General features: G+C 36.6%; 1 protein-coding gene across 2 annotated transcripts; it reads right to left on the bottom strand.

The window, feature by feature from the left end:
• Positions 1–23,705: 23,705 nt before the first annotated feature.
• GPR174 (G protein-coupled receptor 174) lies at positions 23,706–63,070 on the bottom strand. 2 transcript variants are annotated; one of them, XM_070291882.1, is made up of 4 exons: positions 62,534–63,048; positions 47,325–47,417; positions 38,920–38,961; positions 23,706–27,127 (listed from the first exon to the last, which is right to left on the bottom strand). In XM_070291882.1, the coding sequence occupies exon 4, from the start codon at positions 26,580–26,582 to the stop codon at positions 25,581–25,583; it is 1,002 nt and encodes a 333-aa protein (XP_070147983.1). In that variant the 5' UTR covers positions 26,583–27,127; positions 38,920–38,961; positions 47,325–47,417; positions 62,534–63,048; the 3' UTR covers positions 23,706–25,580. The 2 variants fall into 2 exon arrangements, with proteins under 2 accessions (XP_070147983.1, XP_070147982.1); XM_070291881.1 differs by lacking the exon at positions 38,920–38,961 and having other exon boundaries at positions 62,534–63,070.
• Positions 63,071–72,089: the final 9,019 nt, after the last annotated feature.

Below are 72,089 nucleotides of genomic sequence, written 5' to 3'. Positions count from 1 at the left end.
ACAGAGCTCCATCCCTATCTCTTTTGTCTCTCTTTTTGTCTTTTATGTTTTTTCCCACCTCCTTTCGAAGACAATGGGTTGCTTTTCAGGGTGCCTGATGTCCTCTGCTCGCATTCAGAAGTTGTTTTGTGGAATTTACTCAGAGTTTAAATATTCTTTTGATGAATTTGTTGGGGAGAAAGTGGTTTCCCCGTCCTATTCCTCCACCATCTTAGGACTGCCTCCTGCTTATTTTTATTTTTATTTCTATTATTCTGGGAGATGAGTAAAAGAGGATCTTGCTGCCATTTATGTCAAAGTGTATACTGCCTATGTTTTCCTCTATGAGCTTTATATTTTCTGGATTTGCATTTAAGTCTTTAATCCATTTTGAGTTTATTTTTGTGTAAAGTGTTAGAATATGTTCTAGTCATTCTTTACATGTAGCTATTTAGTTTTCCTATCACCACTTATTGAAGAGGCTGTCTTTCTCCATTGTATATTCTTTCCTTCTTTGTCAAAGATAAGGTGTCCACAGATGCATGGCTTTAACTTTTGGCTTTCTATCTTGTTCCATTAATCTATTATGTTTTTGTGCTAGTTCACTTCTGTCTTAATGACTGCAGCTTTCTAGTATTTTCTGGAGTCAGGAAGCTTGATTCTTCAAGCTCCATTCTTCTTTCTAATGATTGCTTTGGCTATTCAAAGTCTTTAGTGTTACCATAGAAATTGTGAAATATTTTGTTGTAGCTGCTGCTGCTGCTAAGTCGCTTCAGTCATGTCCAACTCTGTGTGACCCCATAGACGGCAGCCCACCATGCTCCCCCATCCCTGGGATTCTCTAGGCAAGAACACTGGAGTGGGTTGCTATTTCCTTATCCAATGCATGAAAGTGAAAAGTGAAAGTGAAGCTGCTCAGTCGTGTGCGTCTCCCAGCAACCCCATGGACTGCAGCCTACCACTATGAAAAATAACTTTGGTAGTTTGATAAGGATTGCATTGAACCTGTAGATTGCTTTGGATAGTTAGTAATTTTCATAAAATTGATTATTAAAATCCAATAGCATGTTATGTCTCTCCATCGGTTTAAGTAGTCTTTGATTTCTTTCATCAGTGTATATCTTTCCACATATAGATATTTTGTCTTTTTAGGTAGATTTTTCACCTAGGCATTTGATTATTTTTATTGCACTGGTAAATGGGATTATTTCCTTAATTTCTCTTTCTGATTTTTCTTAGTTACTCTATGGCATGTGGGATCTTCCTGTACCAGAGACTGAACCTGTCCCCTGCATTGACAGTTGGATTCTTAACCAGTGAGCCACCAGGGAAGCCCTATATTATTTTTGGTGTATCTGTGGAGAGGAAGATGAACTCCACCACTTTCTCTGCCATCTTGAGGGTCTCTCCTTGAGTATAATCTTTAAAATTAAATGTACTTGAAATAGAGGTAATAGTTTCTGTAATTGGTTGGTGATTTGCTTTAATGTGCTTGGTAAAACACAATCTTTGTCAGTCTCATTTACTTTTTACATTGTGGAATATTTTCTGAACTACAAAATCCAAATCTTGGACAACTTTGCTGTTATGACCTATGAAAATTTGCCTGAATACTTTCTAGGGATTGGAGAACCCTTAGTTGAGAAGGAAGTCAAAGGCAAACGTAGTAGCTCTTTGCATTATTCTCCCTAAACTGATGGAGGTAGTTAACCATTTTATCATAAGGTGCTAACTATGACATAAAATACTAAATTCTGAAATGCCTGTCTTGTGAGCTATGCCTGTGCTGCTAAAGTTTGCTTTGCTATTTAACAATCTAGAATAATTTTGTGGTGACCTAAAGACAGGGATATTTTTACCTTCATACACCATGGCATAAAGACTTAGTAACATTTCTAATTATTCAAACAATAGAGGTAATTTCATAAAACTATAAAACTTTAATAATCAAAAGATATGTAGAAATCACAGTCCAATTACCTGAGTTTACACATTAAAAACAGAGGTCCCAAAGACTATTGAACCTCCTAAGATTATAGTAGTATTATGTTATAATAATAACATGATAGAGTTCAGAAACATTAATTTGTCACAGGACAAAATACTGTATGAAAGCTAACTAAACTGTAGATAATAATTTAAAGACATGAATTTTATTTTGCTTTTCTGTAAAAGTGATGGTAAGAGGAAAAAAGGGGGGGGCTTAACCTAATTTGATAAAATAAGCTTGTTTCTTACCACAGTGATCCAAATAGCTAGCATGAATCTCCATTTTTACTCAGACACATGCCTATAAAAATAGAGAAATGAGCTTTTTACTCCTAATGAAACTTACCCTCAGAATTAGAGACTCAATCATCTGTTTTAGTGATATCTTTTTTAAACCTCATTTTAGACTCATGTCTCTCTTTAAAAATAATAATAATAACATCTCTCTGGGTTTCTTTCTTACATGCGTTCCCAAACATGAACCCTGGGGGGTTCATGTTTGGGAACGCATGTAAGAATTAAAGATTTTAAAATTTAAAAAATAAAAAACTAAAATTAAAAAAAAAATAAAATAAAAATAAAAAAAATAAAAAAATCTTTTAAATACTTAAAAAAAAAGAATTAAAGATTTTTAAATTATAAAAAAATAAAATAAATTAAATTAAATTAAATAATAATAATAATACAAAGCATACTCATGCTCTCCTTTGCATGTGTGCTAAGTCACTTCAGTCGTATCTGACTTTGACCCCATGGACTATAGCCCACCTGGCTCTTCTGTCCATGGGACTCTCCAGGCAAGAATACTGGAGTGGGTTGTCATTTGCTTCTCTAGGGGATCTTCTCAACTCAGGGATCAAACCTGTGTCTCCTACATTGCAGGTAGATTATTAACCACTTAGCCATATATATGTATGTGTATGTATGTATGTGTATAAATATATATATTTTAACCTTGGAAACTAAACACAGAAATTTATGAATCAGTTCAGTTCAGTCGCTCAGTCATGTCCCAATCTTTGTGACCCCATGAATCGCAGCAAGCCAGGCCTCCCTGTCCATCAACAACTCCCGGAGTTCACTCAGACTCACGTCCATCGAGTCAGTGATGCCATCCAGCCATCTCATCCTCTGTCGTCCCCTTCTCCTCCTGCCCCCAATCCTTCCCAGCACCAGAGTCTTTTCCAGTGAGTCCACTCTTCACATGAGGTGGCCAAAGGACTGGGGTTTCAGCTTTAGCATCATTCCTTCCAAAGAAATCTTAGGGTTGATCTTCAGAATGCCCTGGTTAGATCTCCTTGCAGCCCAAGGGACTCTCAAGAGTCTTCTCCAATACCACAGTTCAAAAGCATCAATTCTTTGGTGCTCAGCCTTCTTCACAGTCCAACTGTCACATCCATACATGATCACAGGAATAAACATAGCCTTGACTAGATGGACCTTAGTCGGCAAAGTAATGTCTCTGCTTTTGAATATACTATCCAGGTTGGTCATAACTTTTCTTCCAAGGAGTAAGTGTCTTTTAATTTCATGGCTGCAGTCACCATCTGCAATGATTTTGGAGCCCCCCAAAATAAAGTCTGATACTGTTTCTACTGTTTCCCCATCTATTTCCCATGAAGTGATGGGGCCAGATGCCATGATCTTCGTTTTCTGAATGTTGAGCTTTAAGCCAACTTTTGCACTCTCCTCTTTCACTTTCATCAAGAGGCTTTTTAGCTCCTCTTCACTTTCTGCCATAAGGGTGGTGTCATCTGCATATCTGAGATTATTGATATTTCTCCCAGCAATCTTGATTCCAGCTTGTGTTTCTTCCAGTCCAGTGTTTCTTATGATGTACTCTGCATATAAGTTAAATAAGCAGGGTTACAATATACAGCCTTGCCATACACCGTTTCCTATTTAGAACCAGTCTGTTGTTCCATGTCCAGTTCTAACTGTTGCTTCCTGATCTGCATACAGATTTCTCAAGAGGCAGGTTAGGTGGTCTGGTATTCCCATCTCTGTCAGAATTTTCCACAGTTTATTGTGATCCACACAGTCAAAGGCTTTGGCATAGTCAACAAAGCAGAAATAGATGTTTTGCTGGAACTCTCTTGCTTTTTCCATGATCCAGCAGATGTTGGCAATTTGATCTCTGGTTACTCTGCCTTTTCTAAAACCAGCTTGAACATCAGGGAGTTCACGGTTCACATATTGCTGAAGCCTGTCTTGGAGAATTTTGAGCATTAGTTTACTAGCATGTGAGATGAGTGCAATTGTGCAGTCGTTTGAGTACATTTTTGCATTGCCTTTCTTTGGAATTGGAGTGAAAACGGACATTTTTTCCAGTCCTGTGGCCACTGCTGAGTTTTCCAAATTAGCTGGGATATTGAATACAGCACTTTCACAGCATCATCTTTCAGGATTTGAAACAGCTCAACTGGAATTCCATCACCTCCACTAGCTTTGTTCCTAGTGATGCTTTCTAAGGCCCACTTGACTTCACATTCCAAGATGTCTGGCTCTAGATTAGTGATCACATCATCATGATTATCTGGCTCGTGAAGATCTTTTTTGTACAGTTCTTCCATGTATTCTTGCCACCTCTTCTTAATATCTTCTGCTTCTGTTAGGTCCATACCATTTCTGTCATTTATTGAGCCCATCTTTGCATGAAATGTTCCCTTGATATCTCTAATTTTCTTAAGGTTATATCTAGTCTTTCCCATTCTGTTCTTTTCCTCTATTTCCTTGCATTGATCGCTGAAGAAGGCTTTCTTATCTATTCTTGCTCTTCTTTGGAACTCTGCATTCAGATGCTTATATCTTTCCTTTTCTCCTTTGCTTTTCACCTCTCTTCTTTTCACAGCTATTTGTAAGGCCTCCCCAGACAGCCTTTTTGCTTTTTTTGCATTTCTTTTCCATGGGGATGGTCTTGATCCCTGTCTCCTGTACAATGTCACGAACCTCATTCTATAGTTCATCAGGCACTCTATCTATCAGATCTAAGCCCTTAAATCTATTTCTCACTTCCACTTTATAATCATAAAGGATTTGTTTTTGTCATACCTGAATGGTCTAGTGGTTTTCCCTATTTTCTTCAATTTGAGTCTGAATTTGGTAATAAGGAGTTCGTGATTTGAGCCACAGTCAGCTCCTGGTCTTGTTTTTGTTGGCTGTATAGAGCTTCTCCATCTTTGGCTGCAAAGAATATAATCAGTCTGATTTCAGTGTTGACCATCTGGTGATGTCCATGTGTAGAGTCTTCTCTTGTGTTGTTGGAAGAGGGTGTTTTCTATGACCAGTGCATTTTCTTTGCAAAACTCATTAGTCTCTGCCCTGCTTCATTCCGTATTCCAAGGCCAAATTTGCCTGTTACTCCAGGTGTTTCTTGACTTCCTATTTTGCATTCCAGTCCCCTATAATGAAAAGGACATCTTTTTGGGTGTTATTTATAAAAGGTCTTGTAGGTCTTCATAGAACCATTGAACTTTAGCTTCTTCATCATTACTGGTTGGGGCATAGACTTGGATAACTGTGATATTGAATGGTTTGCCTTGGAGACGAACAGAGATCATTCTGTCATTTTTGAGATTGTATCCAAGTACTGCATTTCGGACTCTTTTGTTGACCATGATGGCTACTCCATTTCTTCTGAGGTATTCCCGTCTGCAGTAGTAATATTGTTAGGTACATTTATAATGCTCTTCTTGGCCTAATTCTATAGAACATTTTGCCTCAGGTGTAGGCTTTACCGTGCTTTTAAATCATGTTTAAATGGACTTGGAATACAACCAAGTATGACAGCTTAAAACCAAGATGAACAGATTGTTCTCATTGAGTAGATATTGTTTTTGAAGTATGCAAAATTCAAGTGTCACAGTATTTTGTAAGACTAACATTTTGATTCAGAGCTGCATCTATTGCAAGAAAATAAATTTGGACTTTTAAAAACCACTGGGTCAACTGGTAATTTTAAGCTACTGGTTACTGGTGAAACCACTGGCTTCATTTCCTTTTTATTTTCTTTATTTTATCTTTCAACTTAGTTACTGACAATTATTAAATCAACTAGATCTTTCAATTTTTGTTTACATTAGAAAGACTATTTATCTAAGAATATACCAATTATTTTAACAAGCTCTCTGCTAGCTGACACAAATAAGTTCATAAGGATGGTCTTGCTACTCAAAGTTGCATGTGGTTGAGAGTGAAAACATAGTTACATCTAGATTTCCAGTATTGCTCTGACACCAATTTTCTGAAACAAACAAGTTACCTTACAGTTCAATTCTGATACTACACAAAGTTAACACAGACTCCACAAGAGCAAGTCCTTCATAAGACCACCAACACTTCAGAAGCTAACCACAAGTTTCATATATGTTCAAGTAATCCCACTTCTGTTCAGCTGGCTACAAATTTGGGGCCTCCAACAATGCCCTTAGGCTAAATAATTCACTAGAATGATTCGGAATTCAGGAAAGTGCTCTGCTTACAATTCTTATTTTGTTATAAAATATACATATGTGTATCCAGATAAGGATACATATGGCAAGGTGTGGGAGGATTCTGAGTGCAAGAGTTTCTGTTCAAGTAGATTCAGACAGTGCCAGCTTCCCAGGATCTCAATATGTCCACTAACAAGGAATCTCCTCTAAATCTCAACTTTCAGATTTTTTTTTTCCGGTTTCAACTATGAAGGCATGGCTGATTAAGTTGTCAAGTTATTGAACTGAGTCTGCAGCCTCTCTTCCCACCTTGAACATTAGTCTGACTCAGAGTTCCAACATTCAAATCATATCATTGTTCTTTTTTGGTGACCCATCCCCCATTATGAAGCTATCTAGGTACTCCTTCATAAGTTAATTTATCAGCATAACAAATATACTAGTACCACTCTGGAAACCCCAAGAGTATTTGAAGTTCTGTGCAAATAACAAGGAGAAAAAACCCATATGTATGTATGTGTGTGTGTGTGTATATATATATATATATATATATATATATATATATATATATATATATTTAAACAAACACAAGAAAATGCACACAATGCAAAAAAATAATAATAATAAGATGAATATGTTTCCTCTTAGATGAATTTAATGGCACCAGAAGATCTTGCAAAGCCTTTATGATAAACATTAAATCTAAACTGTTTTTGTATACTATAAAGCAAAAATTGTCTGTTGATACCGAATTTCAAACAATAGAGTATGAGATAACAGAGTTCAACTTATTTACCCTCACTGTATGTTTGCCTTTTCAAAATATGTATTTTTATTGAGATACGCTTGACATATAACATTAGGTAAGTTTAAAGTAGAAAATATAATGATTTGATACATTTAATTGCAGTGTAATTGACATTGTAGCATTTAAAAAAGTCTATTGCATCACGTGATTAACATTTCCTCATGTGGTAGGATGAAGATGTAATCTCTTAGCAAGTTTTAATGTTCATAATACAGTTTTGTTGTTTGTAATCACTATACTGTGTATAGGTCTCCAGGACCTGTTTATTTACTAGTTGCACATATGTACCTTTAAAAAAACATCTCCCCTGTTTCCCCACTTTGCAGCTCCTGGTTCTACCATTTTGCTCTCTGACTTAATTATTTTCATTTCTTTTTTAGATTCCACAACCAAGGGAAGTCACATAGTATCAGTCTTCCTCTGTGTTACTTAACATGATGTCCTTAAGGTCCATCCACATTGTTGTAAATGGTAGAATTTCCATTTTTAATACCAGAATAGAATAACATATATGTACATATATATGTATGCATTGCTCATTTTCTTCAGCATATAATGCATATATATATATATATATTCTTTATTGACTCTTTTGTTTACAGACAAAAGTTATGCCCATATCTAGACTATAGTGAGTAATGCTGCAATAAATATAGGACAGTGTATGTCTCTTTGATAACCAATTATCATTTAAGTATATACCGAAATGACACCACCCTTTTGGCAGAAAGTGAAGAGGAACTAAGAGTCCCTTGATGAAAGTGAAAGAAGAGAGTGAAAAAGCTGGCTTAAAACTCAACATTCAAAAAACTAAGATCATGAAAAACAACAACAAAAAAAACTAAACTAAGATCATGGCATCTAGTCCCATCACTTCATGGCAAATAGATGAGGAAACAGTGGAAACAGTGACAGACGTTATTTTCTTGGGCTCCACAATCACTGCAGATGGAGACTGCAGCAATGAAATTAAAAGACGCTTGCTCCTTGGAAGAAAAACTATGACAAACCTAGACAGCATATTAAAAATCAAAGACATTATTTTGCCGACAAAGGTCTGTCTAGTCAAAGCTATGGTTTTTCCCATTGTCATTTATGGATGTGAGTGTTGGACCATAAAGAAAACTGATGCTTTTGAACTGTGGTGTTGGTGAAAACTCTTGAGGGTCCCTCGGACTGTAAGGAGATCCAACCAGTCCATCCTAAAGGAAATCAGTCTTGAATACTCATTGGAAGGACAGATGCTGAAGCTGAAGCTCCAGTATTTGACCACTTGATGCAAAGAACTGACTCATTGGAAAAGACCCTGATGCTGGGAAAGATTGAAGGCAGGAGGAGAAGGGGACAACAGAGAATGAGACTGTTGGATGGCATCACCGACTCGATGGACATGAGTTTGAGCAAGCTCCGGGAATTGGTGATGGACAAGAAAGCCTGGCACGCTGCAGTCCATGGGGTCACAAAGAGTTGGACACAACTGAATTAGTGAACTGAACTGATATACCCAGAAATGGTTTTGCTGGATTATGTGGTAGTTCTGTTTTTACTTTTTGAGCCATAGAAATGCTGTTCTCCATAGTAGCTAAATCAGTTTACAATCCCATCAAAGGTGCACAAGGATTTCCTTTTCTCCACATCCTTGCTAATCATTACTTGTTTTCTCTTGTCTTCATGATAATCATTATTTTTACAGGTCTGAGATAATATCTCATCCAAGTTTTCATTTTAATTGCCCTCATGTTTAGCAAAGTTAAGCACATTTTCGTATACTCGTTGGCCATTTGGACAAAAGTATATCTTCTCTTCCCATTTTTTAATCAGATTTTTTATAATGAATTAATTGAATGAGTTCTTTATAAATTTTGGATATTAACTCCTGATCCTATTCATTGTAAAAATTTTCTCCAGTTCTGCAGGTTGCTTTTTCTCTATTGTTTCTTTTATTTTGCAGAAAATTTTATTTGATGTAGTCCCATTTATTGATTTTTTTTTCCATTTGATTGTGATTTTGGTGCTGTACCCAAAAAACATTTTCAAGACAAATGTCAAGGAGAGTCTTTCCTGTTTTCTTCTAAAATGTTTACATTTTCAGGACTTATGTTTTAAGTCTTCAATCCATTTTGATTTAATATTTTTAAATGAGTTATATAAGGACCCAAACTCATTTTTCCTTCTGTTGGTTAGCCAGTTTTCCCACCACCATTTCTTGAAGAGACTGTCCTTTCCCCATTGGATGCTCCTGGTTTCCTTATCAAATATTAGCTTACCATTTATGTAGGGGTTTAATTCTGGGCTTTTAAGCTCCATTGATTTATGTGTGTCTTTTTTTTTTTTTTTTTTTTGCCAGTACCATATGACTTTAGTAGCTTAAAATCAGGATGAATGATGACTTGTGTTTTCTTATTCTTTCTTATGATTGCTCTGGCTATTCATGATCCTTTGTGCTTCCTTACAGGTTTTACAATTGTTTTCTGTTTCTGTAAAATAAATCATTGGAACTTTGATAGAGGTTGCACTGGATCTATAGATGACTTTGGTAGCATGGACATTTTGAGTGAGCAATATTAACTCTTCCAATTGATGAAAACAGAATATTCTTCCATTTATGTGTTTTGTTCAATTTCTTTCAAGAAGGTCTCATATATATATATATATTTTATTGCACAGATCTTTCAATTCCTTGGATAATTTTACTCTTAAATGTTTCATTGTGTTTAATGCTATTGTGAATTGGATATTTTTTAAAACTTTATTTTTCAGATTCCTTATTGCTCAGATCAGTTCAGTCACTCTGTCGTGTTCGACCCTTTGTGACCCCATGAATCACAGCACACCAGGCCTCCCTGTCCATCAACAACTCTCGGAGTTTCTGCAAACTCACGTCCATCAAGTCTGTGATGTTATCCAGCCATCTAATCTTCTGTCATCCGCTTCTCCTCATGCCCACAATCACTCCCAGCATCAGAGTCTTTTCCAATGAGTCAACACTTCACATGAGATGGCCACGGTTTTGGAGTTTCAGCTTCAGCATCAGTCCTTCCAATGAACACCCAGGACTGATCTCCTTTAGAATTGACTGGTTGGATCTCCTTATAGTCCAAGGGACTCTCAAAAGTCATATAAGAAATGAACCGCCAGTCTAGGTGCTATGCAGGATACAGGATGCTTGGGGCTGGTGCATTGGGATGACCAAGAGGGATGGTATGGGGAGGGAGGTGGGAGGGGGGTTCAGGATTGGGAACACATGTACACCAGTGGCAGATTCATATTGATGTATGGCAAAACCAATACAATACTGTAAAGTAATTAGCCTCCAATTAAAATAAATAAATTTAATTTTTTTTAAAAAAATCATCAATTCTTCGGCACTCAGCTTTCTCCACAGTCCAACTCTCATATCCGTACATGACCACTGGAAAAACCATAGCCTTGACTAGATGGACTTTTGCTGGCAAAGTAATGTCTCTGTTTTTAATATGCTACCTAGGATGGTCATAACTTACCTTCCAAGGAGTATGTGTCTGTTAATTTCATGGCTGCAATCACCATCTGCAGTGATTTTGGAGCCCCCCAAAATGAAGTCCGACACTCTTTCCACAATCACCTATTTTCTGTGTATTGATTTTATATCCTGCAAGTTTGCAAAAATCCATTGTTTATATCCAATATGCTTTTAGTTGATATTTAGGGATATTCAACATAAAGTCATATCATTAGCAATAGTGACATTTTGCTTCTTTCTTTCCAGTTCAAATGCCTTTTATAACGTGGTGCACTGGAGAAGGGAATGGCAAACCACTTCAGTATTCTTGCCTTGAGAACCCCATGAACAGTATGAAAAGGCAAAATGATAGGATACTGAAAGAGGAACTCCCCAGGTCAGTAGGTGCCCAATACGCTACTGGAGATCAGTGGGGAAATAACTCCAGAAAGAATGAAGGGATGGAGCAAAAGCAAAAACAATATATAGCTGTGGATGTGACTGGTGATAGAAGCAAAGTCCAATGCTATAAAGAGCAATATTGCATAGGAACCTGGAATGTTAGGTCCATAAATAAAGGCAAATTGGAAAGACTCAAACAAGAGATGGCAAGAGTGAATGTCGACATTCTAGGAATGAGCGAACTAAAATGGACTGCAATGAGTGAATTTAACTCAGATGACCATTATATCTATTACTGCAGGCAGGAATCCCTCAGAAGAAATGGAGTAGCAGTCATGGTCAACAAAGGAGTCTGAAATGCAGTACTTGGATGCAATCTCAAAAATGACAGAATGATCTCTGTTTGTTTCTGAGGCAAGCCATTCAATATCAGAGTAATCCAAGTCTATGTCCCAACCAGTAACGCTGAGGAAGCTGAAGTTGAATGGTTCTAAGAAGACCTACAAGACCTATTATAAACAACACCCAAAAAAGATGTCCTTTTCATTATAGGGGACTGGAACAAAAAAGTAGGAAGTCAAGAAACACCTGGAGTAACAGGCAAATTTGACCTTGGAATGCGGAATGAAGCAAGGCAAAGACTAATAGAGTTTTGCCAAGAAAATGCACTGGTCATAGAAAACAGCCTCTTCCAACAACACAAGAGAAGACTCTACACATGGACATCACCAGATGGTCAACACCAAAATCAGATTGATTCTATTCTTTGCAGCCAAAGATGGAGAAGCTCTATACAGTAAACAAAACAAGACCATGAGCTGACTGTGGCTCAAATCATGAACTCCTTATTACCAAATTCAGACTTAAATTGAAGAAAGTAGGGAAAACCACTAGACCATTCAGGTATGACCTAAATCAAATCCCTTATGATTATAAAGTGGAAGTGAGAAATACATTTAAGGGCCTAGATCTTATAGAGTGCCTGATGAACTATGGAATGAGGTTCGTGACATTGTACAGGAGACAGGGATCAAGACCATCCCCATGGAACAGAAATGCAAAAAAGAAAAATGGCTGTCTGGGGAGGCCTTACAAATAGCTGTGAAAAGAAGAGAGGAGAAAAACAAAGGAGAAAAGGAAAGATATAAGCATCTGAATGCAGAGTTCCAAAGAAGAGCAAGAAGAGATAAGAAAGTCTTATTCAGCGATCAATGGAAAGAAATAGAGGAAAAGAACAGAATGGGAAAGACTAGAGATCTCTTCAAGGAAATTAGAGACATCAAGGGAACATTTCATGCAAAGATGGGCTCGATAAAAGACTGAAATGGTATGGGTTTAACAGAAGCAGAAGATATTAAGAAGAGGTGGCAAGAATGCACAGAAGAACTGTACAAAAAAGATCTTCATGACCCAGATAATCACGATGATGTGATAACTCACCTAGAGCCAGATGTTCTGGAATGTGAAGTCAAGTGGGCCTTAGAAAGAATCACTATGAGCAAAGCTACTGGAGGTGATGGAATTCCAGTTGAGCTGTTTCAAATCCTGAAAGATGCTGCTGTGAAAGTGCTGCATTCAATATGCCAGCAAATTTGGAAAACTCAGCAGTGGCCACAGGACTGGAAAAGTTCAGTTTTCATAGCAATCCCAAAGAAAGGCAATGCCAAAGAATGCTCAGACTACTGTACAATTGCACTCATCTCACATGCTAGTAAAGTAATGCTCAAAATTCTCCAAGCCAGGCTTCAGCAATACGTGAACCATGAACTTCCTGATGTTCCAGCTGGTTTTAGAAAAGACAGAGTAACCAGAGATCAAATTGCCAACATCCGCTGGATCATCAAAAAAAAACAAGAGAGTTCCAGAAAGTCATCTATTTCTGCTTTATTGGCTGTGCCAAAACCTTTGACTGTGTGGATCACAATAAACTGTGGAAAATTCTGAAAGAGATGGGAATACCAGACCACCTGACCTGCCTCTTGAGAAATCTGTATGCAGATCAGGAAGCAACAGTTAGAACTGGACATGGAACAACAGACTGGTTCCAAATAGGAAATGGTGTATGCCAAGGCTGTATATTGTCACCCTGCTTATTTCACTTATATGCAGAGTACATCATGAGAAACACTGGACTGGAAGAAACACAAGCTGGAATCAAGATTGCTGGGAGAAATATCAATAGCCTCAGATATGTAAATGACACCACCCTTATGGCAGAAAGTGAAGAGGAACTAAAAAGCCTCTTGATGAAAGTGAAAGAGGAGTGTGAAAACGTTGGCTAAAGCTCAACATTCAGAAAACTAAGATCATGGCATCACTTCATGGGAAATAGATGGGGAAACAGGGGAAACTGTCAGACTTTATTTTGGGGGGCTCCAAAATCACTGCTGATAGTGAATGCAGCCATGAAATTAAATGATGCTTGCTCCGTGGAAGAAAAGTTATGATCAACCTAGATAGCATATTCAAAAGCAGAGATATTACTTTGCTGACTAAGTTCTGTCTAGTCAAGGCTATGATTTTCCTTGTGATCATGTATGGATGTGAGAGTTGGACTGTGAAGAAAGCTGAACACCGAAGAATTGATGCTTTTGAACTGTGGTATTGAAGAAGACTCTTGACTTCAAGGAGATCCAACCAGTCCATTCTGAAGGAGATTAGCCCTGGGATTTCTTTGGAATGAATGATGCTAAAGATGACACTCCAGTACTTTGGCCACCTCATGCGAAGAATTGACTAATTGGAAAAGACTCTGATGCTGGGAGGGATTGGGGGCAGGAGGAGAAGGGGACGACAGAGGATGAGATGGATGGATGACATCACTGACTCGACGGACGTGAGTCTGAGTGAACTCCGGGATTTGGTGATGGACAGGGAGGCCTAGCGTGCTGCAATTCATGGGGTCGCAAAGAGTCAGACACGACTGAGAGACTGAACTGTACTGAACTGAATATTTATTTATCTTAGCTGATTGCTCTAGCATGGATTTCTAGTACTATGTTGAATAAAATGGAGGGAGAAGGCACCTTTATCTTGCTCCAGATCTTAGAGAAAATAGTTTCAATTTTCTCCACTGAATATAATGTTAGCTATGTGTTCGTAGTTTATGATCTTTATTGTGTTAGGATGTGTCCTTTCTCTACCCAATCTGTTGAGAATATTTATCATAAAACAATTGTATATTCTGTCAAATTTTTTCTGCATCTTTTGAGATTAACACATTAAATTTGTCTTTCATTCTACTGATGTGGTGTATCGCATTTGCTATTAGTCATGGTGTATAATTCTTTCAATGAGTTCTTAAATTTGGTTTGCTGATATTTTATTAAGAATTTTTTCATCTGTGTTCATCAATGATCTTGGTCTATAGTCTTCATTTCCTTTAGTGTCATTATCTGGTTTTGTTATCTGGGTAATACTGACCCCATAGAATGATTTTGGAAGTGTTTCTTCCTGTTCAACTTTTTGGAAGACTTTGAAAAATAGTGGTATTAATTTTTACACATATATAAAGCAACATCTTTATCAGTATACACTTCAGTGGACACAGGTTATTTCCTTGTCTTGGTTATTGTAAGTAATGCTGCTATTAACATGAGAGTGCAGGTATCTTTTTGAGACACTATTTTATCTTCATTGGATATATTCTAAGAAATAGAATTGCCAGATCATATCATATAAAAGTTCTGTTTTCGGTTTGTTTGTTTGTATGTTTTTTAGGATCCTTTGTACTATTTTCCATAGTGACTGTACCAACTTACAATTTCACTAATAGTGCACATGTGTTCCCTTTTCTCCACATCCATGCCAGCATTTATTTTCTCTTGTCCATTTAATGAAGGCCATTCTAACAAGACTGAGGTGATATCTCATTATGATTTTAATTTCCTTTGTCCTAATGAGGCCACCTCATGCGAAGAGTTGACTCATTGGAAAAGACGCTGATGCTAGGAGGGATTGGGGGCAGGAGGATAAGGGGATGACAGAGGGTGGAAGACGGCATCACTGGAGTCAATGTATGTGAGTTTGAGTAAACTCCTGGAGTTAATGATGGACAGGGAGGCCTGGTGTGCTGCGATTCATGGGATCAGAAAGAGTTGGACACTCTGAGCGACTGAACTGAACTGAACGGAACTGAATGACTAGTAATGTTGAGCATCGTTTTATGTTCCTAATAGCATTTCATATATCTTCTTTGGAGAAATACCTACTCAGGTTCTTAGCTCTATTTTTTTTTTAATTGAGATATTTTTTGTCTGCTTTTTTTTTTGCTAGTTTTTTGTTGTATGTATTCTTTATGTATTTTGTATATTAACCCCTTATCAGCTATGTGGTTTGCAAATATTTTTTTTCCATTCTGCAATTTCTTTTTTCAGTTTGTTGATGATCACTTTTGCTGTGCATAATCTTCTTAGTTTAGTGTAACCCCAGTTGTTTATTTTTATTTTATTGCTTCTATATTACGTGTCATAAAAAACATTACAAGACCCAGGTCAGAGAGCTTTATTTCTGGTTTTTCAAGCCATCTTGTTGTTTCAGGTCTTACATTTAATTCTTTTATACATTTTAGTTAATTTTTGCAAGTGCTGTAAGTTATTGGTCCTGTTTCATTCTTATACATGTGAATATCCCAGGACCAATTAATGAAAAGACTATCATTTTTTTTTCCAAAGTGTATTCTCAACTTTCCTGTCAAATATCAGTTGACTGTATATAGTTGGATTTATTTCTGTGCTCTTGATTCTGTTACACTCATCTATTTTTCTGTTTTAGATTAGTACCATACTCTTTTGATGACTATACCTGAAGAGTATAGTTTCAAATCTGTAAGTGTGATGACACCTGCCTTGTTCTTTTCTCAGAATTTCCTTAGCTATTCAGGGTTCTTTGTCATTCCACATAAATGTTAGGAGTTATTTTTTAAATTTTCTAATTCTATAAATATTTAATTGGAATCTTGATAAGCATTGCATTGGAATAATAGATGCCTTATTAATTCCTCCAATCCCTGGACCTGGGTATTGTTCCCTTTCTTTGTGTTTTCTTCAATGTCTTGTAGTTTTTAGATTAGTGATATTTTACCTCCTTAGGTAAATATATTTCTGAGTACTTTTGGTGCTATTGTAAATATATATATATATATATATATATATATGATTGCCAATAGAGAATATTTTACTTTACTTCAAATTTTGATGCCTTTTATTTCTTTTTTCTTCTATGATTTTCCCAGCTAAGGCTTTTGATATTGTGTTGAGTAGGTGTGGTGAGAATATGCACCACTGTTTTGTATTTGATCTTATAGGAAAAGTTCTCAATCTTTCACCATTGAGTATGATGTTAGCTGTGCACTTGTAATATAAGGTCTTTATTCTATTGAGCTATGCTCCTTCTATGCCAAATTTAAGATGAATGGATGTTGAATTTTGTTGAAAGACTTTTTTGCATCTATTGAGATTATCATATGACTCATTCTGTTAAAGTGAAATATTAATTGATTTGCATATATGTGTATATATATATATATATATATATATATATATATATAATTTTCTATTGATTTCCTTCATTAGACGCCAGCTCTGGGATGGGCCACGTCTGTTTTGTTTGTTTGTTTTTTAATTGGAGGCTAATTACTTTACAATATTGTGGTGGTTTTGGCCATACATTCACATGAATCAGCCATGGGTGTACATGTGTCCCATATCCTGACCTTGCTTCCCACCTGCCCCCCCATCCCATCCCTCAGGGTCATTCCAGTGCACCAGCTCTGGGCACCCTGTCTCATGCATCAAATCTGGACTGGGGATCTATTTTACATGTGATAAAATACATGTTTCAATGCTATTCTCTCAAATAATCTCACACTTGCCTTCTCCTACAGAGTCCAAAAGTCTGTTCTTTGTATCTGTGTCTCTTTTACTGTCTCACATATAGGGTCATCATTACCATCTTTCCAAATTCCATATATATGTGTTATTATACTGTATTGGTGTTTTTCTTTCTGACTTACTTCGTTCTGTATAATAGGCTCCAATTTCATTCACCTCATTAGAACCTATGATTCAAATGCATTATTTTAAATAGCTGAGTAATATTCCATTGTGTATATGTACCACAGCTTTCTTATCCATTCGTCTGTCAATGGACATCTAAGTTGCTTCCATGTCCTGGCTATTATAAACAGTGCTGTGATGAACATTGAGGTACACGTGTCTCTTTCAATTCTGGTTTCCTCAGTGTGTATGCCCAGCAGTGGAATTGCTGGGTCATATGGCAGGTCTATTTCCAGTTTTTGGTTTTTTTATTTATTTATTTATTTATTTTTTTTTTAATTTTAGTTTTTTATTTTTTAAATTTTAAAATCTTTAATTCTTACATGCATTCCCAAACATGAACCCCCCTCCCACCTCCCTCCCCATAACAACTTTCTGGGTCATCCCCATGCACCAGCCCCAAGCATGCTGCATCCTGCGTCAGACATAGACTGGCGATTCAATTCACATGATAGTATACATGTTAGAATGTCATTCTCCCAAATCATCCCACCCTCTCCCTCTCCCTCTGAGTCCAAAAGTCCGTTATACACATCTGTGTCTCTTTCCCTGTCTTGCATACAGGGTCGTCATTGCCATTTTTTTTAACATGCAATCTGTTTTTTTTTTAATTTTAGTAAATTAAACATTTCAAAAGTTTCTCAGTTTTAATTTCTAAATGAGTAAATAACAATAGGCATAATCTACATAAATGTGCTTTGACATCTTCAATAATTTTTAATAAATGAAAGGGGTCTTAAAGTCAAAATTTGACCACTGTTGTAGTAAAGAATATATATATATATATATACATATATATATATATATATATATGTATATATATATTACTTTACAATTTTGTATTGGTTCTGCAACACATCAACTTGAATCCGCCATGGGCATACACGTGTTCCCCATCCTGAACCCCCCTCCCTCCTCCTTCCCCGTACCATCCTTCCAGTTTTTTAAAGAATCTCCACACTATTCTCCATAGTGGCTGTACTAGTTTGCATTCCCACCAACAGTGTAACAGGGTTCCTTTTTCTCCACACCCTCTCCAGCATTTATTGTTTGTAGACTTTCTGATAGCAGCCATTCTGACCAGCGTGAGATGGTACTTCATTGTGGATTTGATTTGCTTTCCTCTGATAATGAGTGATGTTGAGCACTTTTTCATGTGTTTGTTAGCCATCTGTATGTCTTCTTTGAAGAAATGTCTGTTTAGTTCTTTGGCCCATTTCTTGATTTGTATATATTGATGCATACTTGCATCTCTGGGATAAGTCCCACTTGATGATGGTGAATGATCTTTTTAATGCCCTACTGAATTCAATTTGTTAGTATTTTATTGAAAAATTTTCCATCTATATTTTCCAGGGATATTGACCCATAATTTTTGTTTCTAGTAATGTTCTGGTTTTGATAGCAAGATAATGCTGAAATCATAAGATGAGTTTGGGAGTGTTTCATTCTCTATGATCCTTTTTTGGAATACTTTAAGAAATATTGGTGTTAATTCTTCTTTATAAGTTTGTTAAAATTCATCTTTGAAGCAATATGATTCTGCTGTTTTCTGAGAGACTTGTTTACTGATTCAAACTCCTTAGTAGCAAATGGTGGATTCAGATTTTCTATTTCTTCCTGATTCAATCTTATAAGTTGTATGTTTTTAAGAATTTTTCAATTTCTCCTAGGTGAGCCTATTTGTTGACACATTGTTGCTCATATTTCAAAGTTTTTGATTACTGACTCAATTCCTTGTGTACTGGACAAATATTGTACGGTCTGTTTATATTGTTTCTTCCTAGTTCAGTTTTGATGGACCTTATGATTCTAAGGAATCATCCATTTCTTCCATGTTATCTATTTTTTTTTTACTTTGATGACATATATTTTTTCATAGTAGTCTCATAAGCTTATGTATTTCTGTGTGGTTAGCTATGGTTTCTCCTCTTTTATATCTAATTGTATTCATTTGAATCTTCACTCTTCATTTTTTAATCTCACTAAAGGTTTGTCAACTTTATTTATTTGTTTGAAAAATCTACTCTTGGTTTCATTGATGTTCTCTGTCTCTCTCTCTCTCTTTTTCTTAATCTTCATTTTGTTATTTTATACTGCAATCTTTATTGTTTCCTTCTCTTTCCTAACTTTGAGTTTGCTTTGCTCTAATTTTATTAATTCCTTGAAGTACAGTTTTAGGTTTTTTATTTGTGATATTTCTAATTTCTTAATATATACATTTGCCACTATAAACTTTCCTCTCAGAACTGCTTTTGCAGTGTCCCATAGGTTTTGGTCATTTGTGTTTCTATTTTCAAATGGCTTTAGATATTCCTTGATTTTCATTTTTATTGCTTTGACCCATTGGTTGTTCTGAAGTGTGTTGCTTTGTTTCTACATATTTGTAGATTTTCTCTTTCCATTTTCCTGTTAATATCTGGTTTCATATTAAAAATGTGTGGTCAAATGAGATACTAAATATTATTATTTCAATTTTTTACATTTGCTAAGATTTATTTTATGTCTTATATGATCTATACCTGAGAATGTCTTGTGTGTACTTGAGAAGATTATGCATTCTCCTGTTGTTGGATGGAATATTGTATAAATGTCTTTTAGGTTCACTTGCTATAATGTATGGTTTAAATCCATTGTTTCTTTCTTGATTTCCTCTATGGATGATTAGACCATTTTTGAAAGTGGGGTATTAAAGTTTCCTGGCTTCCCTGGTGGTTCAGTGGTAAAAAAATCTGCCTGCCAATGCAGATTTGATCCCTGGGTTGGTAAGATACCTTGGAAAAGATAATGACAACTCACTCCAGTATTTTTCCTTGGGAAATCCCATGGACAGAAGAGCCTGGTGGGCTACAGTTCATGGGGTTGCAAAAGAGTTGGCCACGACTTAGGGACTAAATAACAACGAATTAAACCCCCTGCTATTATTGCATTACTATTTATCTCTTCAGAGCTATTGGTGTTTACTTAAAGTATTTAGGTACCTCAATGTTTGGTTTGCACGTATTTATGATTGTTACATCTTCTTGATGCATTAATTCTTTTAATGAAGCATATCTTAACTTCTCTGTATCATATCCTTTCTTTATTAAACTCAGTTTTGTCTGATATAAGTATAGCTACCCCACTTTCTTCTGGTTTCCACTTTCATATTTTTTTTTCATCTCTTCACTTCAAGTTTATGTGTGTTCTTACATCTGAAATGGGCCTCTTTTAGACAGTATATAGTTGGGTCTTGTTTTTCTTTTTTACACCCATCCAGTACCTTTTGATTGATAAGTTCAATCCATTTATATTTATACTAATTATTCCTAAGTAAGAACATATTTATAACATCTTATTAATAACTTTCTGACTATTTTGTATTTCCATTGTTTTGTTTTCTCTGTGTCTTTACATACTTTCATAAATTGGTTAGTTTCCATGGTGGTGTTCTTTGTTTCCCCTCTCTCTTTGTCTTTTGTAGATCTATTCTAGGTTTCTGAGTAGTCCATTTTCAGTTAATAGCAATCTTTGCATGCCTATAAAAGCTCTACCCTTTTATTCTTCTTTTTTATATAATTGATGTAACAATTTACTTCTTTTTATGCCACATATTTGCTTATAATGCAATTTTTGTAGTCATAGTTATTTTTTCTACTCTTCCTTCTTTTTTTTTTTTTACTATAATTGAGTAATTAATACAACATCCTAATATAGAGTTATGGCTTTCTGGATTTGACTTTCATCTTTACCCATGTGTCATGTACTTTCACAGGTTTTCCTGTCACTGATTAGTGTTTTTTTTCATTTCACCTTGAAGAATTTTCAACATTTCTTGCTAGGCAAGTCTAGTGGTAGTGTACTCCGTCAGCAATTGTCTGTCTGGGGAAACATTTATTTCTTCCTCTTATCTGAAAGATATCATTGCCAGATAAAGTTTTCTTTGTTGGCAATTTCTATCTTTCAACGTTTTGGATATATTATTCCACTCACTCTTGACCTTAGAGTCTCTGCTGGTACTCCAATATCTTCTTTTTGTTTTGCAGGAGCTTCAGAAGCAAAGCTGAGAGGAAGATACAGGGGTGAGAGTGATAGGCCTAATTACAGCCCACCCCTACGAAGGAGCAGTTTTTCTATTATTCCTCGAAGATATCCAAGAAGGCAAATTTAAGCCCTTAAATAAGGGCTATGCCTATAGATGAATCAGAAAATTTTCAGTAAGGAGTTAGATGAAGAGAACCTAGCCAACAAAAAGTATAAGAAATATGGTCTTGGAAAAATCAAGTAAGTGGTTAAGACTGAGGAAGTACTGCTGAAGAAATTGTCTGTGTTCAAGAAAGTTATAGCTCACCTCACACCCCTCAAACACACATCACATCCTTTAATTGTTGAGGAATAAATAAGTTGAAAGAGCCATACTTACTTGAGAATTTATCTTTTACTTTTTTCCCCTCAAAATATAATACAGTGACAACAGTGGGGTCACTTCTGAATTGGCGTCAGGAAGGCACATAGGGGGAATGCACTTTATTTGAGGACATTTAAAGTGTGGGCAAATCCCATATTTAAATCCCATTATGTTCTTGAAGTCTACCAAAATATCAGAAATTTCTTCTTAAGAAATCCTTTACCACTTCCTAGGAAAACTTTTCTGCAGCAGTCAAAATGTGTAATTTATAACAACTTTGTTATTTCAGAAGACACTTGGGCCTCCTGAAAGCACTAGGAATATAGTGAGATGAAAGAGTTGCTAAAGTGGAAGAAAGAAAACTAGGATGAGAGGAGAGACAGAGACAATTGTCCTGACTTCACTTTTTGTTTTATTTCATTATGTTTATGGAAATATGTTTTACTAAGAGCAGAATGATACAGTGAATGACAGCTTTTCCTCTGCTAAACTATACAGAAAATCAAAATATTGGGTCTCAAAAACTCTTAAGACTAAATAAAAAACATTCCTTCTTTCCCCTCATCTCCTTTTCTTCCCAAAAGACTATACTCTAACAAGTACAAGTATTTAAGTCATTAGAATAACTTAGTCAACAAGTGAGGATGGGGAATAATCTTAGCAGAGTGTGGATAGTAAAGATTCTGTTTATGGGAAGAGTGGAGGGCAAGTGTAAGGTAGATTGGGGAAGTGGTTTATCTTTCCATTTGAGAATAACATGCAACGCTCCAGAAAGAAAGGGAGAGTAGAGACTCAGAGAACTTACTATCCATGTAGGTGAGAACACTGACAAAGATTCTCAATTACATCAGTTTGCTGAAAAACTGGCTATATATACATGGAATTCTGGAGACAGAAATTTTTATGCAAATACAAAGATCATCTTTATTATGAAGATGTGTATTATAAATTATAAATATAAATATGTTACAAAGCAACATTTTCACAGTATATTGGGAATAAAAGCGAAAAGATGACATAAAAACGAAGTTGCACAAGAGTTCCACTTATGAACCCTTTCAGACCAACATAGTTTGTTCTGTTGTCCATAAGGCAGATGGGTCCTTTTCATGGAATCACAGATTAATAGAATTAGTTGCTTATCCAAGTGACAATGAAAATGTATACACCGTTTGAACATAATAATAATAACAATAATGAGAATAATAATGACATGGGAATCACTCCAATCAGTCCCAGCTGCCTTGGGGGAGTCTGTATTGGCCTTAGAATAGTATGCCTGGAGCAAAACTGAACCAAAAAAATTACTGAGGACTCTAGAGTCTACATGCCTGGCTGCCTCTAAACCTTACTCTGACTTGTGAATGTAGCCTGATAGTTGCCACTTAAAAGTAAAACATAACTTGTATCTTTTTGCTCTGGCCTAAACCTAGTATAGGCCAAGTATTAGTATAATAAATAGGTATTTGTACATATGCATGTATGTGTGTGTGTGTATATATATATACACACACATATATATATATATACATATATATATATATATATGTGCTATATATATATATAGCATCCCATCATGGTAAGTAAAGTAGGTGTTTACTTACCATTTGTAATCTGAAAGGCACTGCTGTAAGACCCACTTTCTTCAAAATATCATTCTTTCTAGTCTGTTTCAGTGTTTTTGATCACTCAATTAAAACAAAATACTTACACTTTGAGATAAAATTCATCCCTAAGGCCTAGAATTCAGATATTCCTAGGCAAATTAATATTAAGCTAACATCAGTCCTTAGTACCTTAGTGTGAATAGACTGATCAGTTACTGACTAGATCAAGGGAATAGAAGACAAAGCATATTCATGGTGAAAAGGGGTTAATAAAGTAAATCACAACATTAAATACAAAATTAGATGGGCAAACCTGAAGAGAAAGGGTGGTTCTTAGCTAAGCAGCATAAGAATACTGGACACTTGTTCTCTGTGTACTTTTCTCAAATGACATAAATAATTTTCAAGGACTCCTGGACTGCTTCATAAATGGGCTCTAACCTCAACATTTCCTCTAAGAAGTTCAGTAATCTCCTGGAAATATTTTTTCCTCTTTAAGATAACAGGTATGTTTAAAGTGAAATTAATACATTAATGAAATTAAATCACAGGCCTCCCCCAAATGATCCTAAAAGTGTAGTTTATGATAATATAGAAACTAGTAAATATATATTATGTAGACAAGTCTCTCATTACAAGTATACACAAAATTATTACTTCTGATCCCATTACAACACTAAATTATGGTCAAACACAAATCACTTTAAAGCAAATAGACTAGACATAGTTACAGTTACTCATTTTAAAGCACAATTCACCACTCTTTTAGAACTCATTTAACACATCAAAATATGTACCTTACCATGAACAATTAGGAGATAGGCACATACATTATTGCTAGCAGTAAAAAGTCAGTCTTCTAACAGGATAATATTTTAATAACAAAATACAAGGAAATCAACACTAGTCTAGAGAAAACATTAGAAAGTTTTCCATTCATCTAAGATATTAAAATTCATTTTGATTTCGCTAATCCCCCCAAACGCATTAATATCATAACTGTGTGTCTAAAATAACTCCTTTCCTGTAAATATGATGGAGCTCTTCTTTGATTTTCACGTTCCTTCCAGGCCAGAATTATCTGTGTGTTATATACCTCACAGATTTTAGTTAAAGCATGTTTTAAAAGTTAGAGCTGTTTGCCAAAATATTTTTCAATGTATTCTAATATTTATGACCTCAGGTTTAATTGTTACTCATATTCTGTGTCTGTTTCTTGCATACTAGATCTAAACGGGTATTAGTAGGCAAAGGGTTTCCATAGGTGCCCAATGTTGCCAGTTAAGTTGACTCTCCCAGCTGCCTTGGAAGAGGCTGTATTGGCCTTAGAATAGTATGACTGGAGCAAAGCTGGATCAAAAATGTTACTGAGGACTCTAGAGTCTACATGCCTGGCTGCCTCTAGACCTTACTCTGGCTTGTGAATGCAGCCTAATAGTTGCCACTTAAAAGTAAAAAATAACTTTTATCTTTTTGCTCTTGTCTAAATTTAGTTCACTGCTTCTTGTATAGGCTCAGAAAGTGCAGTAACCTCTCAGGTACCTCAGTGTCACTCTAGAAGCATAGTGGACACTTTCTTTATTTGAAAGATATATACACCTTCAAAGGTGCAGTCTGGAAATAGTTTAAGAGAATCAGAACTGTGGCTATCACATATCTGCTTTCTCCTGGACCTTTAAAGACAATGTGGGTCACATTATATGAACTTTGACAAGCTACCTGTCCTGGATAGATTAAATATGGCAATTTATACAGTCATAGACAGTATGTGAATTAGTTTCTTGTTCTTATTTTAAACATATCAGAGGCCTGAGTTCAGATTTTCATTCTATTAATAGATGTGATAGATGCTTTTTCATACTGATACTTAAATGAAGGAAATAGCTATTTGAGTCTTCAAACTCATGAGTATAATCACATATAGGAGATCAAAATGGTCTGTGTTTATAACACTATTTCACAAAATAATATATTACCTATCCTACTTAAAGACAACTAAAACATGATATTGGGATATAAACTGTGATTACTAGTATAAATAGACAACTATATTGTTTCTAAGTACAAAGAAATTCAGTATCCATTGTAACAAAACCAAGTGCTTAAAATGAGTTCAAGTTAATTGTCTCTCTGTGTCTTAGGTTCATAGATAAAACTACTGACTCCTGCTGAAAGCATGTGCATATAGTATGTCACTGAAATTTTAGAGCTTAAATCTTAAAGACTTGATGATAAATTACTACAAGGACATCTCAACATTGATGATAGTGGAATATAATGCTCTAAATAGATTGTGTTATGAAAACGTGAAATCTTCATATAGATAAGATAGAGCATAACTGAAAAGCTTTGAGTGCTTGCTGTGATTACTTCCCAGTAGCTAGGAGTATTACAAATATGTAATAATATACTTCAGCCCACATCCATTTTTTTTTAATTTAACATAATTCAGTTGACAAGATAGATGTGGTATGGTTGCTCACAAGTGATTTTGCATGGAGTTTTATGTTATCATGCAAATCTTGCCTTGAAAGCCGTCTTCTGAACTCATCAGTGGTAAAGTAGTATATGATTGGGTCAAGGCAGGAATTCAGACTAGCAAGACACAAGGCAACAGAATGAAATATTAGAATCACCCTTCTGGCTAGGCAGCTTTTAATTTCATTGGACTTGACCAGGAAATCTAAAGGAAAACTGAAGTGATAAGGTGCAAAGCAAATTAGGAAAACTCCTGCACAGGTTAGAATCATCTTCAAGGCTTTCTTTTTCTCTCCAAGGTCTTGTGCAACAGGATATTTATCTTGCAATGATAAAACTGTTTTCCAGGTGCAAAACAGGACGATCAGAAGAGGAGTGATAAACCCAATCAACTCGCCAATGGTCATCATGACAACAGACTGAGCTAGATTGACATTCCTGGTAGGAAGATCCACAAAGCATTTGGTTCTGTGGCTAGGGGTGTCATCATTTCTTCTGAGGAGAGGAAATAGCAGACAGGCAAGGCAGATTATCAACCAGCCAGAAATGCTGATGTATAGGTCATACTTCTGTTTACAGTCATGGAAGCGAAAGGGGTACAAGAGAAACCAAAATCTTCGCACACTGATGCAGACCAAGAAGTAGATGCTTGCATACATGTTGACATACTTCAGATAGAAACAAAACATGCAGAGGCCAGACCCGAATGGCCAGTCATGATTCAAATAGTAAAAGATCCTCAGGGGCAAGGAGAGGACTTGTAGTAAGTCAGCAATGGCCAGGTTTATCATGAATATCACAGCCCGTTTGGTTTCTTTCATATAACCATAAAATACCCACAAGGCTAATATGTTCCCTATGAGACCTGGCACAAGAATGACAGTGTATGTCACAGCATAGATGAAGTATCGGAAATCTGTATTGTCTCTATTGATCTCATAACATGTATCATTAGCAGTCATGCTTGTTTCTAGAGAAGCTGCCTTTGCTAAATGGTGGTTAAAAATCTAAATTTGCAATCTACTGCTGCTCTTTCTGAAAGATTGATCATCGATGGGCTGGAGAAACTGAATATAGAATAACCTCCTTTTTATTGCATTGGTCAGAGCTTCTAGACATGATTTGGGGGCTTTTCAAAGAACTATCTGCATGTTTGCTTTGAATTTATCTACATTAACTACATGGAAGTCTAATGTGCAAGCACATATGACAAGCTGTTATAATTTCCCCTTCTTGTTACTCAGTTAAAAGGCCTTCTGAGACATCATGATGACTGATCCTCTCCCATTTGGATCATGAATGTGCCATATAGAAGCTCTTCAAATTCCCATACGATGGTAGTCATCTCTTTACTGGTGTTTGGCAGGTTGTTTTTCTCTTTTTTGGCTCACATAGAAGAAAGGTTGACTCTAGTACTCAGTGTGTCTACAACTCTTCAGAGATGATTGACTTGGATGGGTCAGCTTCCTGGGATTTTCTCAGTTATGTGTTGAAAACAAAGTCAGAACTGCAAATTTTAAAAAAAAAGTAAGCCAATTATTGTCTTGCAAAAATAATAAATTTTTTAAAATTAATTAAATTTTTAATTTAATTAAAATTAAAATTAAATTTTAAAAATCTTGTTTTTGCAAAAACAAAGAAAGCTTATGTGTAGAAAAATATATTACCATTAATGGAAAGCTCTGACATGAGTAAGGGTAATAGATACAAGTTCCATAAGGCACGTTAGAATCACAAGAGAGTATAGCTAGAAGGAATCTGAGATGTAATCTAGCTCCTTAATACTCAAAATATGATATATGAATCAGCATTACTTAAAAGTTTATTAGAAATGCAGAGGAATCTCAAGTCACACCTGGGACCTGCTGCATAACAATCAGCAATTTAAGAACCACAAGTGATTCTTAGGCATGTTAACATTTGAGAGGCTCTGATGTAGACCACATTACTGATTGTCAGACTCACCTGGGGAAGTTTAAAAAGAAAATATATATATAGCTTTCCTTAGACTTCCCGGTGTTTCCCCCAGAAATTCTGAGTCAGTATTTAATGCCTGGAATTTGTATTTTTAAAAGGTCTCTATATGATTAAGATATAGCCAACCCAGCATTGTCCTTAAGCCATCATTTAGAGGCCACTGATTTGGTTCAAATATTTCCCAGATGTCTGAAAATAAGTGGGCAGCTAGCCTCTCTTTAAATACTTCCGTTAACATGGGTTATTAAGACACTTTTCAATTATGCAAGATAACACCAGTACAAAGATACAAAATTTCCAGAAAGTTGACCCAGTTAGGTCCACGATCTTTGTTCTAAAACAAAATTTAGCTTAGGGGCATGAATAGTTACCTCAAGGCTGCTGAAATCCGGGAGGATGTAACTGAATTTAAAGATATGAGGGAAGAACAGAAATGAAATAGGAATTATAAAACATCCTGCTTTGGATTATCAGATCCATGTGGCTTGAAGTAGGTTTGATTCAGCCCCTGAAGGAATTATTATTGTTATTATTTGCCTCAATTGCCTGGTAAGTAGAACAGCACATTTTGTTCAAGATATGGTGCATACTTTAATTAAATATCCTGATGAATTATATGAACTAGGCATGCAGATTGATGAGGTTAAATACTTCAGATGTCTCATAGAAGGAAATAGAGAGATGGTGTCATAAAACACAGAGAAGCATGACTGTAAGAATAAAAGTTGATGCTGAAAGAGTGGTTAAAATTAGATTGTTTAGCCCCCAAACTGAAATATATCTTTGAAATATTTTCACAGGTAGTGACTTTGATTATGTGGCAGGCAAAAATAGGTGGAAGACCAAAAAATCACAAACCCTGGTTTTTCAACCTCCTTTTAACTATTTATGTATAAAAGTCATGTGTGCATGTATGCTTAATTGTGTCCAACTCTTCAACCCTATGGATTGTATCCCATCAGGCTCCTCTGTCCATGGGATTTTCCAAACAAGAATACTGGAGTGGGTTGCCATGCCCTTCTCCAGGGGATCTTCACAACCCAGGAGTTGAACTTGCATCTCCTGTGTCAAATGCATTGAAAGTGGGTTCTTTATTCACTGAGCCACTGGAGAAGCCCATATATAGAAATCATCACCTGCTAATGTCACTGATTAGAAATCAGAAGTTAAAATATATATATCTAGTAACCTCTGATGAACATTCACCTCTCCTATCACAGTCAATGGCTTTTAAATCTACATGTCAATCCTGAGCAGTAGCTCTCTTCCCAAATATATAACACCTCTTCTTTTAGACATTTTGTCATCATCTCAGAATTCAACTTAAGAAAATGAAGCAATATTTATTTATACAAAATCCATTTCCTTCAAAGATGTGTACAAATGCACTATTTTATACATTCCTAGTGAATATTTTAGTTTCCAAGATTGACTAAAGAGCAGTCTAATTATACTTACCATCTTAAAATATTGACAGATTTTTGCATTTGAAGCTCTTATTTCTGGGAATTGATCCTGGATGAGGACATAAATATAGGTCCTATTATAGGACCTATAGGTATTATTATAGACTGTTGTATAATGGTTCCAAATAGGAAAAGGAGTACGTCAAGGCTCTATATTGTCACCCTGCTTATTTAAGATATATGCAGAGCACATTATGAGAAATGCTGGACTGGAAGAAACACAAGCTGGAATCAAGATTGCCGGGAGAAATATCAATCACCTCAGATATGCAGATGACACCGCCCTTATGGCAGAAAATGAAGAGGAACTAAAGAGCCTCTTCATGAAAGTGAAGTTGGAGAGTGGAAAAGTTGGCTTAAAGACCAACATTCAGAAAACTAAGATCATGGCATCTGGTTCCATCACTCCATGGGAAATCGATGGCGAAACAGTGGAAACAGTGTCAGACTTTACTTTTTGGGCTCCAAAATCACTGCAGATAGTGACTGCAGCCATGAAATTAAAAGACGCTTGCTCTTTGGAAGAAAAGTTATGACCACCTGGATAGCATATTCAAAAGCGGAGATATTACTTTGCCGACTAAGATCCGTCTAGTCAAGGCTATGGTTTTTCCAGTAGTCATGTATGGATGTGAGAGTTGGACTGAGAAGAAGGTTGAGTGCCGAAGAATTGATGCTTTTGAACTGTGGTGTTGGAGAAAACTCTTGAGAATCCCTTGGACTACAAGGAGATCCAACCAGTCCACTCTGAAAGAGATCAGCCCTGGGATTTCTTTGGAAGGAATGATGCTAAAGCTGAAACTCCAGTCCTTTGGCCACCTCATGCGAAGAGTTGACTTATTGGAAAAGACTCTGATGCTGGGAGGGATTGGGGGCAGGAGGAGAAGGGGACGACAGAGGATGAGATGGCTGGATGGCATCACTGACTCGATAGACGTGAGTCTGAGTGAACTCTGGGAGTTGGTGATGGACAGGGAGGCCTAGCTTGCTGCAATTCATGGGGTCACAGAGTCAGAGACGACTGAGTGTCTAAACTGAACTGGCAATGTCTACAATAAACATTATATATGTAGTAAAATAAAATGAAATATGGCATATTTTGTCAGATTATGTTGTGTCTTTGATAAAAAAAAAAATCTTCTAATGTATTTTCATCTCACTCTGAGAAAAAAAATAAAAGTCCTTACAACAAACAGCCTATTTCACCTATAGGATCTGGGTCCTGGTTACTCTTTTGACCTCACCTTCTATGATTCTCCCCTTTGAACCCTGCTCCAGCAACTCTATCATTCTCGCTGTGAGGTAAACAGACCAATAATATTTTCGTCTCAAAGCATTTGAATTGGCAGTTTCCTGTGCCTGAAATGCTTTAACATAGTTATGTATGTGCTTTACTTCCTTGCCTCCTTCAGATCTTTACCCAAGTGGAACCTTTTCATGAGGCTTTCTTTCCCTTATTTTCCTGTTTAAAACAGCAGCTCACCTCTAACACTTCCTATCTCCCTTTAGTATTTATTTTACTCATTTCCAGTTATAACTAACATACTCTTTGATTATTACTTATTTTCTTTTCATATATTTTCCCTACTAAAATGCAAAGTCCAAGAGAACAAGGATTCTTGTATGTTTTGTTATATATTTTGTTATATATATATATATATTTATATTTATATATTTATATATATTTATATATATTTTCTTATATATTTTGTTACTTGCCTTAAAACAGCACCAAGGACTGTGGAAAACACAAGTAAGTGCTCAGTATTTATTAAATGAAATACTTTCAGTAAATAAAATCATTTGACTATAAACATCAATGTATCTTATACAAAAATCATCATCCCTCAAAACTTCAAACCAGTTTTTACTCCTGACTTCTTCATTGCTGTTAAGTGCATCTATGTTTTCCCTGGTTGTCTCAAAGTCTTGGAGGCATTGACTCTTTGTCATTTATTTTCCACTTCCAAACTGGTTCCTAAAGGGAAGATAGTGTACTATGAGGGAAATAACATATGTTTAGGAGTCAGACTTACTTGAGTTTAAATTCTTGCTCTTTTAGTTAATAGCTGTGCAACTTTGGGTGTATCATTAAACTTCTCCAATTCTTTAATTTCTCATTGATAAATGAGAATAATCATAGTACCTAACTTAGAGAGTCAATGTGAGAATTGAGCCACCTTATATAATTTATTTAGCATGGTGTATAGTACATAAGTGCTTAATAATCAACATTCTTATTATTACTACCTTCTGAAACTGCATTATTTTTCATAATCATATTATTCTTTAAATTGCATTGTTTTTACTCTAGTTCAGGGAATTATTGCTTAATTTATCTCTCTATTTCTTCCGTTATCTTTTTCCTTTAAACGAGATCTTTAAAAAGCAGTAATGGCTTCCTTTTGCCAAACAAATTACAAAATACATAGTCTGGCAATCAATCGCTTCCTTAAATAGAGTGCCATCATCATTTAAAATTTTGTCTTCCAGTGTTCTCATGTGCCAAGAACTCCAGCCAAACTGAGCTCCATACCATTCAGATTGACTTTTTCTTCCTCAACAAATAGCTTTTGCTCACTTTGTTGCCCAGCTTGGAATATCTTTTTGTTTGTTTGTTTTGCATAGCAGTCTTACATATTTATGAAGACCTCTCTCAAATTTCCAGTTCTTCATGGAAACTTTAGTGTTTAACTTAACAATGTTGTCCTAACTCCTTTAAAAATCCTCATTTATACTTCCATTCAAGCACATACTTCTGCTTTTTGGTTAGTAACTTGTTTTATTTATGTCTCTGCCTCTTTTCACCCCACTCTACCACAACAATGTCAGAAAATTCTTGAAGTCTGGGGTTTAGTCTTATGTACTTCTATATCCTCTGGAACACTTAGAACTATGTCTTGAATGTATTGAGTTCATCCAATATTTATTAAGCAAGTAGTTATTCAGCATTTATCATTTGCCAGGCAATGTGCTTGCTACTTTCACTTTTGAAAATCTTCAGAGTCAAATAGCTTACAATATTTCCAGGAAACCTGTCCAACAACTGTATCTAAGAGCTGACTACAGTTCAGTAATCAAATACTTTTAGAAAGTCTTTACCTGGTTAATTCTTCTAGAGAGAATGTTCCATCAGAATTTTTATTTTAGAAAGAGATATTCTGTATACATACCATATCTAATCATGTTCCCAGCGTCCCTTATCTCTGGCATCTATGACTCCCCAATAGGCCAGATATATGAAAGGAGGAACTATCTTTGTGTGGACAGACAAAGCAGTTATCTACAGTTATTATTTTACAGGAAAGTTTCACTTAGCCAAGTCTAAATGTTTCTTTTGAGGTCTGAAGCATAGTTCCTCTTCAGCAGATTTTGCATCTTGTTCCTCTGCTCTGAGTAGTGCACTTTTAATTATTTGGAGAAAGAAGGAAGGTAATCACTCAATTTCACATCACCAGTGATAATGCCCAGTCATGTTGCTTTTTCTTAGATATCCTAGTTCACAATCACTTCTCATCCAAGAGACCAGGGCATACCAACTGATATTTGGATTGGGGGACTGCATAAGGTTTTGAAATCTGTACTGATAATTAAAAGTTAGTTTAGCCACTATCCGCTTTCTTGTTTCTACCATTCATTAAAAAAATTAGTTTTTTTTCTTACACAGCTCTCATGTCTCAGGGTCTTGCTCTTATCAACATGATTTATAGGTGTCTATGTTTAGTCTTTCCTTTTTTCTTAAGCAAAGCTTCTCCAAATATGGTCCCTGGGCAAACGTGGTATATATGACTTTTTATTTAAAATACAAGTAATCATTTTACAAAGTTCAATTCTACACATTACATTTAAAATATTTTCAGTTTTATAGAAGTGAAGAGAAGATCACAAGCTGTTATGGTGGGAAAACTGTACATATTTCCTGTTCTCAGTGCTGACAGGGCTGTGGGGATTTTCCTCGCCTGCTTTGAATGTTCACCTTTTGTCTGAGACCAGACATGAGCATTTGGGCAAGAAGTTGTTTGTTTGTTTGTTTGTTTAAGTAAAGTTATAAGCTTCCAAGCTTCCACAAAATAAACTAAGGTCCAAGATAATCAAGTCTTTCAGCACCCCCCACCTCTCTCTCTCTCTTTTTTTTTTTTTTTTCCGTAGCTCTTTCTTGCAATTTTCTGTTTGAGAGTGTATCCAAACAACAAGTATCCAATGCTTCACATGATTAATAGTCTGTGAAAGTGGATGAGTAAACAAACCTTATGAGTTCTAGTAAAAAAGGCAAGCATGAAGTGGAAAATTAAACCAGTCTCCTGGACCTCACTCCAGGGTTGGCCTTGCTTTGAGATGTAGGTAACTACCTACTGTGATGTAAATTCATGAATTGCTCAAACTCCTAGCTTTAAGAAAGAAGAAAGAAAAAGTCCTTTCCCACTTGTTGGCTGGGGTCCAAACTCCTTTTTCTTAAGGATAAGCCTTTTGCCTATACAGAGAGTTTTGGCTTGGGATATCAGCCTCCCATCTTTAAAGATCAGTTCAGTTCAGTCGCTCAGTCCTGTCCAACTCTTTGCGACCCCATGAATTGCAGCAGGCCAGGCCTCCCTGTCCATCACCAACCCCCAGAGTTCACTCAGATTCACATCCATCGAGTCAGTGATGCCATCCAGCCATCTCATCCCCTGTCGTTCCCTTCTTAAAGACAGAGTCCTGTAATTTAAAGCTAGTAACTTTTCTTGAGGAATGTCGCTACTTCATACAAACTCAGAATTTCTGGATCATGTTGTAATAGACCTCAGAACTTTTGCATCCTTTGCCTTTCTGCTCAGTGTATCTGATGTTTCTGGTCTTGGTACTTAGTAATTTCAACTTTCCACCATTACTTGTGTTTTACTTGTAATTTGGAGCCATTATTATTCAAAGTGCATAGCATTTTGTTTATTAAAAGGAAAGCAAATGTGGAAGCTTCTCAGAAGACACTGGGGTCTTCAGAAACTTTATAATGGATCCTGATGGAAAATTATTCAGAATTAAATTTTAAATACTAAAGTACAAATGGCAAAAAAGGAATTAGTTAGCCCTCAGTAAAAAGCCTTAAAAGGTACTCATAGAGACTTCAGTAACTACTCTGAAAAATTACCAGGGAACATTTGATATCCCAAGAACAAGGCAATTAATCTGACAAAGGACAATCTTAATTTTGAATTTTAAATGGCAGATAATGTATATTGTCCAAGAAGTGACCACATACCAGGAACAATTACTGTGGTCCTACACTTCTTTCAGCAGCCAGAAACTGAGTCTTCTGGAAACTCTTGGCTCTTAGAGATATCTTTCTAATTATTGACACTGAAGTGTCACTGAAAAAGATTATTGGATTCCTTGACTAATTTTCTAACAGTGACAGAAATGTTATGACAAGTACATGTCCCTTGGCTTTAGATGGAAGTAGAGAGGGTGGCAGATAACTGCTAACACATCTTCTTCCCATCTTCTTTTATAAGCCACCACATTTGAGAAAAGGGTTATGAATATAAAATATTAGTAGAGTCGGTATATGTTTCCTTGGCTCTGTCTCCAAAAGGAGGAGTATGGGGGTGTTAAGTTGGGCAAGTCCCAGACTAAACTCACAGACTAAACTCATAGACTCTTGTGTCAAATCTATTCTACTCATGATCTAAGAACAAGATAATGACATATTCACCTGGATGTCACTCTAGCCCAAATCTGGAATAAGGATGCCCCAGGTATGAAATATCAAACATCAAATTATTCTGTAGGTCCTCACCAGAACTGTTGTCATATATGTTGGAGATGGCATCATATATATGTTGATTGAAAAGAGATAGTGAAAATTGAATAATATAGGACCCTTTCATATGACACTCTTTTCATCCTACACCAGTCTTTAAAGTACTAAATTCACAAATATCCAGACATTTTACTCTTCTCTAAGACAGGGCTGAGGTGTCTTAAAAGGATCACAGACTCCATCTGAAGTTAAGCCTGGGATTATGTCAACCCCTGGAGCTTGATGCATGGCCAAGAGTTTATTGGAATTTTGTATATTTGTTTTCATCTCATAATGCTCTGTTAGTAATAAGGTAATTTTTCAGTGAGTGACAATATTTGTAAGATTGGTATATAATGAAGTACAAGTCAATGTCCTTCACTAATCTTATTCTTTGGTTTTAAAAGCAGATCTAGTAAGCCAGAAAGAAAAACACCAATACAGTATACTAACGCATATTTATGGAATTTAGAAAGATGGTAATGATAGCCCTGTATGTGAGACAGCAAAAGAGACACAGATGAAAAGAACAGTCTTTTGGACTCTGTGGGAGAGGGAGAGGGTGGGGTGATATGGGAAAATGGCATTGAAAAATGTATAATATCATATATGAAATGAATCGCCAGTCCAGTTTCGATGCATAATACTGGATGCTTGGTGCTGGTGCACTGGGACGACCCAGAGAGATGGTACGGGGAGGGAGGAGGGAGGGGGTTTCAGGATGGGGAACATGTGTATACCTGTGGCAGATTCATATTGATGTATGGCAACCAATAATTAACCTCCAATTAAAATAAATAAATTTATATTAAAAAATAAAAATAAAAAAGCAGATCTATATCATTCACTGTTTTCTAGCAGTCTGTAGTATGAGTTGAAAACCACAAAAAGGAAACCCTGAAAATCCCTTCTTCCAAAGTCTTTTGCAGATGTTATTACAGAAAGATGAGATTCTATTCTGTCTTGACTCAAAACATAGTGTTCATACCTAAAATGAATAGGTAAGCAAATAAAGAATACCCACCAACACAACAGCTGCAAACTTTTTGTACCTTTCTAGCATAGTATCAGTAGCACTTAGCAATATTTCAGGAGGAGCAAACGCTCAGATTTTATCTCTGCTTACAACATTTTAGCATAAGCAATAACCCAATTTCCTTTTTATTATGTTAAATAGCACACCTTTCTTATTTTAGATGAAAATATTTCTACAGATATCTTTATCAGATTCAGGATAAAGCAAATCATGAACTTATCCAAAATCTTTCAAATATTCACACTGTGATGGTTTAAAATATCTGATATTCAAAGCTTTATTTTGTCTCTTTAGCATGAGCTCTCATCAGACTCTTCCAAATGCCTAGGCTTCCACCATGCCAGGCTGACCTTGAATATAGTGTGTACCTTTGAATGTCTTTCTCTCTCTTTCTTTTAATTTAGTCTGAAAGTTTTTTAAGGTCCAGTCCCCCATCCTCACTTTTCCACTTTGATAAAAAATCTTGATAGAAAAGAGAATTTTGATAATTTAATTTCTTCTTCCAATACTCTGAGTCATTCAGACTGGAATTAGCTCTCCTTCCCAGGTGGCACCAGTGTCTCCTGCTAGACACAGGAGGCTCGAGTTTGACCCCATTTCTGGATTGGGAAGATCCCTGGAGTAGCAAATGGCAACTCATTCCAGTATTCTTGCCTGGAGAATCCCATGGACAGAGGAGCCTGGTGAGCTACAATCCATAGGGTCACAAAGAGTTGGACATGACTGAAGTGACTTAGCATGCATACAAACCTTCCTTTGACTTCCCATAGCATACTGCTTATACTTCTATTATAGTCTGATGGGGCCTGACTAATAGTATAGTTAGTTGTCAATAACTGTTAAATTGTAAGCTTTTTGAGAACAGGAACTCTGTCCTAATCATTCACATATCTCTCACAACACTTCAGTCAGTTCAGTCACTCAGTCGTGTCTGACTCTTTACAACCCCATGAACTGCAGCATGGCAGGCTTCCCTGTCATCACCAACTCCGGAAACTTGCTCAAACTCATGTTCATCGAGTCTGTGATGCCATCCAACCATCTCACCGTCTGTCGCCCCCTTCTCCTCCTGCCTTCAATATTTCTCAGCATCAGGGTCTTTTCAAATGAGTCAATTCTTAACATAAGGTGGCCAAAGTATTGGCGTTTCAGCTTCAGTATCAGTCCTTCCAATGAATATTCAGGACTGATTTCCTTTCGGATTGACCGGTTTTGATTTCCTTGCAGTCCAAGGGACTCTCAAGAGTCTTCTCCAACACCACAGTTCAAAAGCATCAATTCTTTGGCACTCAGCTTTCGTTATGGTCCAACTCTCACAACACTTAGACCAGTACTAAGTGCTCATTGGCAGACCTTTAGTGCATGCCTACTAAATTTGAATACAAATTCCCCTGCACATGGCTGTAGGATATTTTTTTCCAATTATCCATTTTTGTATAATTTTTGAAGTATGTCACTTAAAGACTCTTGAAATTATAAAATCTAAAAACATATTTAGTAATTTCTAGCTATTGTTTTAATAATTGATAGTGGCTACTGCAAAGCATTTGAAGATTACCAAGCCTCTTTTTAAAGAATTTCCTTTTTTATTTACTAAGGATCACATCTGAATCTTTTAATAGCAGGAAAATTTGCTCTTCCTTCTTAGACATCTCTCAGTGGATAAAATAAGTGCTCTGGATGCCATACCATTGAACTGATTATGATTTCATCCACGGTTTCCTCAAAACAATCAAATATATTCATATAAGTGTTTGGAAATCAGGTTGAAGAAATTTCAAAAACAATCAAAAAGAAACTCCCTCCTTCATGGCAACAGTGACCCCAATAGTCTTCCATGCTCACCTAACATTTGAAAAATAATTCAGCTACGATGTTACCATATTTACCTGCAAGCTCTGAACTAGGGCAGAATTGTTGTTGTTATGTAGTCACTAAGTCACATCTGACTCTTTTACTACCCCATGGACTGTAGCCCACCAGGCTCCTCTGTCCATGGGATTTCCCAGGCAAGAATATTGGAGTTGGATTGCCATTCCCTAAGAAGGGAGGGGGGTTCAGGATGGGGAACACGTGTATACCTGTGGCGGATTCATGTTGATGTATGGCAAAACCATTACAATATTGAAAGTAATTAACCTCCAATTAAAATAAATAAATTTATATTTAAAAAATAAATTAATTTTTAAAAAAAGAAAGCACATCTCCTGCATTAGCAGGCAGATTCTTTACCGCGGAGCCACAAGGGAAGCCCCGAGGCAGAGTACCGAACTCAAAACAAACTTATAGCCTTTTTAAAAAATCTCAACTTGCAGTATACATTTAAACAGCTGAATTGTATTACAATTAAAGGAAGTGCAAATAAAAGTAACTCAAGTTTTAAAAAGTATTATCCTCCTACCACACACACACACACACACACCAGAATGGAAGAGCATACTTTTTGTGGTAATGTGGTGCTATTTTTAATTTTTTTAAACCACCACTTGCTCAGCCATTAAAAAGAACACATATGAATCAGTTCTAATGAGGTGGATGAAACTGGAGCCTATTTTACAGAGTGAAGTAAGCCAGAAACAAAAACACCAATACAGTATACTAACGCATATATATGGAATTTAGAAAGATGGTAAGGATAACCCTGTATGAGAGAAAGCAAAAGAGACACAGATGAAAAGAACAGTCTTTTGGACTCTGTGGGAGAGGGAGAGGGTGGGGTGATTTGGGAGAATGCCATTAAATCATGTATAATATCATATATGAAACGAATCTCCTGTCCAGGTTCGATGCGTGTTACTGGATGCTGGTGCACTGGGATGACCCAGAGGGATGGTACAGGGAGGGAGGAGGGAGGGGGGTTCTCATGGGGAATACGTGTATACCTGTGGTGGATTCATGTTGATGTATGGCAAAACCAATGCAATATTGTAAAGTAATTAACCTCCAATTAAAACAAATTTATATTAAAAAAAAAACTCACCACCTGCTGCTTTCTTTTGGCAGGAAATGACAACTCCCTCCCCCATCATACCCAGGGGACTTACCAAGTACTGAAACTGTGTTGAACAAGCACTTGTTCCCAAAACCTGCAGTTGAGAAAAGATTATATTTTTCCCTATTACATTTACCTGCTGGCTTGCTCACTTTTATTTCTGACATGTCAATTGCTTACATTTCTGTCATTATCTAATCAGAGTACAGCTGGAGTTTTGGATACCTAGAGGCCTAGGGAATTAATTTAGCCTGGAGTGAGTTTAGAAGCAATTTAGACAGAAGCTTGCTATTTATTTATTTCTTATATCTTTCCCTTAAATATGTCTTATGGAAGGCTAAAGAAAGAAGGTACTTCTAATCCAAAACTGGTGACAGTAAATAAAAGGATTATTTCCAGTGAATGGTATTATTTGCAGTGCTTGGTTGGTTTGAGATGACTCTTTATATCACTGGATTGAAAACTAAGTGACTCGTCACTTCTTGATATTCATTTAAATTTAATCATTTCATTTTCTTCCTGTTTTCTTTGCAACATTTTAACAATTATGTTTCAGTGATTGACTTCAGTGACAGAGAACTGCAAATATGGGAAGTATGATTCTTTTCATTTTAAGATGTTCATCAAGTGGTAATGTGCTTCCATCATTAGTTCTATGACTGGCCTCTTATCTAACTGTGCATCAATTATTTCGACAAGACTTCACAGATAGGCTAGGAGGAAGGTTGAAACAAATGGCTAGCAAACCTAAATAGCAAATTTATCTAAAACTGGGACGCTTCTTTTTCCTTGTCCTTCTCAATACTGGGCAGATCATTGATATCATTAATAATGCAAAATGTAAACTTTAAAGTTTTCTTTAATCCCCTTCTTCACTCTGTCCTATTTCTCTTCTCTGCCCCCTGTTTAGACTGCAAATTACTTCATCTGACCTTCTCTGTCACATTGTTATTTTGTTTTTTCTTATTTCTAGTTCTATCTGACTTTCTCATTACTTTCACATCTTCAACTGTGTTATCAACATATCCTACATACCACACACAAATATATTCATCTCTAGTAAATTTCCTTTGCCTGGGAGCATGAATTATATTCTCCATTTGATTTTATTTATCTGGGAAAAGTAACCCAAGAAACACATGCATGCTTTTAACATTTAAGACTTAGGATTCCTTGCAGTGGAAATATATTTTAAAAATAAAGTTATCACAAACAACAAAGTGTAACTATATTCAATAACTTATAATAATCTATAATAGAAAATAATTTGAAAACACAGACACATGCACACACACACAGTCATTTTGCTTTACACCAGAAACTAACACAGCATTGTAAACCAATTATACTTTAATAAAAATAAAAAATAAAGGACATCTAGGAACATCCTACAGCTAAAAATCTTATTTAATGGTGAAAGACTGAATTATTTCCTCCTAAGATTGAGAGTAAGTAAATAATGTCTGCTCTCTTTCCTTCTATACAACATTGTACAGCTTGCGAATGCAACCAGGGAAGATAAATGAAAATAATGCATTCAGATTAGAATGGAAGAATCAAAATAATCTTTGTTTTTAAATGACATGATTGTCTATTTAAAAATACAGTAACAAAAAAAGAAGAACTGCCAGTTAAAAAAAATGAATAAAGCAAGGTTTCCAGAAAACATGTCAATAAAGAGATATCCATTTATATTTTGTACTATTAATGAACAGTTGCACATTGAAACTTAGAAAATAACACTTATAATACCATCAAATTATGAAATACTTAGAAATATATCTGGCAAGTGATGTGAAAATAGCTGTACACTAATATTTACAAAAAGTTGCTGAGAAATTAAAATGCTTAAATAGATGGAACAATATGTTTCAAAACAAATTTATCAGTAAGCAAGCAGCCAATTGAATTTGTCTTTCCTAGGCTGTCACTTTGAAAGGTTATATGCTTATTCCAATTACATTCCAAGTGCTCAGGAAATTTTTGGAACTCTTCCTTAGAATTACACTCGGCGTTTGCCCCACAAACTTTGGAATAATTGCTGTGGTGAAAAGTCTTTGTCTTTTAATGGTAGTTGAATTTTGGAAACAGATAAAAGTTATTCAGAAATAAGTCTGAAGAATGAACTTTAAGGATCAAGTTAAAAGTGCCTTTTTGTGGCCAAAAACAAGATATGATCACAGTGTATTAAGACTCAGTTTTCTTAATTAGCTCAACTCAGTCTCAAAGATAATTTCAAAGAATAAGTTATAAGACTATTTGGTGAAACAGCATCATTATTAGGACTTCCCTGTTGGCTCAGATGGTTAAGTGTCTGTCTACAATGCGGGAGACCCGGATTCGATCCCTGGGTTGGGAAGATCCCCTGGAGAAGGAAGTGGAAATCCACTCCAGTATTTTTGCCTGGAAAATCCCATGGACAGAGGAGCCTGGTAGGCTACAGTCCATGGGGTCGCAAAGATTATAAGCATATAGCTTTGAAAAATGAAGATCTGGAGGTGATATTCATTAAAAATACAAACAATGATATACTTCCTTAAGTTAATAATAGCAAAGGTAACTTAGTGAAATGAAAATAATATCAGATTGAGAGTGAGAAAACATCAGTTCTTGTTTCACTTCTGCCATTGAATATCTGTGTGACCTTGAGCAAGTCAATTTATCTGGGCCTCCATTTTTTTCTTTGAAATATGTAGATTAGGCCAAATAATGTTTAACAGCACTTCTAGCACTAGTATTTTGTTCTTTTAGTTCTGAATTTTATTTTATTATTATTACTTTTGGCTGCACCACATGGTTTTTGGGATTTTAGTTCCCTGAAAATGGCTTGAACTCATGCCTGTTGCATTGGAAGCACAGTATCCTAACCAGTGGACCACCAGAGAATTCCCTTACTTCTGAGTTTTAAATAGCTCTGGCATTCTATGCCATATATATATATATATATATATATATATATATATATATATATATGTTTTCATGTTAGTGTTAGTCATACCACTCAGTCATGCCTGACTCTTAGTGACCCCATGGACTGTAGCCTGCCAGGCTCCTCTGTCCATGGAATTCTCCAGGCCAGAATATTGGAGTCAGTATCCATCCCCTTCTCCAGGGGATCTTCCCAACCCAGGACTGAACCCATGTCTCCTGCATTGCAGGCAGACTCTTTACCATCTGAGCCACCAAGGAAGCTCAAGAATACTGGAGTGGATAGCCTATCCCTTCTCCAGCAGATCTTCCCAATCCAGGAATTTAACTGGGATCTTCTGCATTGCAGGCAGATTCTTTATCTGCTGAGTTGTGTTTTCATGTGCATGCATATAAAATTATGGCACAATATGTAAATATTTTATAAATAATGAGGCATCATTTGTAGTTGACAAGAAAATGGACTCTGGAGCCAGTCTTTGTGTTTCCAAACTAAGGCTCTGCAACTGACTAGCTGTTGAATTTGGGCAAGTAACACAAACATTTCTACATTTCAATTGCCTCATGTGTACAATGAGATGATAACAGTGCCTATCTCTATGGTTATGAGGAGTTGATATTTCTAAGATTCTATACCAAGTGCTATATAAATATATTAAATAAAATGAACAAATTCTTATTATTATACATGTAAAATAATTATAAATATGCATAAATGTGCAGCCAAAAACCAAATGCTAGCTAATGTCTCCAGGAGGATATCATTTAAACCAATTACATAAATTACAAGTTGCATACCTATTAATACAAATTGCAAACTACATGCCTATTAATACAAAGAATTTATTGTTATTTGTTTTGTTTAGCTTTTTGTTTGTTTGTTTGCTAATTGTGGTAGTTGAGTATTTCTCTTTTTTCTCTCTTGAGCCTGAGGTTGTATCTTGATTATGGACTTTTATGGTTATTAAGAAACGAAAATGCATTTGAATTGTCTCTAGTTAATTTGAATTTTACATCATGACTGGAATTCAGGCTAAACCAGCACTTTCATTTTTAATACTTCTGATGGAAGTATGGTCCATTAATTGAGCCAGCATATATTTATTTCACAAAAGACAATAGAAATATATCAGTAGTGGTGTAACCTACTCAACCTATCACTAGTCACCAATTTACGACTGCTACAAACATTATACATTTTGGACAGTTGCCTAAATTTTTCTCTTTGTCTTACTGAGCTCTCCAGTTATGCTCATCACCTCAGGGGGAAAGTCTCAAATAATCTTGAGAAGAGGCTCTTCCACCTTTTATGAGAAAGTGCAAGAAGAAAGCAAGGATGGAGTGGCTTCAGGTTGGCCTTCACATATCCATAAACCCATACACTAAATACTTAAGTTACCCATGCACATGTTAACATATAAATGATATGTTCACTACAAAGTATTATTTATTAAAACACTAACCTCATGGTTAGGAATATAACCGAAAGTGACCATATTTAGGGGTTTTTTTATCCATGTTTAAGTGATCTGCATAGTCATTTTGCTCATGATTTTGTATTATATAAGTTTCAGGTATATGGCGTTATAATCAAACATTTGGATAACTCCAAAATGTTCACCACTACAAATCTAGTTACCTTCCTTCACAATAAAGTTGACCTTCTTCATCCATTTCAATCACTCCCCCACCCTCCTTCCCTTCTTATAACCGCTAATGTTTGCTATATCTACAAGGTACAAGAATTGAACATAGACCATAGGAGCATGCGTACAAAGCCACTTCAGTCGTGCCCAACTCTTTGTGACCCTATGGACTATAGCCCACCAAGCTCCTCTGTCCACGGACTTCTCCAGTCAAGAACACTGGAGTGGGTTGCCTTGTCCTCCTCCAGGGGATATTTGTGACCCAGGGATTGAAACCACATCTCTTATGTCTTTTGTATTGGCAGGCAAGTTCTTTACCACTAGGGCCACCTAGGAAGCCCATATATTTTGGATTTATTTCAGTTCAGTCACTCAGTCATGTCTGACTCTTTGCAACTCCATGGACTGCAGCACACCAGGCTTCCCTGTCATCACCAAATCCCAGAGCTTGCTCAAACTCATGTCCATCAAACTGGTGATACCATCCAACCATCTCAACCTGTCATCCCCTTCTCCTCCTACCTTTAATCTTTCCCAGCATCAGAGTCTTTTCTTATGAGTCAGTTCTTTGCATCATGTGGCCAAAGTATGGAGCTTCAGCTTCAGCTTTAGTCCTTCCAATGAATATTCAGGACTGATTTCCTTTAGGATTGGCTGGTTTGATCTCCTTGCTATCCAAGGGACTCTCAAGAGTCTTCTCCAACACCACAATTCAAAAGCATCAGTTCTTCAGTGATCAGCCTTCTTTCTGGTCCAACTCTCACATCCATACATGACAGTGGGAAAACCATAGCTTTAACTATATGGATCTTTGTCAGCAAAATATTTTGGATATTAACCCCTTATAAGATATACTGTTTGAGAATATATTCCCCCATATAGTAGGCTACATTTTTGTTTTGAGAATGGTTTCTTTAGCTGTACAGAAGCTTGTAAGCTTGATGTAGTTTCATTTGTTTACTTTTGCTTTTGTTTCCTTTGGCTTTTGGTGTCAGATCAACAAAAACACTGCTAAGACTGATGTAAATGAGATTACCACTTATGTTTTCTTCTAGGAATTTAATGATTTTAGATCTTATATTCAAGTTTTTAATTCATTTAGGGTTAATTTTGCATGTTGTGTAAGCTGGTTTCATTTGTTTGCATGTGAAAATTCAATTTTCCTACCACCATTTATTGAAGAAACTGTCATTTCTCCATTGTTTTGTTCATTTGTTGTGAATTAATTGTCCATATGTGTTAGCTTATATCTGAGCTCTCAGTTCTGTTTCATTAATCTGTGTGGCTGTTTTTACACCAGTACCATACAGTTTCAATCACTATAAATTTGTAGTACCATTTGAAATTAGGGAGCATGATGCCCCCAGTTTTCTTCTTTCTCAAGGTTATTTTGGCTATTCAGAATCTTCTGTTATTTGATACAATTTTTAGTATTAGTTGTTATAGTTATGTATTGTACTGCATTGTTTTAGTTCTATAAGATATGCCATTGAAATTTCAACAGGAATTGCATTGAAGCTGTAGATTGCTTTGGGCAGTATGCACATTTTAACAATATTAATTCCTCCATTCCATAAGGATAGAATATCTTTTCACTTGTTTATGTCTTCTTCCACTTCTTTCATCAGTATCTTATAATTTTCCGTGTATGGATCTTTTAAGCCCTTGGTTAATTTTATTCCTAGTTTTTTTTTATGCATTAATAAATGAGATTGTTTTCTTAATTTATCTAGCTCATTAATAGTATATAGAAACACCACAGATTTCTATATATTGATTTTGTATCCTGTGACTTTTGTGAATTCACTTATTTCCAAGAATTTTGGGGTGCAGTCTCTAGTGTTTTCTATATACAGTATAATTTCTTCTGAAAATATTAACAGCTCTAATTCTTCTTTTCCAATTTGGTTGTATTTAATTTATTTCTGTTGCCTAATTGATGTGGCTAGGACTTCTAATACTATGTAGAATAAAAGTGATGAGAATGGAATCTTGTTCCTAATCTTAGAATAAAAGCTTTCAACATTGAATATGATTTTACTTGTGGGTTTGTCATATGTGGCCTTCATTGTGTTGCATTATATTCCCTTTTTAACTATTTTGTTGAGATTTTAATCACAAGTGTATGTGGATTTTTTTTTCAAATGACTCATATATCTATTGAGCTCATCATATGATTTTTATCCTTCATTTTGTTAATGTGATGTATTGCATTGATTGATTTGTATGTGTTGAGACATCCCTAAATCTCTTACATAAATCCTAATCAATCATGGTATGTAATCCTTTTAGTATATTATTGAATTAGATTCACCAATATTTTGTTGAGTTTTGCATCTATGTTTATTAAAGATATTTTCCTGTAGTTTTCTTTTTCTGTTGTATCCTTGTCTGGTTGTCATATCAGGGTAATGTTCAGTTCATTAAATACATTTGGAAGGATTTCTTCCTCTTCAGTTTGTTGGAAAAGTTTGAGAAGGATAGGTATTAAATCTTCTTTTCATGCTTTGTAGAATTCATGATTAAAGGTATCTAATCTTAGACATTTGTTTGTTGGGAACTTTTTTTAACTTTTTATTTTATGTTGGAGTATAGTTGATTAACAATGTCATGTTAATTTCAAGTGTGCAGCACAGTGATTCTGTTATACATATACATGCATCCATTCTTTTTCAAATTATTTTCCCATTTAGATTGTTACATATATTGAGCAGAGTTCTCTCTGCTATACAGTAGGTCTTTGTCAGTTACCCATTTTAATATAGCCATGTGTACATGTCAATTCCAAAGTCCCTAACTAACCCTTCCTTTCCAGAGATTTTTTAATAATCTTTCAATTCCTTATTAGTAATATGTCTATACAGATTTTCTATTTTCTCATGATTCAGTCTTGAAGGATGATATTTTTTCTAGGAATTTGCTATTTGTTCTCAGTTGTCCGATATTTTGAGATGCAATTTTTCATAGTAATCTCTTATGGTACTTTGTTTTTCTGTGCCATATGTTATAACTTCTCTTTCATATATTTTGAGTCCTCTCCCTTTTTTCTTGATATGTCTAGTTTAAGGTTTGTCAATTTGGTTTATACTTATGACAACCCACTCCAGTATTCTTGCCTGGAGAATCCCATGGATGGAGAAGCTTGGTGGGCTACAGTCCACAGGGTCACAAAGAGTCAGACACAACTGAGCGACTTAACTAACTTTCATGATATTTTAGAGTAATCTTAAGTATTAGATATTTTCACTTCTGATTATTAGATATCTAGGCTGATTTTTCAGTAATACTCTGAAGAATAGACATCAAGACAAAGAAGCCAATAGAAGCATACCAAACACCCCCCATCTCCAAAATCTGTTCTTAGCCTAAGATTTATTGATTCTTAAGCTTACCAATCAGTGAATAGATACTTGCCTAATATGTATGTGAGTCACCTATAGCTACTATAATCTTCCTTTCCAGCAAATGGCATACCCTTTCTCAACACACACATATTATCCTCTATTGTATGACTAGTGTGGCCAATGTGTGCTGAGTAATACTATATATATATATATATATATATATATATATATATATATATATATATAAATTTAAACTTATTCTTCCCTTTGTTTCAGATTCCAATATGACTCAATGGGACACTATTAATAAAAATAATATCCTACAAAATACTCTATAAACTGTGGCCTTTCATGTTCTATAAAATTACATTTATTGTCTAAGATAAATGTAATTTACCTGGTCATCACCTGGTAATCTGTCAAGTGTACCAGAAAATGTGGGACAGGCTCTTAGTGCGTTTCCAGGGCCCACAGAGTGAAAGCACACTCTTTTAAGGATGATGAAACAAGAGAAGTCAAGGTAATGTTTGAATACCTACTGTTTTCTCCAGTGCCATTAAAATTATTTAATCAGAGCAACAGGGTCTCTTGAGGAAGCCATGGGGAATCCAGCTGCTTTAATTCATTCATGCCTGAAAGAACATAGAAGAACCATGATCAAGAACAGTGGGAACAGCATTCCCACAGAAGGCTGGTAAATATCAGAAAGTGGACGCTTAGATGGAGAAGGCAATGGCACCCCACTCCAGTACTCTTGCCTGGAAAATCCCATGGACGGAGGAGCCTGGTGGGCTTCAGTCCATGGGGTTGCGAAGAGTCGGACACAACTGAGCGACTTCACTTTCACTTTTCACGCATTGGAGAAGGAAATGGCTACCCACTCCAGTGTTCTTGCCTGGAGAATCCCAGGGACGGGGGAGCCTGGTGGGCTGCCGTCTATGCGGTTGCACAGAGTCGGACACAACTGAAGCGACTTAGCAGCAGCAGCAGCAGGATGCTTAGAACCCAGAAATAGATTGCTGTGGGCAAGTGAGAGCATGAAAAGAGTTACCTTAGCCCTTAGTGATAGCAAAGTAGAGTGAGCAGGAATCCATTTTCTACCATCTGACATCTCTTTTGGACTTAGTAGCTTTTTGAAAGGGTATAAGTGGATAAGGATGTCAGTGCTAGGTTCACAGTCCTTCCTTGGTCAAGGAGCTCTTCATTTTGATGAGCTCCCTAGGAAAATCTCAACAACTTGTAGTCAAACTCACAACACACTTGGAATGTAGAAACTAACTTTTTCTCAGTTAGTGATTTTTTCTGAGTTCTCATGACCACAACTGTTTAATTAGTGAATACATATATAAGGAAACCAAACTGGCCACTGGCTGTTATTCCAGCTGGTGCTAAGAAGAGAGACTAACTTGTGTGTAAAACTACCTTACGGGTATCCTTACAATGATTATAGATGACTTCCTACGTGGGGTGATTTAGAGACATCAAAAAACCACACTCCACATCTGCTCCTCTTTGCTCCACTTTACCCAGTGATCTCTTGCCCAGACTTGACACTTTGCCTTAAATACAGCATTATAGATTCAATCATTTAGGGCACTTTGTCTCCAACGACCTCCTATTAAAGATGCTACAAGGAGGATTTTCACATTAACCTATTAACTATAATAAATCAGATAAGCTAGTTTTCACCATAAAAGGTGAATTGGATGAAATGCAAAGATATATAATTTTTTACCTGGTAGAAGAAGGAAAGTAAATGAATGCAGAGGCAGATAGCCTTACATGGTGTGATATAGTAGAATCACCTGAGAAGCCAGAATGCAGAAGTTTTAGCAGAGATTTCTACAATAGGAAAGAGAGAGCAGGAAAGACAAGAGCTAGGCAATAAACATAGCAGCTGCCACCTAAACAAGTTTGATTCAAGCTAGTTTTTTCTCATCAGATTGCCAGTTCCTTCAGGAAGGGGATCCTTTCAAAGAGACTAGATATTAGAGTTCAAACACCAGGATCAGTTGGGGAATCTCTCTCTCTCTCTCTCTCTCTCTCTCTTTCTCCTTCTCTTTCTCTCTTGCCCTCTTTCTCCCTTCTATAAAATGAGTATAATAAATAATGCCTGTTCCTGGAGTATATTATTAAGATTACATGAGGTATACCAAATAAAAGTCAGTAAGAGTATGCTTTACACACAATAGGTAGCCAATGCATGTTGTTTGTCCTTTTCTTCTTGCCTTTAAGACATAGTAATTAGGATGCTAGGCACACAGAAACTCCTCAATATAGGCCTTAAAATGGCCTGATGAAGAAAATTAATAGTGTAGATAAAGTAGACTAAAGTTCTTTCTAAACTGCTTTGTGTTTAAAAGAAGGTAACAATGTGAAAGAAATAGACATGAGAAGACAATGAGTAAGCTGAATGCATTCTCAGATGTCCCAGAATCCACAGAAGTCTGTCAGGTGGCTATGAACCAAAGCCCAGATAGGAAGTTACAAAGTTATGATCTCTACTGGTACTTTGTTAGAAGGTAAAACAAAAGCTATCCAAGTTCAACTATACCACCAAAGTGGGGCAGATATCTGAGGACAAACTATAGGGACAGAATTCAGTGACTGAGCAGAGTCACAGATTAATCATAAACTCTACCAAGCAAATCCGGCTGGCTAGAAGAAGATTCTAAGATGGTAAATATTCTCAAGAACTATTTTTTTTAAAATTCATTTAACATTGTATTTCATGGACAGGAGTCAGGCATGATATCAACAAATGGATTTTTACTTTGGAGTCACTTCATCAATTACTTCTAAAAGAGCCATATACTACAGAAGTATTCTGCTTTACTTGATGGCTTTTTCAACTCCAAGAACAGGTTACTTGAGCTGAAAGAAAGCAGGATGTAAGAGAATGAACTCTGGCCAGGCACTGGATTCCTGACTTCTAGTTTTGGCTGTATCAGTAGTTGATGGTATATTCTTAGGAAAGTTCCTTCCATCTCTGGGACTCATCTTTGTGTGTGTGTGTAAAATGAGAGACTGAATTATCCCTAAGATTCTGATAAGTCTAGTAGAAAATTGGATTTGGCAGATAGGCTCAATTCTAAATAAAAATTGGAAAAATATGAAGAACATTTGTGTTCTTTCTTTCCAGTACTTCATCACCTCAGTTCTGATCAAGAGGCTTCATATCACAAGCCTACCTGCCTGGATTCCACATCCAATCCAAGATATACAATCTTAGGCAGACTTTCCTGATTTGAAAAAACTTATTCCCATCAAGGGGCTTCCCTGGTGGCTCAGTAATAAAAATGCACCTGTCGATGCAAGATATGAGGGTTCAATTCCTGGGTTGGGAAGATCCCCTGGAGAAGGAAATGACAACCCACTCCAGTATTCTTGCCTGAGAAACCCCACTGGCAGAGGAGACTGGTGGGCTACAGTCTATGGGGTCACAAATAGGGTCACTATCTCTGCTTGTAAGCTGAGAAAGTAAGATTTAAGCTAGTGCATTAATGACAGAGAAGTAGAAGACATTATCCAAGACCTTCACAAAAAGCATGCAGACAATTTCCTAGCAGTTTATTATTAAATAATTCATGGAAATTATGGCAGACCTAAGCAAAAAGAGGAGAAGGGTATGGCACCCTACTCCAGCACTCTTGCCTGGAAAAACCCATGGATGGAGGAGCCTGGTAGGCTGCAGTCCATGGGGTCGCTAAGAGTCGGATACGACTGAGCGACTTCACTTTCGCTTTTCACTTTCATGCACTGGAGAAGGAAATGGCAGCCCACTCCAGTGTTCTTGCCTGGAGAATCCCAGAGACGGAAGAGCCTGGTGGGCTGCCGTCTGTGGGGTCGCACAGAGTCGGACACGACTGAAGTGACTTAGCAGCAGCAGCAGCAAGCAAAAAGAGCGTGGTACCATAGGTGGAGAGTAAGGGAGAGATTTTAATTAGACTGTTTTTTGTTTAGTAGCTAAGTCGTGTCCAACTCTTCGTGCACCCATGGACAGTAGCCCACCAGGCTCCTCTTCTACACTGGCAGGCAGATTCTTAACCACTGAGACAACAGGGAAGCCTGTTAATCAGGTTAAAGCCCGTATTTCCTACACTAACACCTGTTCAGTAGCCTATACATGGAGTAATTCAACAATTTCAGACAGCAAATACTTATTGAGCACTTGGGACGACACGCTGTTTACATCAATACACCCAACGATGACCTAAAGATTCAGTGAGCCTTATTATAATTTTTAAATTGCTGGCAGGCTGAACATTTAAAATAAAGATTAGACTACCAACCTTTATTAAATATCTATTAATAACCTAATAATCCCTATTGATGATTTAGCTATTACAAACAAGTTAACTGAGGGCTAGGGAAAGTAGGGGATTCTTCCTGAGTTACATAGGAAGTTAATAACTAAGCCAAGACTAGAGCTTAAGTTTTAATTCAAAATCCTTGTGTGTGTGTGTTTTATCCACATCACATTTTCTCCCAACTGTGTATTCTCTAATATGTGTGTATCCACACATATTTCTCTTCCCTTCATACAGTCCAATCATTTGAATGAAAACTTTGTGTATATTATTAAGATTGCCAACTTACTAATGGTGTGTGTAAAGATCAACAGAAATAAATATCTCTCATTTTTGTTTCTGCAATGACATGGAAACCAGCGATCTTTACTATGTGCAAAAACTCAACATCTATTCTTTCCTCTCTCTCATCTCCCTCCCTATCCCACCCCTCACAAATACAGAAACACAGACATTCAGATATCCATTTCTGCTGACATACAAGAGTGGAAGAAATTAAGCAAAATGAGACAATTGTTCTTTTTTTCCTCTTTAGTGCCTTTCTTGATGCTATAATTTGTTAAATTATCAGTCTAAGAAAAAGGAATTAAGTGATGAGATGAGCAATACCATAAATTAAATCAAGTCACCATGCAAGATGTCACTGGAGATAAAAAGAAAGGAAACACAGTCTCTCTTCTCAAAACCTTGTAAATTGGTAGCAGTGACATGATAAACAAAACAAGAGAAATTAATAAAATCAAATACTAAATTGAGCAATTCAAATGTCAAACTATGTAAAATCTGCCGTATATTTAGGGTACAAACCCACAATAGTTTTTAGCATGGTTAGGCCATTCCATAAGGTATTCTTCTACATCCGTGTCTCTATTTCTGATAACACAAGTAAGTAAGTAAGTGTTAGTCACTCAGTTGTGCCTAACTTTGCGACACCATGGACTGCAGCCCTCCAGGCTCCTCTATCCATGAGATTTTCCAGGTAAGGATACTGGATTGGGTTGCCATTTCCTTCTCCAGGGGATCTTCCCAACCCAGGGATCAAACCTGGATCTCCTGCACTGCAGGCAGATTCTTTACCGACTGAGCTACAAGGGAAGCCCAAGGCATTTCTAAAAGCAGTGATTTCACCAATCCATAAAACTCATACAGTAAGTTTCCTACATATGAATCTTCAAGTTGTGAACTTTCAAAGATGCAAACATGTGTTCCAACAACATCAGGCATGAGTGAAATTGTGGTTTACCCTCCATCTTCTATTGCTGAAGATCTTTCAGCTCTGTCATATTCCACATTCTCTCCCTCCTCCAGTCAGTAACTCTTCTTAACTGTTTTCTTGATGGCAGCCCCTGTATGACAGTTACTGTACTGTCCTACTGTTCTTTCCAAGGTACTGTATTGTAAGATTGAAAATGTCTTCTCTATCTTTCGTGTTTGTTTTTTATGTATTATTTGTGGGAAAAGTATTATAAACCTATTACAGTAAAGTACTATATAGCTAGCTGATTCTGTTAGTTGGATACCTAGGTTAACTTTGTTGAATGTATGAACAAATTGGACTTACAAACGTGCTCTCAGAAAATAACTCGTTGGTATACAGGGGACTTACTACACTTCTCTTTCTCATTTATTCTGCTCTAATGTGTATAGCTATTATCCTTCTTATAAGCATTTCAAACTGCAAACTTGACCAAATGGCTCTCATGTGCTGAAGGAAATCTGTCATATGAAAGACAGGTGCAACCTAATTTTCTCAGTGTGATTTCAATCCAAGCACACATGGCATTCTTACAAATTGTGTAGAGGAACTCTGACAAAAGGAATGCAAAGTATCTATTAAGCATTAGCATGATGATTCATATGCTATAGAAAGAGATACCCTTAATCACACTACTTTTACAGACAGAGAAACTGAAAACAGGAAATCTTGCTGCCTTGTTCAGGTTATATCCCAAACCAGTCCCAAAGGAGCACATCTTGAAGCTTATGTCTGTAAATGGTGCCGGCAGAAAGTATGATTTAGAGTTATAAATCAGGGGTAGATGTCTCAAGTTCTTTCTTTTGTTTCTTCTTGGATAAAAAAACATAGACATGGGTGGGGGATGAGGGGGCATTGCAGAGATAAGGAAGACATGAGGGGATAACCAACATTATCAGGAGATGAACTATCTTAAAACTTTGTTCCTCTGATTTTGTTTGTTTGTTTGTTTTAAACTTTTTACACAGAGTTCTGTGACCAGGTGGGTCAGATATTATACCACTGAGCTTCTAAACATATATATATTAGATTACAACTAATTCTTTCTGTAATATAGCCATAGATTGTGCTCTGAATCTGGGACATACATCCTGTAACACCAAAGCCTTGGTCTTAAGGGAAAAAAATGATTCACTAATATAAATATAGCTCTACTTTCTCTTCTGATCGTTGGTGCATGCATGCACAGTTGCTCCAGTCATGTCTGACTCTTTGCAACCCTATGGATGTAGCCTGCCAGACCCATCTGTCCCTGGGATTCTCCAGGCAAGAACACTGGAGTGGGTTGCCATTTCCTTCTCCAATGCATGAAAGTGAAAAGTGAAAGTGAAGTTGCTCAGTCGTGTCTGACTCCTAGGGACCCCATGGAATCCAGCCTACCAGGCTCTTCCGTCCATGGATTTTGCCAGGCAAGAGTACTGGAGTGGGTTGCCATTGCCTTCTCCAGGTTTTTTTTTTTTTTTTTTCCTTCCTAGGAAAGACTCAGACACACAGGAATGGCCTAACCAGGCTAAAATATTTTTTGTGTCACATCAGCTTAAATGTAAATGTGGATAGTGATTCTCTGTTTAATGCAAAACATGTCATGATGCAATGTATTTTCTAAATCTCTTTTGTATATTCAGGTTTAGTATGTGCTATTTTATCTCCCTCAAGTAAATAAGCCCCATGAGGGCAGAAGCTTTATCTTATATGACTCCTATTATTATCCATACTACACTGAAAAAGCAGTCATCACACCATATAGATTGGTTAAAGAGAATTAAAGTACTTCATCTATACTTTCTATGATCTCTTTTTTTAAATCCTTTTTTTTATTTCTCATTTTATGTGTTATACTCTCTTATTTCCTAGTTTACTCAGTCCAAACCTAATAAAAGGACAACCTCTTTTGAACTTGGTACAACTTGATTGCTTCTGTTATAAACTCTGTTGATTTCTAATGGAAAGGGTCAAAATAGTGTGATGTGACTTTATCATATAATGGAAAAGGCTTTGACAACCAACAGAATTGGGTTTGAAATTTGAACAAGACAGTTGTAAAACGTTGAGTAAGTTATTTAATTTCTTTCACATTGCTTTTCCCCCTCTATAAGATGGGAGGGAATAATAAAGTGGTGGGAGGGGGGTTCAGGGTTGGGAACTCATGTACACCTGTTGTGGATTCATGTCAATGTATGGCAAAACCAATACAGTATTGTAAAAGTAAAAACATAAAATTTAAAAAAAAAGAGTTATTGCCCAATGCTTAGTGCAAATCATAAGTGCACAATAAATAATCGTTTTTATTTTTAATAATAAAGAATTCAAAACCAAAGTTAGGGCTTGTAGTAGATAGGCTTTAAAAATTGGTTAGCTTATTAATTATTTAGTAGCTTTTTCTGGAGTCATTACTAGGAAGATACATGATTTTGATTAGGGTATTAGTTCTTTGGGGAGAAAACAGCTCAAGGAAAGCCCGAATTTGATGTTGACCCTTAAACCACAGAGTTCACAGCTTGAGCTTTGAGGAGGATTTTGGAACCACTAAATGTATATCTAAACTCATAAATCATATTGGAAAATTCTAATTAATTTTTCTTTCTTATAAAAACTAGACTGGTCTCCAAGAATTGTAATAATAGAAGAAAGAGAAGACTTAGAATTTTTCATGAGGATAATGATATCAACATGCTTAAGAGTGAGATTGAGCAAATAAAAATTAAATATATTCCAAAATGAATTTTTCAAATCTAAAAAAGGGTAATGTGAAATTAAAATCTTATTTTGAAAACACACTATTAGACAATTCATCTTTTTTTTATCTTTCTCTGTTTGACTTTTATTTTTTAATATAAATTTATTTATTTTAATTGGAGGTTAATTACTTTACAATATTGTATTGGTTTTGCCATACTGAAAATGTTATAACTTCATGGGAAAAGAGAATAAATTGATTATCATTACATAAGAGTATTGTCCATTCTTTAGCCCAATATTACAAGAGGGTTAATGCATGAATTCATTACAAGATTAGAGTTAAAATTTCCCAGGCAGCAACATAAGTCTTTGGAGATGACACTACTAGGATGATTCACCTTTCATTTTTATTTCATATCAAAATATTTGCTTCAAGTTCACAAATGTGTAACTAAATGAAAAGGCTGGGGAAAAGACTGCATCTCTATCCAATATATTAAAGCATCCTGCATATTGGGGATCACACTGCATTTGGATAGGAGCCAGCATGATTAACCATAATGCTATATTTTCCAGATACTTGTTTAGCATAAGTTTTTATTCTGGCTCTATATGTTTTTCCCAAGTCCCAGTCAAGGAGCAACTTATAACCCAGGTTAATGAACCATAACATCTCTTCCTTATTGAATGATGTCACAGGGATTTTCAATTTACTGACTCCCAGAGGTCAAGCAGCTTTAAATTTCCTCAGTGATTTTTTTCCCTAGAAAAGACTCAGACATACAGGTGACATTTATTAATGTTCAACCATTACAACTGTAATTTTGAATCAAGATGCTTATTAACAAGTAATTCTAGGTAAAATATATTCCAAGCCATCCTCTGTGAATTCTGAGAAATAGCACTCTTGTCTCTGCTGATTGCAAAATGTCTTTACAGTGCTTTGCTTAATCAAATTTCATGGTCCAAAATTGAATGAAGTTTACACTATTTTCTGGAGCGAAAAGTATCTTCCAGCAAATGGCCAGAGAAAAGCTGAACAGCTCAAAATCCAGAGGATGATCACACACTCTGTATAACTCAGCCCCTAAAATCTACTTTCCCTAATTAACCTGGATTGGCTATCTAGACTGATAGCTTCACAGTATGTCATATTCCTATTGTGCTTCAGCTAGGTAGAGCATAAACAGAGTGAATTTATCATATCCATTGATGTGAAATTAAAACAAGTCATTTTTTTAGACCTGATAAGATTCGGAAGTCATAAACTTTCAGAGGGAAAGACATTACTGTACCTGATGTCTTGACATAGACTGTGCTTGATTTTGATAATCAAACAGGGTATTTCTATCATCAGTGGCTCTTCCACAGAGAGATTAAAGCTAGGTCAAGTGATTGAAATTTCTCTTATTATATTAAAAAAAAATTAGTACTACCTAGTTTTATGCCTGGCATTCTTAGAAAAAAGAGGTCTACTTGTACTTTTAGAGTTAAAAAATATTAAGATGAAAGGAAAAAATGATTAACCAACAACAACAAAACAAGAAAAAAATTAGATACCAATCAAAATTGGATCAAAAGAGATAGAAACAGATGTTATAAATATTATTATTATGGAAATATGGAGAAAATGGCAAATATATCTTTAGAATATTAAATCAGTAAAATTCTTGGTTATAAAGATTAATAAGGAGCAGGATAATATAGATTAAAATCCCCTCTGCACATCCCTATCACCCAAAAAATAAAAATAAAAATTTCTAAATTATTTTTATACTTACAAATTTAAACTAACCAAGTATATTGGACAAAAACAATACGAGAACAACATTGTGTCTACTAAAGAAAAGTTTGCTTACCGGACCCAAGTTATGCTCTTCCTTTATCAACATTAACTAAATTATTTGGATAATTACTTAACTTTCCACTGTGAGAGGCATGTATAAGCATAACTTTATATCTTAGAGTACCTCTGATAGAATTTTTTAATAAAAGTTATCTAACTTTGTCATATCACTGTGTTTAAAGATAACACCAGTCTTTTGTTTCAGATTCTTTACAAGAATGTCTAGTACATATCCTTGATCCGCTAATATCACAATATATTATTATCAAGTTGCCAAGAATGTTCATTAGTTTCAACAACTTCATTTTCCAAGAAGAAAAGAGAGAAAGAGATTTTCAAATTATTATAGTAAATTCAGGACACAATTTTTTTCTGTAGTTTGGAGCCACTGTCTTACTTATCTTTGTAACCAATATGGCTTCATTATATCCACTGAGGTGACCTTAATTACAAATATCAAGAAAGCATGTCCTTTTGAAGTTTTGAAATTGAATTTAAAAAAATGAAACAAATTGGATAAATAATAAATCAGTCCGTATTGTGAATGTCATTCGTTTTCCAGCATAACATTGGGCAGACACTTCAAAGTAGAGTAGCCACTCAGGATAACAGATTTTTAAAGATCTGATACATAGGTCACTTTGTGTCATTTAAAAAAGATTTAATACTCCAATATCTGGTACCATCTTGGTAGCTTATGAGAAATACATGAATCTGATCTGTTAGTAAAGCTGAAAGGAATTTTTGCTAAGTAATTATAAATATAACAATATTAAAACATTTCTTCTGCTGCTAATAATATGGACAAAACCTTGTCATCGTCACCTATAAACAGTATTTATTGTATTGAGTAAAAGCTCTTGGAAGAAACAAATATATTGTCAATTATTAAGAAAAGGATTTAGGGACTTTTGACTTGGTGGCAGACATTTACATATATTTTAGGTACCTAATAAAACAGTAATCATGCTGTCTGAGGTACAACTGAGCCTGAATGGGCAGCCTTAGTTTATTCTCTGGACATAAGTCATCCTTCTAGGTGACCCATATACTGATCATGACCAATGATTTAAACTTTGGTTTCCTTACTAGGTAATCAGTTAGTGAAGTTCTTGAAAGTGAAAGTGTTGGTTGATCAGTCCTGTCCAACTCTTTGCTACCTCATGGACTGTAGCCTGCCAGGCTCCTCTGTCCATGGAATTCTTCAGGCAAGAATACTGGAGTGGGTTGTCATGCCTACTGTCAAGGGATCTTCCTGACCCAGGGATTGAATCTGGGTCAATGGCACCCCACTCCAGTACTCTTGCCTGGAAAGTCCCACGGACTGAGAAGCCTGGTAGGCTGCAGTCCATGGGGTTGCTAAGAGTCCGATATGACTGAGAGACTTCACTTTCACTTTTCACTTTCATGCATTGGAGACGGAAATGACAACCCACTCCAGTGTTCTTGCCTGGAGAATCCCAGGGACGGGGGAGCCTGGTGGGCTGCCAGCTATGGGGTAGCACAGAGTTGGACACGACTGAATTGACTTAGCAGCAGCAGCTCCTGCACTGCAGGCAGATTCTTTACTATCTGAGCCACCAAGGTGCATACCCAAATCTCCAGAATCTATACAGATGATTTTGGTTAAGATTATGCACATCTGATTATTTCTCAAGAAGTTTATCTGCATCTAGCTAATGCAGCTGTTGATGTAAATGAAAGTGATGTCAATGAAGTATGCTTTCTACTCCTAATCATCTTTCAATGACTATACCAAGAGAGCCCTCTTTAATTTTCAAATCTCAGATTATCACCCTCTTATATAATAAACATTAGTTATAGCTAAGCCATTAACAATTGCATCCTCTTTGGGATTCACATACCAACAATTCTTATAATATTTAGCTTCCTCACATTTTATCCTAAGCCCCATATACCTGTTTTTGCCAGGCAGATACACTGTAATCTTGATTTTCTTCTCAAATAAGGAATCTCCTAGACCTTGGGGCTTTCTTAGTACTCTCTAATGACTTTAGCTTGGCCAAATTTATGCCCACCACCCTTATGGCAGAAAATGAAGAAGAACTAAAGAGCCGCTTGATGAAAGTGAAAGAAGAGAGTGAAAAAGTTGGCTTAAAGCTCAACATTCAGAAAACTAAGATCATGGCATCTGGTCCCATCACTTCATGGCAAATAGATGGGGAAACAGTGGAAACAGTGGCTGACTATTTTTCTGGGCTCTATAATCACTGCAGATGGTGATTGCAGCCATGAAATTAAAAGGTTCTTACTCCTTGGAAGGAAAATTATGACCAACCTAGACAGCATATTAAAAACATTACTTTTCCAACAAAGGTCCGTCCAGTCAAGGCTATGTTTTTTCCAGTGGTCATGTATGGATGTGAGAGTTGGATTGTAAAGAAAGCTGAGCACTGAAGAAGTGATGCTTTTGAACTATGGTGTTGGAGAAGACTCTTGAAAGTCCCTTGGACTGCAAGGAGATCCAACCAGTCCATCCTAGAGGAGATCAGTCCTGGGTGTTCATTGGAAGGACTGATGTTGAAGCTGAAACTCCAATACTTTGGCCACATGATGTGAAGAGCTGACTCATTTGAAAAGACCCTGATACTGGGAAAGATTGAGGGCAGGAGGAGAAGGGGACAACAAAGGATGAGATGGTTGGATGGCACCACCAACTCAATGGACTTGGATTTGAGTGGACTCCAGGAGTTGGTGATGGACAGGGAGGCCTGGTGTACTGTGGTTCATGGAGTTGGTGATGGACAGGGAGGCCTGGTGTACTGTGGTTCATGGAGTTGCAAAGAGTCGGACACGACTGAGCAACTGAACTGAACTGAACTCAATATAACATAAAAGCATTCAGTTCATAGCCAGGTCTGTGGTAGTGTTATATCATGGCACTTAGGGTATATCAATTTGCATTTTGAGATTTCTTTCTTCCCTCAGCACAGTAGGAAACAGTGCTAAACCCCAACAAATTAAGGTTTGCTATGTTATCAGGCCCTTGGGAGAAGCCTAAATTGTGACCCCAGTATTGAGAGTTTGTGAGTGATTTCAAAATGACATCTTTTTTAATATTTCCCAATGAAAAATGCATGTGTCTGTTAATCTTCAAACCTTGATAGACAGTAAAGTGAAATAAGCACTGGACAAAGTGTCACAAGACCTAGAATCCAGCATTTTCTCTGTTACAAACTCACAGTGGTACTTAACCCTTTCACCTCAACTATTTGGGCCTCAGTTTTCCCAGTTTTAAAATGCAAACTGACAATCTATGTCGCTTCTCAAAGTATAAAGCAGTCTTCATGTCGGCACTAATCCTGTGAATGACAAGATTCAAGTATGCCTCTAATAATTTCACTTTCTCTGACTAGGGTTCTGGTGACTGATTCTTGGGACCTATGGCATAAGAGGAAGCCTTTGGGGATGTCACTTTAATGAGCAAGGGAAATAAGACTGTCTATGGTTGCTCTTCCAGGATTAAGTAAAGGATCAGAAGAATAATTTAAATTCTCTTCTCAGTTTTAGGTATCTGATTGGTGCCAAAAGTGTCTATCAGAGAAAGACAAAAAGCATGCTTGTTTCTCCTTTTAATTTCAGCTATCTAGTGCAAGGAGATCAAACCAGTTAATCCTAAAGGAAATCAGTCCTGAATATTCGTTGGAAGGACTGATGCTGAAGCTGAAGTTCCAATACTTTGGCCACCTGATACAAGGAACTGACTCATTAAAAAGACCCTGAGGCTTGAAAAAATTGAAGGCAGGAGGAAAAGGGGACGACAAAAGGATGAGATGGTTAGATGGCATCACCAACTCGATGGACATGCATTTGAGCAAGCTCCAGAAGTTGGTGATGGACCGGGAAGCCTGGCATGCTACAGTCCATGGGGTCGCCAAGAGTCAGACACAACTGAGTGACTGAACTGAACTGAACTGAACTGAATCCAGTGTTAAGGGGGATAATTGAGTTCATTAATTCCTAAGAATCCCTAGGTGGAAACTCAGTGAACTTTATGGAAGAGTCAGTGACCCTCACGTGTTTATTCACCTTTACAACGTTCTGTACTATATTTGCTGGCCTCGACAGAATAGGTACACTAGATGGTTCCTGTCTCACAGAAATGTTACTGTAAACATTAGCAAGGCAGAGTAGTACATGTGTTCACATGTGCAAAGAAAATTTTTGTAATTAAAAAAATATCTCCCTCTGGCACAGATTTCTTGCAGGATGGCATTTATGTATTCCAAATATTCACTAGTATGGAATCTTTCCCTGGGCTAAAAAAACTTAAATCCCATCTATAAGACTGGTGCTTTTGCCACCATATCTGAGATTTACAGCAACTAAAACATTCAGAAATATATACTCCTTGCTGAATGACACAAAGCTTTCTAACAAACAAATGTAGCTTTGCTAGTTGAATAAAATTATAACTTTTTCTTCCTTGGAAATATTATAACATTATAATATGAAGTCCTTGCACACAACTGTCAACAGCAGAGAAGGGAGAAGGAAAACCATTTGGAATTTAATCTTGGGTCTTGTTGCACCATAAAAATCTATCATTTCCTATCTTTCAATATTAGGATGCAGTTTCTAGTGGTTACTTGCTATTGATAGACTCATCACTTAAAATTTGGTTGTGAGTGTGTTAGTTGCTCAGTCGTGTCCAACTCTTTGTGACTCCATTGATTGGGGCCTGCTAGGCTTCTCCATCCATGGGATTTTACAGGCAAGAATACTGGTTTAGGTTGCTATTCCCTTCTCCAGGGGATCTTCCCAACCCAGGGAGTTTGAAATTTTGAAGGTATCTTCATTAAGATTTTCTCTTTGAGCACAAAAGAAAAACAGCATGCAAACCAGAAAACAATTTAACTTACATTTTGTCAAAATAAGTTGTCAATTATAGATGTATAAAACGCAAATTTAATCCAAAATTATTTTATCCATTGTTGACTTTATAAATATACCAATTATTTATTCTGATAGATACAGCTTATGTATGAGCAACTGTGTCTGTTATCTCTATTTCCTCTCTCATTAGAAACATGTGTTTTCTTACAGAAATGTTTTGTTTGAAAGATAATTCTCTATAGCTAACATTTATTATAAATTAAATTATAATTTAGAGTGAAATACGTAACTTATATAACCTAATGGGAACACACATTCATGTTGATAAGGGTCCTCTTGTTTTCTTAATTATAGCTTATTTTGAAAATGTCACAAATTTAATATTTTGGCAGGCAAAAATATAATCCCCAAAGAGTTACAGCAAAGAGTAGATAAAACCAATCCTGAACATTCATATAAGCAACTCTACTTAATACAGTTGATTAAATCATGAATGTTCATAAGGCTATTTTTATTCAGTATCAACTGATGGAAACACATTATTAAAAACCTATCTATGTCAAATTTATATTTCTCCAAGTTCAAAGATTCTTCCTTCCTCCCACCTCAGGTAGCCAACTGTACAATTATTTTTGTTTGTGCAAATACCAAGGAAATGACATACAAGGATGGTCCAGGTTTACTACATCCAGGCCACCTTTAGATCTAACAGTTTGCCCAGAATATGGTGTGATCAATCGAAGACATCAAAGGTGAAAGGCATAGATAACAGCTAATATGAATTTAAAAACTGGAGCTTACCATTTCAACTTCTTTCTGTTTTCTCCAGAGATATCCAAATAATTCATGTATAAGCCACTCCAACATCGATGCTACTGATCAATTTAAGCTCTTTGTTCTGAGAAAAACTACAATCCCTACCAAAAAAAAAAGAAAGAAAGAAAGACACAAGAGAAAGAAAGGAGGGGAAAATGATGGAAGGAAAGAGTAAATAGAAAACTAAATGAAAGCCAAAAGAAAAATGAAGAAAGCAAGAGAAAAAAGAAAAAAAAAATTATCTGCATTGCCTAACCACTATCATATTGAAAAACATGATAGTGAGATGTCAGAGTGAAATATGCAACCCACTCTGAACATTGAACATTTCCGTTTTCCACGGGCAGCTTGAACTAACACTTGTGCATGTACTCTCTGTCTCTGTCTCTCTCTCTCTCTCTCTCTCTCTCTCTCTCTCTCTCACTCTCTCTCTCTCTCTCTGATTAATGATGCAGGGCTAACACTATGGGCTACACATACAGTCTGCAAAGCTTTACACTTAACAGAGAAATTCTCATTTCTATTTATAGGACCACAGTGCATTGTCTTTCAATCTTGTGGTTTCACTCAGCTTTGAGATTGTGGTAATAAACAGCCTATTTGTAAATGCAGCCTCTTTCTGAAACTAGGTTTCCTTTGGCCCCATGCATAGATAGTGGATGACTGTAATCTTTACTGTTATCTTTTCTCACAGACCCTCAGTTACTGTGTTCAAGTACCAAAGTGGACACACCCTGTCTAAGGATGTCCCTTCAGTTCAGTTCGGTTCAGTCACTCACTCGTGTCCCACTCTTTGTGACCCCATGAACTGCAGCACGCCAGGCCTCCCTGTCCATCACCAACACCCGGAGTCCACCCAAACCAATGGCCATTGTGTCGGTGATGCCATCCAACCATCTCATCCTCTGTCATCCCCTTCTCCTCCTGGCTTCAATCTTTCCCAGCATCAGGGTCTTTTCAAATGAGTCAGCTCTCTGCATCAGCTGGCCAAAGTATTGGAGTTTCAGCTTCAAAATCAGTCCTTCCAATGACCACCCAGGACTGCTCTCCTCTAGGATCTACTGGTTGGATCTCCTTGCAGCCCAAAAGACCCCGAGAATCTTCTCCAACACCAGAGTTTGAAAGCATCAATTCTTTGGCACTCAGCTTTCTTTATTTACTTTTTTAAATTTTTTTAAACTGTATTAACACTATAATGTTATTATTTTCTTTTTTTCTTTTTGCTTTATTTTTTTATTTCTTTTTAATTTTTATTTTTACTTTATTTTACTGTACAATATGGTATTGGTTTCGCCATACATTGATATGAATCCACCATGGTGTACATGCATTCCCAAACATGAACCCCCCTCCCACCTCCCTCCCCATAACATCTCTCTGGGTCATCCCCATGCACCAGCCCCAAGCATGCTGTACCCTGCATTGGACATAGACTGGCGATTTGATTCTTAAATGATAGTATACACGTTACAATGCCATTCTCCCAAATCATCCCATCCTCTCCCTCTCCCTCTGAGTCCAAAAGTCCGCTATACACATCTGTGTCTTTTTTGCTGTCTTGCATACAGGGTAGTCATTGCCATCTTTCTAAATTCCATATATATGTGTTAGTATACTGTATTGGTGTTTTTCTTTCTGGTTTACTTCACTCTGTATAATCGGCTCCAGTTTCATCCATCTCATCAGGACTGATTCAAATGAATTCTTTTTAACGGCTGAGTAATACTCCATTGTGTATATGTACCACCACTTTCTTATCCATTCATCTGCTGATGGACATCTAGGTTGTTTCCATGTCCTGGCTATTATAAACAGCGCTGCGATGAACATTGGGGTACATGTGTCTCTTTCAATTCTGGTTTCCTTGGTGTGTATGCCCAGCAGTGGGATTGCTGGGTCATAAGGTAGTTCTATTTGCAATTTTTTAAGGAATCTCCACACTGTTCTCCAAAGTGGCTGTACTAGTTTGCATTCCCACCAACAGTGTAGGAGGGTTCCTTTTTCTCCACACCCTCTCCAGCATTTATTGCTTGCAGATTTTTGGATTGCAGCCATTCTGACTGGTGTGAAGTGGTACCTCATTGTGGTTTTGATTTGCATTTCTCTAATAATGAGTGATGTTGAGCATCTTTTCATGTGTTTGTTAGCCATCCGTATGTCTTCTTTGGAGAAATGTCTATTTAGTTCTTTGGCCCATTTTTTGATTGCGTCGTTTATTTTTCTGTAATTGAGCTGCATAAGTTGCTTGTATATTTTTGAGATTAGTTGTTTGTCAGTTGCTTCATTTGCTATTATTTTCTCCCATTCAGAAGGCTGTCTTTTCACCTTGCTTATATTTTCCTTTGTTGTGCAGAAGCTTTTAATTTTCATTAGATCCCATTTGTTTATTTTTGCTTTTATTTCCAGTATTGTGGGAGGTGGATCATAGAGGATCCTGCTGTGATTTGTGTCAGAGAGTGTTTTACCTATGTTCTCCTCTAGGAGTTTTATAGTTTCTGGTCTTACATTTAGATCTTTAATCCATTTTGAATTTATTTTTGTGTGTGGTGTTAGAAAGTGATCTAGTTTCATTATTTTACAGGTGGTTGACCAGTTTTCCCAGCACCACTTGTTAAAGAGATTGTCTTTACTCCATTGTATATTCTTGCCTCCTTTGTCAAAGATAAGGTGTCCATATGTGTGTGGATTGATCTCTGGGCTTTCTATTTTGTTCCATTGATCTATATGTCTGTCTTTGTGCCAGTACCATACTGTCTTGATGACTGTGGCTTTGTAGTAGAGCCTGAAGTCAGGCAAGTTGATTCCTCCAATTCCATTCTTCTTTCTCAAGACTGCTTTGGCTATTCGAGGTTTTTTTGTATTTCCATACAAATCTTGAAATTATTTGTTCTAGTTCTGTGAAAAATATCGCTGGTAGCTTGATAGGGATTGCATTGAATTTGTAAATTGCTTTGGGTAGTATACTCATTTTCACTATATTGATTCTTCCAATCCACGAACATGGTATATTTCTCCATCTATTAGTGTCCTCTTTGATTTCTTTCATCAGTGTTTTCTAGTTTTCTATATATAGGTCTTTAGTTTCTTTAGGTAGATATATTCCTAAGTATTATATTCTTTTCGTTGCAATGGTGAATGGAATTGTTTCCTTAATTTCTTTTTCTACTTTCTCATTATTAGTGTATAGGAATGCAAGGGATTTCTGTGTGTTGATTTTATATCCTGCCACTTTACTATATTCATTGATTAGCTCTAGTAATTTTCTGGTGGAGTCTTTAGGGTTTTCTATGTCGAGGATCATGTCATCTGCAAACAGTGAAAGTTTTACTTCTTCTTTTCCAATTTGGATTCCTTTTATTTCTTTTTCTGTTCTGATTGCTGTGGCCAAAACTTCCAGAACTATGTTGAATAGTAGCGGTGAAAGTGGGCACCCTTGTCTTGTTCCTGACTTTAGGGGACATGCTTTCAATTTTTCACTATTGAGGATAATGTTTGCTGTGGGTTTGTCATATATAGCTTTTATAATGTTGAGGTATGTTCCTTCTATTCCTGCTTTCTGGAGAGTTTTTATCACAAATGGATGTTGAATTTTGTCAAAGGCCTTCTCTGGATCTACTGAGATAATCATATGGCTTTTATTTTTCAATTTGTTAATGTGGTGAATTACATTGATTGATATGCGGATATTGAAGAATCCTTGCATCCCTGGGATAAAGCCCACTTGGTCATGGTGTATGATCTTTTTAATGTGTTGTTGGATTCTGATTGCTAGAATTTTGTTGTGGATTTTTGCATCTATGTTCATCAGTGATATTGGCCTGTAGTTTTCTTTTTTTGTGACATCTGTGTCAGGTTTTGGTATTAGGGTGATGGTGGCCTCATAGAATGAGTTTCCTCTGCAATTTTCTTCCTCTGCAATTTTCTGGAAGAGTTTGAGTAGGATAGGTATTAGCTCTTCTCAAAATTTTTGGTAGAATTCAGCTGTGAAGCCATCTGGACCTGGGCTTTTGTTGCTGGAAGATTTCTGATTACAGTTTCAATTTCCATGCTTGTGATGGGTCTGTTAAGATTTTCTATTTCTTCCTGGTTCAGTTTTGGAAAATTGTACTTTTCTAAGAATTTGTCCATTTCTTCCACATTGTCCATTTTATTGGCATATAACTGCTGATAGTAGTCTCTTATGATCCTTTGCATTTCTGTGTTGTCTGTTGTGATCTCTCCATTTTCATTTCTAATTTTATTGATTTGATTTTTCTCTCTTTGCTTCTTGATGAGTCTGGCTAGTGGTTTGCCAATTTTATTTAGCCTTTCAAAGAACCAGCTTTTGGCTTTGTTGATTTTTGCTATGGTCTCTGTTGTTTCTTTTGCATTTATTTCTGCCCTAATTTTTAAGATTTCTTTCCTTCTACTAACTCTGGGGTTCTCCAATTCTTCTTTTCTAGTTGCTTTAGTTGTAGAGTTAGGTTATTTATTTGACTTTTTTCTTGTTTCTTGAGGTATGCCTGTATTGGTATGAACTTTCCTCTTAGCACTGCTTTTATAGTGTCCCACAGGTTTTGGGTTGTTGTGTTTTCATTTTCATTAGTTTCTATGCATATTTTGATTTCTTTTTTGATTTCTTCTGTGATTTGTTGGTTATTCAGAAGTGTGTTGTTCAACCTCCATATGTTGGAATTTTTAATAGTTTTTCTCCTGTAATTGAGATCTAATCTTAATGCATTATAGTCAGAAAAAGATGCTTGGAATGATTTCGATTTTTTTGAATTTATCAAGTTTAGATTTATGGCCCAGGATGTGATCTATCCTGGAGAAGGTTCCATGAGCACTTGAGAAAAAGGTGAAATTCATTGTTTTAGGGTGAAATGTCCTATAGATATCAATTAGGTCTAACTGATCTAATGTATCATTTAAAGTTTGCGTTTCTTTGTTAATTTTCTGTTTAGTCGATCTGTCCATAGGTGTGAGTGGGTTATTAAAGTCTCCCACTATTATTGTGTTATTGTTGATTTCCCCTTTCATACTTGTTAGCATTTGTCTTACATATTGTGGTGCTCCTATATTGGGTGCATATATATTTATAATTGTTATATCTTCTTCTTGGATTGATCCTTTGATCATTATGTATGGCCTTCTTTGTCTCTTTTCACAGCCTTTTTTAAAAGTCTATTTTATCAGATATGAGTATTGCCACTCCTGATTTCTTTTGGTCTCTATTTGCATGGAATATCTTTTTCCAGCCTTTCACTTTCAGTCTGTATGTGTCCCTTGTTTTGAGGTGGGTGTCTTGTAAGCAGCATATAGAGGAGTCTTGTTTTTGTATCCGTTTGGCCAGTCTTTGCCTTTTGGTTGGGGCATTCAACCCATTTACGTTTAAGGTAATTATTGATAAGTATGATCCCGTTACCATTTACTTTATAGTTTTGGGTTCGGGTTTATAGACCCTTTTTGTGTTTCCTGTCTAGAGAATATCCTTTAGAATTTGTTGGAGACATGGTTTGGTGGTGCTGAATTCTCTCAGCTTTTGCTTGTCTGTAAAGCTTTTGATTTCTCCTTCGTATTTGAATGAGATCCTTGCTGGGTACAGTAATCTGGGCTGTAGGTTATTTTCTTTCATCACTTTAAGTGTGTCTTGCCATTCCCTCCTGGCTTGAAGAGTTTCTATTGAAAGATCAGCTGTTATCCTTATGGGAATCCCCTTGTGTGTTATTTGTTGTTTTTCCCCTTGCTGCTTTTAATATTTGTTCTTTGTGTTTGATCTTTGTTAATTTGATTAATGTGTCTTGGGGTGTTTCACCTTGGGTTTATCCTATTTGAAACTTTCTGGGTTTCTTGGACTTGGGTGATTATTTTCTCCCCCATTTTAGGGAAGTTTTCAACTATTATCTCCTCAAGGATTTTCTCATGGTCTTTCTTTTTGTCTTCTTCTTCTGGGACTCCTATAATTCGAATGTTGGAGCGTTTCATATTGTCCTGGAGGTCTCTGAGATTGTCCTCATTTCTTTTATTTCTTTTTTCTTGTTTCCTCTCTGATTCATTTATTTCTACCGTTCTATCTTTTATTTCACTAATCCTATCTTCTGCCTCCGTTATTCTACTATTTGTTGCCTCCAGAGTGTTTCTGATCTCATTTATTGCATTATTCATTATATATTGACTCTTTTTTATTTCTTCTAGGTCCTTGTTAAACCTTTCTTGCATCTTCTCAATCCTTGTCTCCAGGCTATTTATCTGTGATTCCATTTTGATTTCAAGATTTTGGATCATTTTCACTATCAATATTCGGAATTCTTTCTCAGGTAGATTCCCTACCTCTTCTTCTTTTGTTTGGTTTGGTGGGCAACTCTCCTGTTCCTTTACCTGCTGAGTATTCCTCTGTCTCTTCATCTCGGTTATATTGCTGCATTTGGGGTGGCCTTTTTATATTCTGGTAATTTGTGGAGTTCTCTTTATTATGGAGCTTTGTCACTGTGGGTGGGGTTGTATCAGTGGCTTGTCAAGGTTTCCTGGTTAGGGAGGCTTGTATTGGAGTTCTGGTGGGTGGAGCTGGGTTTCTTCTCTCTGGAGTACAGTGGAGTGACCCATAGTGGGTTATGAGACATCAAAGGTTTTGGAATAACTTTGAGCTGCCTGTATATTGAAGCTCAGGGGAGTGTTCCTGTGTTGCTGGAGAATTTGCGTGGTATGTCTTGTTCTGGAACTTGTTGGCCCTTGGGTGGAGCTTGGTTTCAGTGTAGGTATGGAGACATTTGATGAGCTCCTATTGCTTAATGTTCCCTGAATTCAAGAGTTCTCTAATGTTTTCAGGCTTTGGACTTAAGCCTCCTGTTTCTGGTTTCCAGTTTTATTTTTACAGTAGCCTCTAGACTTCTCCATCTATACAGCACCGATGATAAAACATCTAGGTTAAAGATGAAAAGTTTCTCCACATTGAGGGACACTCAGAGAGGTTCACTGAGTTACAAGGAGAAGAGAAGATGGAGGGGGTAGTTAGAGGTGATTAGAATGAGATGCGGTGAGATCAAAAGAGGCGAGAGCAAGCTAGCCAGTAGTCACTTCCTTATGTGCGTTCCATAGTCTGGACCGCTCAAAGGTATTTATGGAGTTATACAGGGAAGAGGAGAGGGAGGAAGTAGACAGAGGTGGCCAGGAGGATAAGAGAGAGGAATGAGAAGGAGAGACAAATCCTGCCAGTAACCAGTTCCTTAGGTGTTCTCCACTGTCTGGAACACACAGAGATTCACAGAGTTGGACAGAGGAGAGATGGGGAGAAAAGAGACAGAGGCCACCTGGTGGAGAAATAGAAGAGTCCAAAGGAGGAGAGAGTTGTCAAGCCAGTAATCTCGCTCTCAGGTAAAATTGGGTAGTGAAGTTTGGGTTTTTAAATGTACAAAATTGACAACAGAAACCAAAGAGCAAAGATTAAAAATCTAGAGTAGAGGTTGGATTTTCAAGAATACAATATTAAAGAAAAGAAGCAGAAGGAAAAAGGAAGAAAGAAAAAAAAAGAGGGAGAGAGGGGAAAAAAAAGAAAACAAGAATTATTAAAAAAAAAAAAAAGAAAACACCAACAACCACCCAAAAACTATACATGGTGTTTGCCTTAAAAAAAAAAAAAAGAGTCTTTTTTTTTTAATCGTAATAGTAGGTTATAGAAATAAAAATTAAAAATTAGAGGAGAAATAGAAGACTTAACAATTAAAAAAGTTAGGAAAAAAAAAGAAAAAAAAAGGAATGATTTTAAAAATAGTAAAAATATATCTCGCCCTTCTCTGATGTTGTGGGCAGTGTGGGGTCACTTCCAAGGCGGTTCCCTCTGTTTAACTTCTTCTGTTTGCTGGTTTTTTAGGCTCACTAGTTCAGTCGTGCTGTGGGGAGGGGGGATGCTGCAAACAAATAGCACTGTCGTGTGCACACAGCGTCTCAGCGCTGCTAGACCTGTCCCTTCTCGTGGCGCACAAACCGCTCCACCTCTACGATGCTCAGCCGGGAACTGTCTGAGGCCGGCCCTACGCTGCGTGCACTTCCTCGGTCTAAGCTGCTCAGGTTTGGCGCTCAGGTAGCCCTCAGAGGCACAGATTCAGTTGGGACTGCGTTTTGTGCTTTTCCCAGGTCCAAGTAGCTCAGGAGTTTGGCGAGTGCGATCACTGCGACTTGTCACCTTTTCTGTCTCTGCTGCTCAGTTTTCTGGGTGGACGGCTGGCGCCCCTTGTGAGGCAGATGGTGACTGTCCAGCACCCCCAGAAGTCTTAGCAAAGAAGCCTGCTTGCAGTTGGGTAAGTAAAGTCTCTCCAGGTCTGCAATTGCCCCTTTCCAGTCCTTATGGCTCTGGCTGCCTGTCCCCGGCGGGGGATGGTCTGCAGCCGGCTTTTTCTGTTCCATCCTTTGTTCTGTGCTTGGTCCTGGTGGTGTCTTATGTTCGAGCTTTTCACGTGGTAGCTATCCCACAGTCTGGTTTGCTAGCCCAAGTTAGATCGTTCTGGTTGCGTGTGGGGCATTCCTGCCTGATTCTTACAAAGCACTGCAGCCGGCACCTCCCATGCTTCCCTGCCCTGCCCCCACTTGCTTGTGGTGGATGCAGGCGTCTGTGCTGCTTTTCCACTGGGGGAGTTACTGTTGGGCTTGTAATCTGTTGGTTTTAATTATTTATTTATTTTTCCCTTCCTGTTATGTTGCCCTCTATGTTTCCAAGGTTCGCCACAGACTCGTCAGGGAGAGTGTTTCCTGGTGTTTGGAAACCTCTCTTCTTAAAATTCCCTTCCCAGGACTGGCTTCCCTTCCCAGGACGGAGCTCCCTCCCCACCTCCTTTGTCTCCTTTTTCGTATTTTATATTTTTTCCTACCTGTTTTTGAAGACAATGGTCTGCTTTTCTGGTTGCCTGATGTCCTCTGCCAGACTACAGAAGTTGTTTTGTGGAGTTTGCTCAGCATTGAAATGTTCTTTTGAGGAATTTGTGAGGGAGAGTGGTCTTCCCGTCCTATTCCTCTGCCATCTTTACAGTTCCCCTCAGCTTTCTTTATAGTCCAACTCTCACATCCATACATAACTACTGGAAAAACCATAGCCTTGACTAGTAAGACCTTTGTTGGCAAAGTAATGTCTCTGCTTTTTAATATGCTATCTATGTTGGTCATAACTTTCCTTCCAAAGAGCAAGTGTCTTTTAATTTCATGGCTGCAATCACCATCTGCAGTGATTTTGGAGCCCAGAAAAATAAAGTCAGCCACTGTTTTCACTGTTTCCCCATCTATTTGCCATGAAGTGATGGGACCAGACGCCATGATCTTAGTTTTCTGAATGTTGAGCTTTAAGCCAAAATTTTCACTCTCTTCTTTCACTTTCATCAAGGGGCTGTTTAGTTTTTCTTCACTTTCTGCCATAAGGGTGGTGCCATCTGCATATCTGAGATTATTGATATTTCTCCTGGCAATCTTGATTCCAGCTTGTGCTTCATCTAGCCCAGCATTCTCATGATGTATTCTGCATATAAGTTAAATAAGCAGGGTGACAATATACAGCCTTGACGTACTCCTTTTCCTATTT

The sequence above is a fragment of the Ovis canadensis genome, chromosome X (assembly GCF_042477335.2).
Source record: "Ovis canadensis isolate MfBH-ARS-UI-01 breed Bighorn chromosome X, ARS-UI_OviCan_v2, whole genome shotgun sequence".
Taxonomy (NCBI): Eukaryota; Metazoa; Chordata; class Mammalia; order Artiodactyla; family Bovidae; genus Ovis; species Ovis canadensis.
The sequence above is the reverse complement of the archived record's forward strand: the minus strand, read 5'-3'. Positions and strand labels throughout refer to the sequence as shown.

Bases quoted from the DNA above. Each gene is read 5' to 3' on its own strand.
- GPR174 (XM_070291881.1), bottom strand. From the start codon at position 26,582: ATGACTGCTAATGATACATGTTATGAGATCAATAGAGACAATACAGAT.